Below are 69,820 nucleotides of genomic sequence, written 5' to 3'. Positions count from 1 at the left end.
ACTGCACACAATAAATTATATGTGCCTTTTGAGGCCAAAAAGCACCAATAATTGTGCTCATAGACCAATAGCAACAATGCAGCAACTATATTTGTATATGTGCCCTCTATGAGCATCACCATTGCTGATAGCACACAATATGATGTTTTGTGCCCAAAGAGCTGAGCATAAATAGGAGTTTTTTGTGCGTTGTTCTGACAACCTTGTCAGATGACTTTCCCAAGCTATGTTAGCACAATTTTAGTAATCGTGCCCCATAAAAGTTAAATAATGAAAAAAAAATAAAATTTATAATAACTCAAAACTCAAACTAGCTTACAAATTGATATTGAGCGTAAAACACAAAATAATTTTTTTCATAAAATCAAAACAGCCCACAAGGGCCTACCATAAACATCTAGAATATTATATTCAAAACCATCCATCAAAATATATTAACAATTGTATTCATGATCAGTAGATAGAATGTTAATCTAGAGTCATATTTTGGTCATCATACACCAAAATATAATACACCATATATTCAAACCACTTCCACAATCCATCTCAAATTACACAAATGAAAACAAAAATTAAAATCAATACCTATTTGGATTCGAAACAAAAATTAAATCTCAACCATTTACAACACACAACACGTCAAAATGAAGCTGGGATTAAGAAGAGTTTGGTTTTACCAAAATCAAGGCCAATGGATGGCTGGATATGGCAGGAAATTAGCCTAAAAGTCACGGCCAATTTAGGTCTGTACAAATCCATGATAGATTCGAGCATGCAAAGCTCAAATCTGGTCCCTGGGACTCTGGGGAGTTCGTTTGTGGTGTCAATCTCGTCCAAGACGACGAGATTTGGCCAAAAAATGCTTGGGAAACCTGCAACTCACGTGAATAGTGGAGATCGTTAATTCTCCTATCAATCTCACAAACGTAGTCGAAATGTTCACATGCGAGGCTAGAAATCGACTTAGAACATCAAAAAGTATTAAGCGGAGGTAGTTATGGACCTTACCTTGGTCGGGAAGGTGATGAACTGACTCGAATTCTCTCGAATTCAAGACAGAGCTTGTGGTTCTCCGATTTGAGGTTCGAGTCAAGGGTCTATGTACTAGTCCCGTGTTTGGTGCGAGGTTGGGACTAGGGTGGTGGTGGTTTAGTGTTTGAAGTCATTGGATAAAGTAGTGTTGTGTGGCTCGGGGAGAAGTGAGCCGAGAGAGAGAAGAGAAGGACGAGGGAGAAAGAAATGAGAGAGAAGTGAGGGAATTTGACTGAGAAGAGTAAGAATGAGAATGAGGAAGGAAAGAGAGAATATAATTTTTAATTGCAATTTTAAAATTTATAGTTAGGGTTAATTGTTGACCCCAACATAGTATTAATACTTAGAAGAAATAAACACATGGGTAGCAAGTCCTGTTGGACTGGCTTTGGGAGCAAGTCTGTACTTTCATTTGTTATTGAGCACAAATACATCATTCGTGTTCTCTTTCATAAAGAAATATATACATTTGGGAAAAAGTCGTCAGATCAAACGGCACGTAATTGCTTTTCGTGTGTTTTTAAATTAATAAAAAATTACGATGACTGATACTTATAAATAGTGCCATGAATTTTGTGCTCAAATTTTAATAGGCACAATTATACTTTGTTAAGGACACAAATTAATGCGTCTTTTTGTTAGAGGGCACATTTGAGATGGTTTTGTGTTCAATGCAATTCAAAAAGCACAAATACATATTTGTGTTGAATGACTATGCAAAGGGCACAAGTCATTTGTGTTCTTAGCCTATTTTTCTTGTAGTGAAACTTGACATTTTAGAGTTTCAAAAAGTCAAAGAAAATTCACCTTTTGAAATTCTGCCTTAGAGAAAATTCAAGCCTGCACTCAACAATTTCTGTTTTTGATAACGGAAAAACTCAGCCCTAAACCCCAAGGAGAATTCAAAGCAGGGCTGAAATCCTAAACTTACACCTACGTGGATTCCACTTTTATCTATACATGCATGCATTGTAGCACCTTAATTAAATTGTTGTCACAAAGTTTGAAATAACTACTGCATGAAAAATATGTACCAAAATGACTAGGACAAGCATTCATTGCCTTTTTCTCAAGGAGTTGAACCCTCACTAGCAATAAGATCAATGATAATACTTTTACCATTGGCTTTTCTTCACGATAAAAAGCCGTACATGGAAATAGGCAGCTCCATTAACATATACGACATGGATATACATATTTTTTATGATCCCTCGGACGATACATATACAAGTGAGAAGGTATGTAAATTTTGATTATATTAATTTTAGAAGCAATATTACATATTGATACAGGAGTCCTTCAAGCCAATAGTTAATGTAGGTAGCGATAAACAAAGCATTAATAGAATGCATGCAGATAACAGAGTCAAGATTGACCAATGCCTTTAGCACCATACAACTTTGAACTCATAAGAGTTTATGATGTCGTTACTTTGGCTCAACATACATGGTTGAATAGGACACATGTTTTACTATCTAGTTGTATCATCATTTGTATCATCTCTCTCTAATAAAGATAAGACTCATATGCGTTGAAATGACCTATCTCAATTGGAGAGATGGTACACATGATAAAAGAATGGTCTCATTTGGCATACCATATAGGACACCAGATATGACTATTTTATACGATGTTTGGGCACTTCTGTGTTAAATTGCCACCGGATAAATAAGCAGGGCCATTTTTATTAGTACACTCCACAGCGTACTAACAATCTAGTCCAAAAGCCATGTATAATTTAGTCGGGTTCAAATATACTGAACACAATCCAAAGCCAAGCCTCGCATCATCATCATCTTCCTCTTCGTGCTGCCCGTTGGCTCGTCGTCTTCTACACAGGCACTAACCCATCATCACCATTTGAACCCATTATGTGAAGTCCATATCAGAGCATCTAGTTCTCCACTCGCTCAACATCGATTCCGTGATTCCAGTTTTTGATATGTCGATCTGACTTCTCCCGTTTCCACCATTCAATTCCATCCCCAACAACTCCGGCGAGCTCTCCACCTCTAGCGAGACCAGTCCCATCGTTGCCGGGAGGGTTTGATCTGACAGACCCACCCCTCCTCGTCCATTCGCCGACCCTTCCTTCCCGTTGATTGTCGACCCACCCATTTCCCGTCTACCTACCCTATTCGCCTATTTCCCTGTTATTTTCCTTCTATTTACCCTTTGCTTTTTGCAATGGCATATGATCTCTTCTTAGCCAACACCTTCTTTAAGAAGAGAGAAGAACATGTGATCACCTACAAGAGTGGGTCGTCAAAAACACAAATAGATTTTCTTCTAATGAGGAAAGGGGATCGTATAACTTGTAAGGATTGCAAAGTTATACCAGGAGAGAGCGTGGCTAATCAACATCGCTTGTTAGTGATGGATGTACATATCAAAAGAGGGAGACAAAAGAACAAGACTTGGAAGTGCCCAAGGACTAGATGGTGGAATCTAAAAGAAGAAAAACAAGCCATTTTCAAAGAGAAGGTAATCACCCAATGTGTGTGGGATAGAGAGGGGGAAGCTAGCCAAATGTGGGATTCCATGGCTAGTTGTATCCGAAAAGTAGCAAAAGAGGTATTAGGAGAGTCCAAGGGCTTTGCCCCACACCAAAAGGAATCTTGGTGGTGGAATGAGGAGGTACAAACAAAGGTGAAGGCTAAGAAGGAATGTTGTAAAGCCTTATACAAGGAGAGGACCGATGAAAATGGTGAAAGGTATAGAAAAGCGAAGCAAGAGGTGAAGAAAGCGGTCAGAGAAGCTAAGTTAGCGGCTTACGACGATATGTATAAACGACTAGATACCAAAGAAGGAGAGTTGGATATCTATAAACTAGCTAGAGCAAGGGAAAAGAAGACAAGGGACCTAAACCAAGTGAGGTGCATCAAGGATGAGGATGGAAAGGTTCTTGCTACAGAGAACGCGGTTAAAGACAGATGGAGAGGTTATTTTCATAATCTTTTCAATGAAGGACATGAAAGGAATGCTTCTTTAGGGGAGTTGAGTAACTCAGAAGAGTGTAGAAACTACTCTTTTTATCGTCGAATCCGGAAGGAAGAAGTGGTTGTAGCTTTGAAGAAGATGAAGCATAGAAAAGCAATAGGCCCAGACGATATACCAATCGAAGTGTGGAAAGTTTTGGGAGAGACAGGTATAACATGGCTCACTGACCTTTTCAATAGGATTTTGAAAACGAAGAAGATGCCAAATGAGTGGCGAACGAGCACTTTGGTGCCTATCTACAAGAATAAGGGCGACGTACAAAATTGCATGAACTATAGGGGTATTAAGTTAATGAGTCATACAATGAAGCTCTGGGAGAGAGTCATTGAGCATAGATTGAGGCAAGAGACACGGGTTTCGGACAACCAATTCGGGTTCATGCCAGGGCGCTCAACCATGGAGGCAATCTATCTCTTACGAAGATTGATGGAAAGATATAGAGATGGGAAAAAGGATTTACACATGGTCTTTATAGATTTGGAAAAAGCGTATGATAGGGTCCCAAGAGACATTCTTTGGAGGATCTTAGAGAAGAAAGGAGTACGAGTAGCATATATCCAAGCTATAAAGGATATGTATGAAGGAGCAAAGACTGCCGTAAGAACTCATGAAGGACAAACCGAAAGCTTTCCCATAACTGTAGGATTACATCAAGGCTCATCCTTAAGTCCTTACCTTTTTGCGTTGGTAATGGATGAGTTAACAGGACATATTCAAGATGATATTCCTTGGTGTATGCTTTTCGCAGACGATATAGTGTTGATAGATGAAACTCAGGAAGGGGTAAATGCAAAGCTTAACCTTTGGAGAGAAGTGTTGGAATCTAAAGGTCTTCGCCTAAGCCGATCAAAGACAGAATATATGGAGTGCAAGTTCAGTGCAGATGGAGGCCAAAACGAGTTAGGGGTGAGGATCGGAGATCAAGAAATACCAAAGAGCGACCGTTTTCGTTACCTAGGATCTATCTTGCAAAAGAACGGAGAATTAGATGGAGATCTCAACCATAGAATACAAGCTGGATGGATGAAGTGGAAGAGTGCATCTGGCGTGTTGTGTGACCGCCGTATGCCACTGAAGCTCAAGGGAAAATTTTATAGGACGGCAATAAGGCCGGCGATGCTGTATGGCACAGAATGTTGGGCGGTGAAGCATCAACACGTACACAAAATGGGTGTAGCGGAGATGAGGATGCTTCGTTGGATGTGTGGGCACACGAGAAAGGATAAGATTAGGAATGAGGATATCCGGGGTAAAGTAGGAGTAGCCGAAATTGAAGGAAAGATGAGAGAAAATCGGTTACGGTGGTTTGGACATGTGCAAAGAAGGCCTACTGACGCTCCGATTAGAAGATGCGACTATGGGACAGAGGTTCAGGGCCGAAGGGGTAGAGGAAGACCTAGGAAAACTTTGGAAGAGACTCTAAGAAAAGACTTAGAGTACTTGGATCTAACGAAGGACATGACACAGGACCGAGCACAATGGCGTTCTAAGATTCATATAGCCGATCCCACTCAGTGACTTGGATTTTCCAAGTCTCCAACAGAGAAGTTTTCCTCACTCGAAAAATTAAGGGAACACTACCCCAACCTACATGCTCCACTCAGAAAGCTTCAACATACAAGCTTCAACAAAAGAAAATTCAAAGAACTTAGCGAAGAAGGCTTTGGTGTATTTAACACAATACGTTGAAATGAAGGAAAACTTATTTATTGATATCCCCGATAAGCTACAAATATGTACATATACATGAGTCAAAATAAACAAACAAGATGGAGCCTTCACAAAGGTTGCTTAGGAGAAGTCTCAGCAGTCGGTAGAGCCCCAGAAAGAGAAGGCATCGGAGGGGGATCATTCGGAGCCTCAGTACTGGACAGAACCCTAGAAGGAGAAGGCATCAGAGGTTGATCATTTGGAGCTTCATTACGCGGTACAGCCCCAGAAGACGAAGGCAATAAATGCCTTTGGAACAAACCCACAAATCTCTGATGATCAAGTAAAACCTGACCATCAGTTTCCTTCATCTGGTCAAGCTTCCTCTTCATGTTTGTAACATAGTCATGTGCGAGCCGGTGCAACTGTTTATTCTCATGCTTGAGCCCTCTAATCTCCTGTTTGAGACTCATCACTTCGGCCGCCAATGATTCAACTTGGCGGGTTCGAGCAAATAGGCGTTGGGCCATATTAGACACAGAACCTGCACACTGCACACTGAACACTGAGAGCCAGTGAATCCTTAACAGCTAACTCATCAGACCGTTTGGAAAGTAGTCTGTTATCTTTGGGAGTGAGAAGGTTCCTGGCCACCACCACAGCGGTCATATCATTCTTCATCACGGAATCCGCAACGGTAAGAGGACCAGTAGGGGAGACGAAGGATGGGCGCCATATGTTGTCTGGAGAAGGCGGGGCTGCCTCTTCAACAAGGTTCAAGTCAAAACGACGGTCGGAGGGGCCAGACATTTTCAAAGGTATTGAAGAGAGAAGAGGTCGGACAAATCAAGATCTTAGAAGTGCAAGAATGGAGCTTCTACTGGTGGAGATTCAAGTGTGCTTTGGAACTTAATGCCAGCCCCTATAAAAAGCTGCACTCGACGGAGCTTCAGACATCGAATAGGCGTTTGCTTTCTCAAAAGCTGGGCTGCTTAGAGACCACGAGGGTTGATCTCATAAATCGAAGAGGTGTTTGCTTTCTCAAAAGTTGGGCTGCTCAAAGACCACGAAAGCCGATCTCAGAAATCGAAGAGGCGCTCGCTTCCTCAAAAGCTGGGCTCCTCAGAGACCACGAGGGCCGATCTCAGAAATCGAAGAGGCACCTACTTTTCCAGCCTTGTCAGCACCTGTCACACGCACACTCAGCTTTGCGGAAATTATGGGTATTCTATCGAAGACTTCTGGGGAAGTAGAAAACACATGAATCTTACTGTCCAATCACCCACTTCCCACACGCAGCAATAACTCATGGGTACCACAGATAACTTTGCCAAAGTTCTCTGCCAAAGTTGAGCACGTGAAGCTTGCAGCTCCCACTACATCGCTCTGACCAATAAGGGTAAAAGAATAGCAAAGAAACAGCACTAACAAAGTTTAGACCCATAAATTTTGAAGGTCTAGCTACCATATTATTACCCACAAGGGTAAAGGAACAGTACCACTGTTGGATAATTGGAAAGTCCCTGTGTGTCAACCTCTGTGCCTCGTGGCAAGGTAGACTAGCAAACATGCCCAACCTTTACTCACATTCGAGAAAACACTCCCAATAAGATTGCTTGCTCCAAAATCGAAGAGGCACCGTCCTCCGAATCTCGAGAGCCAGACTCCCAACATGACTACTTTCTCAAAAATCGAAGAGAGGGTAAAGGAACAGTACCATTGCTGGATAATTGGAAAGTCCATGTGTGTCAACCTCTGTGCTTCGTGGCAAGGTAGACTAGCAAACATGTCCAACCTTTACTCACATTCGAGAAAACACTCCCAACAAGATTGCTTGCTCCAAAATCGAAGAGGCACCGCCCTCCGAATCTCGAGAGCCAGACTCCCAACATGATTACTTTCTCAAAAATCGAAGAGACACTGCTCCCCGAATCTCGAGAGCCAGACCCCCAGCATGATTGCTTTCTCAAAAATCGAAGAGGCATCGTTCTCCGAATCAATCGAAGAGGCGCTCGTTTTCTCAAAAGCTGGGCTGCTCAGAGACCACGAAGGCCGATCTTAGAAATCAAAGAGACACCTTCTTTTCTAGCCTTGTCAGCACCTGTCACACGCATACTCAGCTTTGCGGAAATTATGGGCATTCTGTCGAAGACTTCTGGTGAAGTAGAAAGCACATGAATCTTACTGTTCAATCACCCACTTCCCACACGCAACAATAGCTCATGGGTACCACAAATAACTTTGTCAAAGTCTCTGCCAAAGTTGAGCACGTGAAGCTTGCAGCTCCCACTACATCGCTCTGACCAAGAAAGGTAAAAGAATAGCAAAGAAACAGCACTAACAAAGTTTAGACACATAAATTTTGAAGGTCTAGCTACCATATTATTACCCACAAGGGTAAAGGAATAGTACCACTGCTGGATAATTGGAAAGTCCCTGTGTGTCAACCTCCGTGCTTCGTGGCAAGGTAGACTAGCAAACATGCCCAACCTTTACTCACATCCGAGAAAACACTCCCAACAAGATTGCTTACTCCAAAATCGAAGAGGCACCGCCTTCCGAATCTCGAGAGCCAGACTCCCAACATGATTACTTTCTCAAAAATCGAAGAGACACTGCTCCCCGAATCTCTAGAGCCAGACCCCCACCATGATTGCTTTCTCAAAAATCGAAGAAGCATCGTTCTCCGAATCTCGAGAGCCAGATACCACATACCACTTTTTCAAAGTGCTCTGACAGAGTTAAAACATGTGAAGCTGGCAGCTCCCACTACCGTGCTATGACCAAGCAGGGTAAAGGAATAGCATTACTACTTGTTGTTAGGGAGACTCCTATATATGTCGACCTCCATCCCCAACGGACAAGCAGACCTGCAAAAATGCTCAACCCTTCCTCATATCTGAGAGGCCACTCCCAACGAAGCCTTTCGAAATATTCAGCTTTCTTTCCCCCCGATAATACCTCTGCAAACAAGCTATACTAGAGCAAGAATATCTCATATCATCAGGGTTAAAAGCAAGAGTATCCCATATCATGCTTTTTCCCTGTCTTTTCCTTTGGCCTTGTTTTTACCTGCAAGACAAGGAGAAAGAGAGCAATCAGTCAGCACTTGAAATCAAGCTCCCAGCCAGGAACTGACAGCCTGGAACCCCTTACCTGATTACTTACCTGGCATTGCTCTCGAGTACTCATCTTCAACATCTTATGTTGTCAGGGAAGATACCGCATCTGCTTGAGGAACAGATAGGGCAAGTGCGAAGGATACAAGGAAGCATGTGGAGACAAGCGTAACAGCACACGTGCCGATCCATCCATTACTCTGTCAAAGCAAAAGTATCCCATATCAGCAGGGTCGAACGTACTCTAGATTTGATGGACTTGTTTTGACCCTCAAATTCTTCAGTCGGCCTTATACTCTGGAGGAAACCAGAAAACCCTCCAGCTCAGTTCAAGAATAAGCCTGTGGAAAGTTACTTCTTCAAAAGCAAAAGTATCCCATATCATCTCTTCTCATTTTTCTTCTCTTTATCCTTCATGCTGTTGCAAGATGGGGAGAAGGTGAACAATCAGCCGGAGCTCTGATTGCTTACCTTGTCTGTCACCTCTTTCAGCAAATCCCCTAGCTCGGCAACTTGGGGGACTCCTACTACATGGTTTGTATCGCGCTTGACCAAGCCTGAAACTACAAGTAAGCTTCAAGTGAAATTGATACATTACCTTATGCATCTCCACCAGTTAAAGATACCACCCCTGGATGGAGGAAGAGTACTTCCAGAGAAGCTACCACATCTACCTATGAGACAGATAAGGCAAGTCGATACCACACTCCGATACTTAGAAGTTTCGTGATTACGAGATCATTCTCCCACAATATTTCCTAATGTCATTTGTACTCTAATGTCATTTGTACTAAATCATTCACTTGTACTCACTAAATGAGAGCTTGAACCTATGTACTTGTGTAAACCCTTCACAATTAATGAGAACTCTTCTATTCCGTGGACGTAGCCAATCTGGGTGAACCACGTACATCTTGTGTTTGCTTTCCTATCTCTATCCATTTATATACTTATCCACACTAATGACCGGAGCAATTTAGCGAAGATCACAAAAGCGACCGTTTTCGCTACCTAGGATCTATCTTACAAGAGAACGGAGAATTAGATGGAGATCTCAACCATAGAATACGAGCTGGATGGATGAAGTGTAAGAGTGCATCCAGCATGTTGTGTGACCGTCGTAGGCCACTGAAGCTCAAGGGAAAATTTTATAAGACGACAATAAGGCCAGCGATGTTGTATGGCACAGAATGTTGGGCGGTGAAACATCAACACGTACACAAAATGGGTGTAGCAGAGATGAGGATGCTTCGTGGGATGTGTGGGCACACGAGAAAGGATAAGATTGAGAATGAGGATATCCGAGGTAAAGTAGGAGTAGCCGAAATTGAAGGAAAGATGAGAGAAAATCGGTTCCGGTGATTTGGACATGTGCAAAGAAGGCCGACTGACGCTCCGGTTCGAAGATGTGACTACGGGACAGAGGTTCAGGGCCGAAAGGGTAGAGGAAGACCTAGGAAAACTTTGGAAGAGACTCTAAGAAAAGGCTTAGAGTACTTGGATCTAACGGAGGACATGACACAAAACCGAGCGCAATGGCGTTCTAGGATTCATATAGCCGACCCCACTTAGTGGGAAAAGGCTTTGTTGTTGTTGTTGTTGTTGAATCTTATGTATTTATTTAGTAAAATTTATGGTTTTTAGAAAATTATATTTGGTTTTCTCCTTTTTTTTTAATTCATTTCAACATCAATCATTCTGTAAAATGTTTAGAAAATTATTGTAGTCCAACGACATATCCGACGCACAGATTAATCCGACACCGCACTAAACAACCGACTAATTTAGTCAGTACTGTCCGGTGACTATTTATTCTATCCAATTGAAGTAATCAGTACAATCCAAGCTGCCAAACGAGACGTTAGATGGTAAGTGCAGCATTACTCTTAATTATGGCCCTTTCCTACTCCTCCTCCAGCACCCACCTCCACCAATTCCTTTACCATTGCCTCCCCCAAATCCACCTCCACTATTGCTACCGCCTTGATAGCGCTTCTTCTCTTTTTTATTCTTATGGTGGCTTCCACCACCACCAGCCCCTCCACCTTTTCCAACAGAGTCAGGCTTCCCAAAACTAATTTCATTATTGGCAGGTTTTCCAGAGTACCATAACTATAACTGTATGTTCCCTTCCCTCCAAAATTAAAACCAAACCTTTTTCCCCTCTGGTTTTTTCACTAACTGATTTCCATCATCACTGTACCTTTGTCCGCATGAGCATGATCATCTATCTTCCTTATTCCCTGCACACACGACTCAGACATTAACCTAGTCGCCATGGCCACCCACAAACTTATCTGACAGCTGCATTGCTACATAATAACTCGAGGATCTCTATTGTTTGATGGTTGGAAGTTGAGATGGCAGACGGTAGTAGTAGTAGTAAATTAGTAATGCAGCACGTAATTGCCCCGCCGCTACACTTTACAACACGGTGAGGAAGTCACAGTTGAGTAAGTTCAGCTCAATTCCATGCTCCGTTTCGTGATTGGCTTAACTGTTATTTCTACATGGATAATGGTATGGACACCAAATTTCTAAATCAAATTTGCAAACTAAATGGTGCGTCACCAATAGGAAATAAGCACGTTAATCAACACTTAAGTAACAATCCAATCATCAACAACCATATCATTTGATGTATAAAATTTGATTTAAAAATTTGATCTCCTTAGCGTTACCCTTTTTGCATTACGCACCTTGTGACTAGGTTTTATACCGTACGTACATACTCGCGGACCACTGTCATGCATCCAAAATATTAGATTGAAGCCCTAGCTCCACACAATGTCATTTCTTTCCTGCACTTGAGTTTGATTATCTCTTTTTGTAATTTAAATATATTCACATCATTTGTGAAAGAAATTTAATTCTCAACTCGTTTCCTTCGTTTGTTAAATTATTGTTTCTCTTTAGGGATGAGTTCAGTTTCATTCAGTTTGGTTTTTGGGCAAAATAAAAAAACATATGTTAAATGAAGGAAGCGGGAACATTTAACAAACAAATGTAATCATATCATTCGAACAAGAAATGATCAACAAATATTTCGGGTTAGTGAGAAGTCATATGAAATGATTAAATAAGAGAATGGAGATTTCGTAGATTTGAATTGGCAAAATTTTGTTATAAACCAACCCAAACAAGTCACAAGACTCACAACATGGATTCCCCGCAAGCGTAAATGGTTAACCTCACTAGTTATATATAATTGGTTGAGGTGAAACTGTGCATGAGAGCAGGCAGAAGTGATGATTGAACAAATGATAAAATTTGAAGATTTCGCTTGAGGTCATGCACTCCAAGTTCCAACCGCTAGTTGAGATTCATTTCATGTATTTTGATTGTTGATATATAGGATAAGTTTTCATGATGCAAGTTCAAGTTATCGCTGGAAAAAAAAGAAAAAAAAAACTGTGCGGTATTGAATTATTTGGCTACTTAAGAATGAGTAGAAACTTTTGCTTCAAATTCAATGTGTTTGAATTATAAAGCTTGGTATTTATGATCATTATTGTTCATATTATGAATCATTATGTAAAAATCATCTCTGCAAAAAATGAATTAAAATTAAGATCGTTTATTCAATATATTGTAGCAAATGCATAGAAAAATCTGTTCATCTGTTTTTATACAGTTCGAGTAAGTCATCTTAGTTTTAATTCAATTTTTTTATATATAGAGTAATTTATAATATAAAGAATTAATTGGGAATCGGCAACGATTAGTCCAACGTTCAAGAATAACAATGGGCGCCAATGTCCATCAATGACTGTCCCATAAAAGGTTGGGACCATCAACCATCAACATTCCCCATTCATCTGCATTTACAAACCCATTCGGGTAACCCCGAAACCTTTCGATCTTCTAAGCCGCCAGCCAAATTAGGGTTTTTGTTTCAGCTCTCGGAGCTTATCCCCCTTCCCTCTAATCTCTCTCAATTGTAAATTCGAATTCTTCGGAAACAAACAATCTACAAAATTACATTAGTTTTCAATTTTTCCCACACAAAAATCCTCAATTATTTTTGCGTCATTGGGTATTAGGGTTCGAGCTGCTGTGAAGCTACCGATTTTGTGCTCCAATGGACGACATAGTAGACGACCCAAGGTACCATCCGAAATCCTACTCTGCAAGCCACCATGACTCCTCTGATCGCCGTAAAATCGACACCCGAAACACCCAATATGCTCGTCCGGTTCCTAACCGATACGCGGAGGAAGACGACTACGAATTGGACGATTTCGACGAAGGAAATGGCCCGGAAGACCAATACAATGACGAGGAAGACAAGCACAGACATGGGTTTAATCGGAATTTTGACGCGGAGGAAGATTTTGAGAGGCTTCCAAAGAAGAGGAAGGCGAAGAATTTGGAATCAAGGTACGAGTTTGCCCCACGGGTGAGGCCGAACTGGGAACTGGGTTTTTGGGCTGAAGAGGAGTGGACGGAGCACGCGGTGTTTATGCTGCTGGAGGTTCGGGGCGATAGGTTTCTTCAGCTGGGGAGGAAGAGTTTGAGGTCTGATGATTGGCATGAGGTAGCATACAAAGTCTCAGAGGCGTCGAAGATTGAGAGGACCGACAGGCAGTGTAAGTCGATGTTGGATATGCTTAAGAGGAAGTATAAGAAGGAGAAGGAGAAAATGGAAGAAATGGGGTTGAACTCTAGCAAATGGGCTTACTTTAAGAAGATGGAGATGTTAATGGCATCATCTTCGAGGCAGGAATTTGGGCTTGCTTGTGGGATTGATTCTGGGGAGTATGTGTTTATGAACACGAGGGTTTATTTGGAACGGTCGAATGGGTTTGATGAGATGAGGGATAGTCCTGGTGAGTCAGAGACAGATGATGATGATGAGAATGGGAATGAGGATTTTGATGTGTTTCCACCAAGAATGGCAGGGATGGGTGGAGGGGACGGGGATGAAGGGTCTTCGTATAGAGTGTTGACGGATTCAATTCACAAGTTTGGGGAGATTTATGAGAAGATTGAGAGTAGTAAGAGGCAGCAGATGACAATGAATGATGTATTGGATTATTTATATTGTAGGCCACTTGTTTATTGAGTTGTTAACAACTTAAGTAATCTGATAGTCCAAACGAAATAAGGATTATGGAGTCTTATCCTTTGCAATTGACCTAAAAAAAATCTGATGGATTTCACTACAAAGATACAGTATCATGGTGGGACTTAAACACTTAAGTGATAGGGTTCGACTTTCACAACCAATAATAGGCTGGTTGTGATTAAACCCTAATGATATAAATACTATGGTTAAGTCCCTGCTTCCATACGCTTAATCTCTTAGATACGCTGAACCCTATTCATATAGCAGAGAGATATTATTGAAGTACTTGAAGTAGAAGACAACCTAGAAATCTGCAATGTCTTCCGTATTCTACAGATAAGTTTAATATAATTAGTTAATCTCTATTTTATATTGATTTGATTTATTCGTGATCCTAATGTCTTGTTGTTGTGATTTCAGAATATGTCTTACATGTGGTATCAGAGCCACACAACAAGCTTAGGGTTCGGATTAAAGGTAATTATTTGATTACAGAATATTGTTTTGGTTGGCTGATTTCTATCATTCTATCCTATGAAATCAGTTAACATGCTTCCGCGATTCTGAATTCTGTATCAATTAAATTTTCGTAAGTTTATTATGTTTATATTTTACGGAAAAATAAAAGTATATATTTATATATATATATATATATATATATATATATATATATATATAATCAAAGTCACTATTGTTCTAGTACTTCACCGTTAAAAGAAAACTTCTTTTCGAATTGCAATATGAAATGGTTTCTTTTCGAATTGCATGAATTTTGTAAACTAAGTGCAGGTTTTGATGGCGTTTGACCAAACCTAATGTTGGATGATATTTGGATTTATTATATAATCCTCTTATTATCGATTTAGTTGCGATAATTCGATTTCATTATTATTAAAAATTAAAAAAAAAAAAAAGGTGAGATAGGCCGTTGAAACAGTACGGGGTCTTCTCCCTTGCGTGTGAAGTCTTTAGCTCTCTTGCAAAACAGCTCAATAGCGGCTTTTGGATCTATTTGGTGTTTTCCGGTAAGAATTCTCTCCGGAAAGGTATGAAATCGTACAATTTAATCTACCTAATTTGGTTGAGTTAAAATTAAGCTTTTGGTTTCAACTAAATTGATCAAGATATTGTTGATTCTAGGCAATCAACCTTTATTTTCTTATTTATTTTTCCATCTCAAAATTGATTAAGTTGAGAATTTATGCTTCCGCTTATTACGTTGCAAAATCTAGCCTTTAAAAAAAAAAAAGGTTTGCTTGTATTTTGGGCTGTTCTCTGTTACGATTATGTCAAATTATTAAATTAACCCTTTCAGATGTGAGTTTTCTGGATGAATATTGTATTGGATTTCAGGCTTTCATGATTTAAATTTTGGATTTAGCCTTGTTAATTAACATGTTCTAAAAGGCATTCCCAATTTGTTTGTTTTCTGATGAACCGATAATGGTGAAACTATTTGGCAACTTACGTATATATGAACAAATTATTGTATTATGAAGGATTGATTGCTGTCATAATTTTGATGTGTGGTTAATTACATTATTATGAATTGCTTTCAGACGGTTCGTATTAGGTTTTCAATTTTTTAATAAATTGATTCAATTGTGGTGTGAATTATTTATTGCCTAAACTTTTGTCAAAATTAATCGTGCTACATTATAGTGGTATGACTCCATTAAAGTCTCATTAAAAGGAAACCCATTCATTTCAATAACCTGGACTTGATAGACTTCCATAACTCCAAATATTATGAAATTCGGTCATTTCGTAATATTAAATGGATTGTAGACGCTGGTTTTTTTTCAAGTTTTTTGGACAAGAAATGGATTTATGGTAAATTTTTAAGTGTGATACTATGTTGCTGGAATTCTGCAGACTTCTGCAGAATAGTCTGTTTGTAATATTATTTTGATATATCAATGTAACTCATAAATTCATGAGATTTTAGTATGATATACATTGAGATGTTTATTTGAAGTATGGAAATTTTCACCAGCATTGGTCTGAAAATGAGTTACTGGTGAATTTTTAATCTTGGGACTGTACTGCAGATTTACTCAGCTTCTGCAGCACATTTCATTTCGATTTTAATTTTAGCCCACTTTTAAGATTGCAAAAAGAATGGAACTTTGGGTGACAATAAATTTATATGTCTACTTCATTTCTAAAAAATTTCATGCATATTGGAGAAAAATTAAATTTTTTGTGAATTATTTAGTCTCCGGTATATACTGCAGAATTTTTGCCGTTTCTGCAGCATATCCCATTTATAATTTTCTTTTAGTACACTTGTAAAGTCTCAGAAATTATGAAATTTTGGGAAATAACAAATTTTTATGTTTACTTTATGTCTCAAAAATTTGATGCATATCGGATGAACAATGAATATTTAGTGAATTTGTAATCTCAGGTATGTACTGAACATGTTCTGCTGTTTCTGCAGCACCTCTCTTTTCAAATTCATTTTTGGCTCGCATATAAGATTTTAAAAATCATGAAATTTTGAAAAATAGTAGTCATATATGTCTAGTTCATACTTGAAAATTTTCATGACAATCTAAAGAGAATTGAGTTTTTAGTGAATTTGCAAACTAAAGTAGTACTGCTGAATTTTGGTACTTCAAACTAGTTTTGTTATGTGATATTGTTTCACTGATTTGTGCACATCTATTGGTACCGGTTATTATACAAGTTTATGGTTCCAATATGTCCTTATTTTATGCAAATTATCAACACTAATGAATTTTATAGACAACACTGATTAAATTTTGATTTAAAGATGTATTGGTTTGTTTTGCTTAAACCAATGTTTTGTTTGGTCATCAATTCTGATTATGATGATAATTGTCTTTTGAGAGAAAATTGGAAAGTGGCATCAGTTTACTAATTGATCATTTTGGTCCCTATCGAACAACTGAATAACCATGTTTCCTCTTTCGAGAACTCTATTGTTCAATGTTAACAACGACATACTTTTGTGTCTGATTGAATCTTTTGAGAATCATTGAATATCCAACAAAACGGTTATTTAATACTGTTCTAAAGGATTATTTTGAAAAATCAGAATTCTAATTTATATGGTGAATACTTTGTCCCAATGGGAATTTCATGAAATCACTCACCAATTATAAATTAGTATTATAGCAAATCATAAAGTACTTCTAACATATTTTCATCTGGCCAAAGCTGTTGAAGCTATATGTATTTTGTGTATTTTATGTTTTGGCTAGCTATGCAGGTATTTTCTTTGCATGATTAGTTTCTGCCCAAAGGTGTAACAATCATGCAATTTGGAGTTGGTTCGATCCTCCACAACTCACTACTTCCATGATGAATCTTGCAGAATCAAGAATGAGTAGGTAAATTTGCCAATCTTTTTCCTTAATTTTCTGTGAGTTCTAAATTGGATTAAAATTATTATTGAAAAAATTGATGTTGTTGAGATATCTATGTGTTTACTTTAATCGACTTTGTTTTAGAATTAAAACATAAATTTTGAGTTTGGATTCTCTTATTAGGTTTCATTTTAATTTATGATCTAATATTTAACACATATGTGGGTCTTCTCTCATACACTAAAATAAATTTTGTAGCCATTGGTTTATCTAATCACTTGTCACTTTTAGATCGATTAATAATGTTGAGATATTGTTCCTTATATAAGCCTAATTTTGATACATATAGATTGGTTTATTATGTCCAAACCAACTATTTTGTGACTCAACAAATTTATTTAAGAAATTTTTTTTTTGTGTTTTGAGCATATTAAAGATTGTAAATTGGTTTTATTTAAATTATGATTAAATCTGAAATTGTGGTAGAGCTTGGGAAATACTGCTGCAATTTTGCATACCTTGCAACGTGTCCTATTTGATTACCATTTTGATAGATTTTCTAACTCCAAACTTTGTAAAAATTTGTCATCTTATATTATATAATGGATCGTGTATAGTATCTTTATTTATTCAACTAGCCTATATTTTGTTATATGAAAACCACTTTCTCTAGTGTTTAATCTTGCAATTTTGAGTGTTGCCCAAGTGGGAGAAATAATGTATTATGGGCTTCACACTCATCAATTTTGCATGCTTTTCATGGTCATAGTTTTGATAGATAAAACGTCCATTATCATATTTGTTTATATTTTATTTGTTATATATGCAATTAATCTTGTAGGAAATTCAAGAAGGGTTAATGAGTATATTCTGCTCAAAAGTGTTTTGCTTATTAATTCTTGTATGTTGTTCAAGAAATTGGACTTGTGATTTATATGTTATTGATGGATAATTAATCTGCTCAAAAGTGTTTTCTTATTCAGTACAACTATAAATCAATGTATAGTGAAGCATGGAATTGACAAGATAGTATATACTTCATCTGCTCAAAAGTGTTGAAGCTATATAGGTTTACCCTTGTATTTTATGTTTTAGCTATGCAAACCTAATATAATTAGTTTCTGTCCAAAGATGATTCTAGAATTATATGTTTTTGATGCATAAGAAAACATTTAGTTAAAGTTTTCTATTTATGTCAGATGTTAGATGAACAAAACTGACCAAATGATTTTGTATAGTTTTTCAGTCACAAGAGTCACCTCCCTACAGATATCTAGAATAAAGATGTTGAGCTCACAAATTTTATGTTTTAGATCTTGTTTATACCATATTTAGGGTCTCGTATATTTGGGCCTTGGGCCTTGTATTTAGGCCTCACACTAAAGCCCATACTTTGTTAAGTCCCTGCTTCCATACGATTAATCTCTCAGATACGCTGAACCCTATTCATATAGCAGAGAGATATTATTGAAGTACTGGAAGTAGAAGACAACCTAGAAATCTGCAATGTCTTCCGTATTCTACAGATAAGTTTAATATAATTAGTTAATCTCTATTTTATATTGATTTGATTTATTCGTGATCCTAATGTCTTGTTGTTGTGATTTCAGAATATGTCTTACATGGCAGGGATGGGTGGAGGGGACGGGGATGAAGGGTCTTCGTATAGAGTGTTGACGGATTCAATTCACAAGTTTGGGGAGATTTATGAGAAGATTGAGAGTAGTAAGAGGCAGCAGATGAGGGAATTGGAGAAGATGAGGAAAATTTTCAACAAGGAGTTGGAGTTGCAGAAGAAGCAGATTCTAGAGAGGGCGCAGGTGGAAATTGCGAAAATTCAGGAGGCAGATGACGATGATGAGACAGATGTTTCTGTTGAGGATCTCAGTGAATGATGCAGGTGAGGGGGTGTGTGGTTTCTGTCTTTTGCTTCAACTTAGTTGGCAACTGAATTGGTGCTACAATTATTCTCTAGATATAATTTTTGTGAGATTATTGTTTTATAATATGCTAAGTTTGCTCTGATTGTATAATTTTGTACCTCTAACATTGTGATGCTTGCTCCGAAGAAAATCGGATACGGTGGTTTGGACATGTGCAAAGAAGGCCTACTGATGCTCCGATTAGAAGATGCGACTATGGGACAGAGGTTCATGGCCGAAGGGGTAGAGGAAGACCTAGGAAAACTTTGAAAGAGATCCTAAGAAAAGACTTAGAGTACTTGGATCTAACGGAGGACATGACACAGGACAGAACACAATGGCGTTCTAAGATTCATATAGCCGATCCCACTCAGTGACTTGGATTTTCCAAGTCTCCAACCGAGAAGTTGTCCTTGCTCGGGAAATTAAGGGAACACTACCTCAACCTACATGCTCCACTCACAAAACTTCAACATACAAGCTTCAACAAAAGAAAATTCAAAGAACTTAGCAAAGAAGGCTTTGGTGATTTAACACAATACGTTGAAATGAAGGAAAGCTTATTTATTGATATCATCGATAAGTTACAAATATGTACATATACTTGAGTCAAAATAAACAAACAAGAGGGAGCCTTCACAAAGGTTGCTTAGGAGAAGTCTCAGCAGTCGGTAGACCCCAGAAAGAGAAGGCACCGGAGGGGGATCATTCGGAGCCTCAGTACTGGACAGAACCCTAGAAGGAGGAGGCATCAGAGGTTGATCATTTGGAGCTTCATTACGCGGTACAGCCCCAGAAGACGAAGGCAATAAATGCCTTTGGAACAAACCCACAAATCTCTGATGATCAAGTAAAACCTGACCATCAGATTCCTTCATCTGGTCAAGCTTCCTCTTCATGTTTGTAGCATAGTCATGTGCGAGCCGGTGCAACTGTTTATTCTCATGCTTGAGCCCTCTAATCTCTTGTTTGAGACTCATCACTTCAGCCGCCAATTATTCAACTTGGCGGGTTCGAGCAAATAGGCGTTGGGCCATATTAGACACAGAACCTGCACATTGAACACTAAGAGCCAGAGAATCCTTAACAGCCAACTCATCAGACCGTTTGGAAAGTAGTCTGTTATCTTTGAGAGTGAGAAGGTTCCTGGCCACTACCGCAGCGGTCATATCATTCTTCATCACGGAATCCCCAACGGTAAGAGGACCAGTAGGGGAGACGAAGGATGGGCGCCATATGTTGTCTGGAGAAGGCGGGGCTGCCTCTTCAACAAGGTTCAAATCAAAACGACTGTCGGAGGGGCCAGACATTTTCAAAGGTGTTGAAGAGAGAAGAGGTCGGACAAATCAAGATCTTAGAAGTGCAAGAATAGAGCTTCTACTGGTGGATATTCAAGTGTGCTTTGGAACTTAATATCAGCCCCTATAAAAATTTGCACTCGACGAAGCTTCAGAAATCGAAGAGGCGCCTGCTCAGAAATCGAAGAGGCGTTTGCTTTCTCAAAAGTTGGGCTGCTCAGAGACCACGAGGGTCGATCTCAGAAATCGAAGAGGCGTTTGCTTTCTCAAAAGCTGGGCTGCTCAAAGACCACGAAGGTCGATCTCAGAAATCGAAGAGGTTTGCTTTCCCAAAAGCTGGGCTGCTCAGAGACCACGAGGGCCGATCTCAGAAATCGAAGAGGCACCTACTTTTCCAGCCTTGTCAGCACCTGTCACACGCACACTCAGCTTTGCGGAAATTATGGGCATTCTGTCGAAGATTTATGGCGAAGTAAAAAGCACATGAATCGTACTGTTCAATCACCCACTTCCCACACGCAACAGTAGCTCATGGGTACCACATATAACTTTGCCAAAATTCTCTGACAAAGTTGAGACACGTGAAGCTTGCAGCTCTCACTACATCGCTCTGACCAAGAAGGGTAAAAGAATAGCAAAGAAACAACACTAACAAAGTTTAGACACATAAATTTTGAACGCCTAGCTACCATATTATTACCCACAAGGGTAAAGGAACAGTACCACTGCTGGATAATTGGAAAGTCCCGGTGTGTCAACCTCTGTGCTTCGTGGCAAGGTAGACTAGCAAACATGCCCAACCTTTACTCACATTCGAGAAAACACTCCCAACAAGATTGCTTGCCCCAAAATCGAAGAGGCATCGCCCTCCGAATCTCGAGAGCCAGACTCCCAACATGATTACTTTCTCAAAAATCGAAGAGAGGGTAAAGGAACAGTACCACTGCTGGATAATTGGAAAGTCCCTGTGTGTCAACCTCTGTGCTTCGTGGCAAGGTAGACTAGCAAACATGCCCAACCTTTACTCACATTCGAGAAAACACCCCCAACAAGATTGCTTGCTCCAAAATCGAAGAGGCACCGCCCTCCGAATCTCGAGAGCCAGACTCCTAACATGATTACTTTCTCAAAAATCGAAGAGATGGTAAAGGAACAGTACCACTGCTGGATAATTGAAAAGTCCATGTGTGTCAACCTCTGTGCTTCGTGGCAAGGTAGACTAGCAAGCATGCCCAACCTTTACTCACATTCGAGAAAACACTCCCAACAAGATTGCTTGCTCCAAAATCGAAGAGGCACCGCCCTCCGAATCTCGAGAGCCAGACTCCCAACATGATTACTTTCTCAAAAATCGATGACACCGCTCTCCGAATCTCGAGAGCCAGACCCCCAGCAGGATTGCTTTCTCAAAAATCGAAGAGGCATTGTTCTCCGAATCTCGAGAGCCAGATCCCCGACAGGATTGCTTGTTCGAAAACCGAAGAGGCACCACTTTCCCAACTTCAAGAGCCGGATCTCCTTGGATAAAGCTTGTTTGTAATCTTCACATGCAACATCAGCTTTCCAGATACCACAGACCACTTTTTCAAAGTGCTCTGACAGAGTTAAAACTTGTGAAGCTGGCAGCTCCCACTACCGTGCTATGACCAAGCAGGGTAAAGGAATAGCATTATTACTTGATGTTAGGGAGACTCCTATATATGTCGACCTCCATCCCCAACGGACAGGCAGACCTGCAAAAATGCTCAACCCTTCCTCTTATCTGAGAGGGCACTCCCAACTAAGCCTTTCGAAATATTCAGCTTTCTTTCCCCCCGATAATACCTCTGTAAACAAGCTATACTAGAGCAAGAATATCTCATATCATCAGGGTTAAAAGCAAGAGTATCTCATATCATGCTTTTTCTCTGTCTTTTCCTTTGGCCTTGTTCTTACCTGCAAGACAATGAGAAAGAGAGCAATCAGTCAACACTTGGAATCAAGCTTCCAGCCAGGAACTGACTGCCTGGAACCCCTTACCTGATTACTTACCTGGCATTGCTCTCGAGTACTCATCTTCAACATCTTATGCTTCCAGGGAAGATACCGCATCTGTCTGAGGAACAGATAGGGCAAGTGAGAAGGATACAAGGAAGCATGTGGAGACAAGCGTAACAGCACACGTGCCGATACATCCACTACTCTGTCAAAAGCAAAAGTATTCCATATCAGCAGGGTTGAACGTACTCTAGATTTGATGGACTTGTTTTGACCCTCAAATTCTTCAATCGGCCTTATACTCTGGAGGAAACCAGAAAACCCTCCAGCCCAGTTCAAGAATAAGCCTGTGGAAAGTTACTTCTTCAAAAGCAAAAGTATCCCATATCATCTCTTCTCATTTTTCTTCTCTTTATCCTTCATGCTGCCTGCAAGATAGGGAGAATGTGAACAATCAGCCGGAGCTCTGATTGCTTACCTTGTCTGTTACCTCTTTCAGCAGATCCCCTAGCTCGGCGACTTGGGGGACTCCTACTACATGGTTTGTATCGCGCTTGACCAAGCCTGAAACTACAAGTAAGCTTCAAGTGACATTGATACATTACCTTGTGCATCTCCACCAGTTACAGATACCACCCCTGGATGGAGAAAGAGTACTTCCAGAGAAGATGCCATATCTACCTATGAGACAGATAAGGAAAGTCAAAACGATACCACACTCCGGTACTTAGAAGTTTCGTGGTTACGAGATCATTCTCCCACAATATTTCCTAATGTCATTTGTACTAAATCATTCACTTGTACTCCCTAAAGGAGAGTTTGAACCTATGTACTTGTGTAAACCCTTCACAATTAATGAGAACTCCTCTATTCCGTGGACGTAGCCAATCTGGGTGAACCACGTACATCTTGTGTTTGCTTTCCTATCTCTATCCATTTATATACTTATCCACACTAATGACCGGAGCAATCTAGTGAAGATCACAAAAAGTGACCGTTTTCGCTACCTAGGATCTATCTTGCAAGAGAACGGAGAATTAGATGGAGATCTCAACCATAGAATACAAGCTGGATGGATGAAGTGTAAGAGTGTATCCGGCGTGTTGTGTGACCGTCGTAGGCCACTGAAGCTCAAGAGAAAATTTTATAGGACGACAATAAGGCCAGCGATGTTGTATGGCACAGAATGTTGAGCGGTGAAGCATCAACACGTACACAAAATGGGTGTAGCGGAGATGAGGATGCTTCGTGGGATGTATGGGCACACGAGAAAGGATAAGCTTGGGAATGAGGATATCCGAGGTAAAGTAGGAGTAGCCAAAATTGAAGGAAATATGAGAGAAAATCGGTTCCGGTGGTTTGGACATGTGCAAAGAAGGCCTGCTGATGCTCCGGTTCGAAAATGTGACTACGGGACAGAGGTTCAGGGCCGAAGGGGTAGAGGAAGACCTAGGAAAACTTTGGAAGAGACCCTAAGAAAAGACTTGAGTACTTGGATCTAACGGAGGACATGACACAAAACCGAGCGCAATGGTGTTCTAGGATTCATATAGCCAACCCCACTTAATGGGAAAAGGCTTTGTTGTTGTTGTTGTTGTTGTGTGGTTTTGTTCCTCTGTTAAGTTATGTGATATGTTTCATGGCATTTTCTCCGTTTGTTGAGTAGCTCTGTTTTGGAAAGAATTTGATTTACTTTGGCCCCATTTTTTTTTTTTTTCATTCCTAATGTTAGTATCAAAAACATTAAAGACATGATTTAGTATCAAAAACATTAAAGACATGATCTTAATGTTCTACCTTCGAAACCCAAAATCCCACAAACAATGGCTTTCGTGGTTATGCAGGGGCTCATGCATTGTGTTCTATGGCTTCAGTTATGTTTGAGATGCGTTATTTTTTTGTATTTAAAGAGAAAATTGTTGGTGACTGCTATTAGAATTGATTTAAGAAGATAAGAAACATTGATTCGGTAAATACTAAATGGAGAACATACATGGATACAAGGGCAAGATACAACTTTGTTGTGTTCATCTCGTACTTTGTTAGAGTTGAGCCTTTAGACTGTCAAACATTAGAACTTGCTAGCCTCAGGTTTTAGCGGATGATCCAACATACAAACTCGTTTGAAAGTGCTTTTAAAATGACTGAAACTGCTTTTGGTGAAAATGTTTTTGGGTTCCAAAAGCACTTGAAGTTCTTGCAAGAAGCACCTCAAGTGCCTTTTCAGGATTCACTTGCATTATTTTACTAGGATTGGTTTCAAAAGCACTTTCAATCATTTTGAAAACGCTTCCAAACGAGCCATACACTTGTATCAGTCTTGTGTGTGCTTCAGAACAAGATGTTAACATACTCTTCAAGGTTGAATGTTATCTTGAGATTTAGGAAAGCATCTTCTTCTTCTTAATGAAATTTCTGAATTTGTCCTAATTTCTTGTCTCAGGACATATTATGATCGAGAAGGACGGGAACATCTAATCGCTGTTCTCAACTGTTTCGGGGATTAACTTGCAAGACATTCATCTTTAATCTGTTGCTCTATCATCTTCCGTTATCCTTCAATTTTATCAAATTATTTTTATTTTTGAATATGTCACAAAATCGATTAAAATTTTTATAACTAAAATTTTCTGTGAAGAGTCATAAATATTTTCTATTGACTTTTTTTAAGTGAAAAATAAGAAAAATCCATATTTATTACAGACTTTCTTCTGGAAACAGCTCCTCCTTGATTGAAGGAGCAATCCACTGTATCTGAATATGTGTCAACTCCCAAAGATCATCACCCTCCTGCACTAATATCTCCTTCATCTTCATCTCCGTAATCATCTTTCTGAACTCCGGCACAATTTCCGGCAGTTTTGATTCGCCATATGCTCATTGGGAAATCGGTATCAGAAACTGCAAGTACACATCTGTCAGGAGCTCCAATGCAATCTTCAAGGTCCCTTCCATGCCTCTCATCTCCTTCTCTGCGTTCTCTCTTTGCGAGTACTCCAGCATCTTTTTGTGCAGATCATCCACCATCACGGAGATAACGAGGTTGAAACAGTTGGTATAGTTGGTTGGTGTGAATTCTAGTTCCTCGGCAAGTTTGAAACTTTTTTGAAGAGACAAGACTGCATGGTTTCTTATTTCTTCTCGCCGAGCTAGGCTGATCTTTTGAAATGCCTCCCCAAGCTTGACAAACAAATTCATGGCAAAGTTGTTAGAGCTTTTGAGTCTTCTAAGGAGGAGTTACTCGTGTTGCTCGCGATGCTGTAATTGTTCCCGGGATCTGAGTACTGATTTCTGTACTATTGGATCAACAAGTTTACAGAGTCTGCTAACAGGTCAAGTATCTTCAAGTTCTTCTCCAACGGGCTGTTTTTTAGAGCAATAAAACCAAAGGCATGGTCAATGCAGTAAGCGTAATTTGTCCGCGACACATGGGTTCCATCAGACATCACCATGATCAGGGTCTCAACTCCCTGCCAATAGGTGTCAGGGTGTCGCCCGGAGACTGATAACAAGTGAAGAACTGACTTCCATCCGAATTGGGTTTGCAAATTGGCAGGGTACTCAACGAGAATCTTGTTTACTGATTGTGTAATGGACTCGCTGCAGGTGTCCGAGAATTTCTTTTTCCAGCTTCCACATTAGATTTATCGACTTGAAAATGAGCTCCTCGGGGAATCTGTCAGGTCGGTATGTACCAAGGAGCTTGAGACAGACCTTGAAGAGGCCTACAATGGCTTTTTCGGAAAATGGGATTGGGGAGAACATGGGAAACTGAGCAACCGCCAGCAGATAATCATGAAAACTCAGCCAAAATGCTTGGAACCTATGGACGTTGGCCAAAGAGATGGCAACTATCAAATCCCAGCAGAACCCAACGGTCACTTCTTTTTCAACGGATGTGCTAAACTTCTGCCCTTTCCCTGCAGCTGCATACATTAGCGAACGCCCGAGGTTGAGCAAAGAGTCCTCGGGAAAGTTTGAACTAGTGCTGAAGATGTCCCCAATTCGGCATTGTTTGATAACCTTCAGGTTCTGTTCAAATTCACTCATGCCAAGAGATACAGCATCTTCCGGACTCTCTAGTGATAGAAAATGTGAGAATCGACTAATCATGCCAGAAGCTTGTCGTCCTCCAAATTTGGGATCGTGAGCAGGGAAGATTATACCGGATTCAGATGTTGGTTGAGCATCAGATGAGGTGGAAGCAGCATCAAACTCAAGGACATTTTGGGGAAGTAGTTTAAGCCTCTTGAGTTTCAGCAAACAGTCCACAATATTCCTCCAACCCCCTCTGATCGACTCTCCAAAGTTGTTTGCGATGGTGAAAATAGCTAGTGTAGCCATTCTTGGCTTCAAATATTTGCTAAAAGCAAAGAGTGTTTCTTCCGCAGAGTCATAAGGATTAAGCAGCGTGGTGAATCGCAAGAAGGTGGCAATGAGCTCATCGAGTGTGTCCTCTAGGCCGTACTGTGCTATCCTGGCTACCGAGAATAATCCTTCAATGCATTCATGGAGCAATTCCTGTTCTTCAGCTTGCTCGAAAAATGCAGAAATAGCTGCGACTGAAGGGCCAGCGATGCAAGCAAACATGTCTCTGCCTAGCCGACGATCAAAATCACATAGAATGAAAGGCTGCACAGTTTTGGAACGGTTCATCAACTCAATCCATCTGCTCGGCTTCATTAGTACTGTCATACCGGATTGACCAAAAAGCGTGATTGCATTGTTCGATATGGATTGGAAAAGCTCGGAAAGATACTCTCTAGGAAGATCCTTCCCTCCATTGATTGCCCTATTATTCCTGATGAACTCTTCTTCCAGTCATCTTCTTCTTCACTTGCGGATTGTGCTGATCAGTATTGAGCATAATGAGAGAGTAGCAAAGAATGAATAGTGTCTTTGTTCACGAAAAGATCTGCAGACTGCTGCTAAAAAAAACTCTGAAAACGCTTCGAGAATCCTCTGAATCTTCTGGGACTCTGATCTCAATCAGGTAGGGTTCGGAAGGGCTTGTATCATTTTCTCTATCAATACTATCTGCAATGTTGTGGATCATGATAACTAACCCTTCAAAGGCTTGTATCTGTAAAGTTAAGGGCTTGCGACCGGAAAAGACTGCTTGCAAAGCAACTTCCCAATCTCCTCAAACACATTACGGCAAAGCGGATCACAGTCGTAGTTCACATAGACCTCTACGACGAACGTCAGTTGTCTGCCGAAATTTATAATCCCTTCAAGTGCAACCTCTTGAAGTTGGATTGACACTCCGGGAGCTGAAACTCGAAACAGCACAAACGTGAAGAATGCTTCTAATTGAAGCCGATTGAATCTGCAAAAACAAAGCAAATAATTCTCAAAATCGAAATGTGTTTAATTCACAGACATCACAAAATGAACCCGAAAACCTCACCTCCGAAGAAAGTGATACATGTTCAAAACCGTACTGCAAATCATGGAAAAAACAAGCGGGCTTGAACTCGCGCCGTAGTGAACCAAATGGTGAAAGAGGCATCTTTCATCATCCTCAACAACTTCGAATGCGACCCGATTCCATCCCCGCTCAACTCGATCGCGGAGTTGATCAGAACAAGAGCGCAAAGCTGCACATCCTCGTCGGCAGTTTGCACGGTATACCCCTGATCCGTCTCAAGTCTCAACCACCTGAACCACATTCAACAATGAACACAAGAAGTGAAAAATATCAACCGCGCACCGGATCCCATACCCCGAATCCATATTCGCATCGTCTGCATCGGCGTCTTCGGTGTCAGTACTCGCCGAGCTGTGCTCATCTCGGAAATCGATTTCTGGCAACCGCTAAAATATGATCTGGATCTGCTCGTGCATTGTGTACCTCGCACTTCGCATGAGCAAGTCTCCTCTGTTCGCCGATTGCTGAACAACCTGAAAACAGGTGTTCACGATTGTGCAGACGGCCTGATCGGAGAGCAGAACCGAAGCGCGGTGGTTCATGATTCCGGTCAGGATTTGGAGGATGTTCATCATCACGGCGTCCTCGTTAACAGAGTCGGTTCTTTCAAGCCGGCACGTGGAGATGGAGGTGACCACGGTGTTAATAGCTTCTTTCGCCCCCGGAGTCTTCTCGTCGAAGACTCCGAGCTTGAGAATCTTCAGCGTGGCGGAGAGGGCGACGCGGGTGGCGGAGGCGTGGACGTGGTCGCTTTGGATGACGTCTAGGAAGGGGGAGAGGTAGATGGAGGGGTCGCGCCATTCCTGCTGGGGCTTGAAGATTAGGGCACGGAGGGATTTTACGGATTGGAGAAAGGAAGGGTCGATGATGTCCTCCGGGGCGGCCAAGCAGTGGTGGGTCGGGTCCAGGGGACGGCAGATGACGGCGAGGACGGCACCAACTACGGTGTTTAGCATGCACGACAATCCCAGCTCTTTCCTCTTGAGCTTTGTTTGCTTGTTTCGGCTCGATTTGCCGTTTTCATCACTGATCAGATCTTTCTCCATGCATGGCAGTCTCAGGGGAGAAAGGGAGAGAAGTTCAAACAAATTTCGAAAACCGGTTAGGTTAGTTGTGTGGTTCTAGTGTTGTAGAAGGACCATTTTGGGTTTCTGGTGTCAACTATCGACAGTGTTACTGAAATTGTAAGAGTGAAACAGGAGGGTGGTTTTGTCATTTGACAAAGTTGTTCAAAAACCCGAATTGCCCGGGAATATTGAGGTTAGTTTAGTTTTTAGTTAATTTGTATGGTTAAGGATTTTGATAATTGATGATTTCCACCACAATTATCTCCTTTTCTTCATTTCTGTTAACGAGAAACATTTCCGGATGCAGTTTAGTAAAATACAAAGTTACAACGGTCGGCGAGAGGCATCAAAACTCTTTAAGTTTTTATGCTGCAATCGATAGAAATCTGGTGCCTTTTGTCAGTTGCCTGATCGATACGAGCTCTTAAGTTCGTGCTGCAAACAAAACAGCACATCAAAACAATCTTCGTCATTGTAATTACCGGTCAGCGTGGCAGCTAGCAGGGTCTTCAGCCAGCTCTCGTGGAGAGTAGAAAACTCTGATCTCTGTTCGCTGGTCTTGAAACTTTGTCCAATGGATTTCTTCATTACTTGGCCGGCCTTTGAAGCAGCTTCGACCACCTGCTCTGGGATCCCAGCCATCATTGCTACTTGCAGTCCGTAACTCTCTGGGCATGCCCCATTGGTTAGGCGATAGAGAAATACCAGCTCTTGGTCACTTTTCGAAGGGCATGCAGATTTTGACTTGAAAGAACATGCCATGTGTTGTAATGTAACGTGTGGATGAGAAGCGAATTCCTTGGTTAGCGGGTGATAGTGAGTCGCAAACAATAATCTGCAGTTAATCTTCTCGACAAGATGGCGAAAGACCTGACCAACAACAAAAAACATAGTAATGAATCTATTGATACATAGCTATGGCATAATTATCAATAATATGATGGCCTAGTAGTAAAGAGCGAAGTAATCTTACAGCATATGCAATTGCGTATCCATCAAAAGTGCTTGTTCCACGACCCAATTCATCAAGAATAACCAAAGAATCTTGAGTGGCATGTTGAAGAACTGATGCTGTTTCTGTGCATTCCACGAAGAATGTACCTACAAAAGAAATTGAGAACACTTCCATGGTCAGATTTTGCAATTTAAGATATCACAAAATTGTCTTTTTCGGAGGTGATTCAGAATATGAAGAATAAAAGTAAAGGAAACGAGACTGTTGGTCTACTAAACAAGGCTTACTCTCGCCAGTCATGATACGATCAGTGGCACCAAGCCGTGTGAAGATGACATCTACAAGTGAGAGAACACATGTCTCACAAGGCACGTAACAACCCAGCTGCAAGACGTCAATGAATCAATTGACTAAACATCAAAACATCCAATGGTCTTCAATGACCAACTTCTGGGTTTAAATTACAGAAGAAATCACTCAAGGCAAAAAGAAGAACCTGGGCTAGTATAACAGCAAGACATGTGGCGCGAAGAATAGTTGATTTTCCACCCATATTTGGCCCGGTCAGTAGTAAAGTGCGTGGATGATGGCCATCTGTACCCTCGCCTAGGACCATGTCATTTGGGACAGGCAGTCCTCCATTTTCCCCAAGAGCAAATGGATGCCATAGTCCTTTAGTAGCAAGTGTAGGACTTTGGTTCTCTCCATTCAAAGTCATATCTTTAGATTGAGGCAAAATAACAGGTCTGGACATGGTCCCAGATGGGAAACTTGCAGTAACTGCAAAAGATCTTAGTACATCAATACAGTTGATCGCATGTATGGCATCAGACCATTCTTTTGCTTTCTCGATAAATAGCTCAATCAGGATGGAGAGTGTTTCGGCATCTGAATCAGTTGCCTCGTGATTCTGGCACCAAATTCAATGTCAGTATACTTCACAGAGGTTTAACTCTTGAAACTAAAATCAGAATCTTAGTCATGCACAAAAAATTCATACAATATGCAGTACTAGTTCAATGATTATCCCGATATAGCGCAGTCCAAGAAAAGTCAAAAAGATAATACTGAAAGAAACTGAAGATTTATTGCACTTTTTTTACCATAAAAAAGGGACAACCGGAGAGAGAGAGAGAGAGAGAGAGAATTATTTAACAAAAGTTGTCACCACAAATAATCAATTAGCAAGGCTCCTGCTTGCACACTAACGGAAGAACTTCATTCGTCGTTGCTAGGACTAAAAACAAGAAGTCTCTAGTTGTATGCTTCTCGGAAATCCAATAATAGAACACAATTGAGGAAATGAGATCTATGAAAGAGCAGAATATTGACTATCCACGGAAATATATTACACTCGCTGACAGGAGTGTTCTACATAAACTAATTAACACCAGAGAAGAGAAATAGACACTTCTAATAGAGCAAGGTATGAGAATAGAAAAACGTATACCTGGTAATTTGGGAACTCACTATCTACAGCAGCTTCAAATTGGGTAAGATGTTGATCAAGCCCATCACTGCCACTCAGACTTGGAACTTTAAATACTTTTGATAATCGTTCAATGATATGCCCTTCATTCTGTAATAGCTTTAACAAATCCAATCCAGATCTCAGGCCCTTCACAAGAGTCCCAAACACTTTGACCTGTACAACATTAAAAGTTCATGTTCGGTGTTATCTTTTCTTACCATACATTCATGGTTAAGGAGAATGGGTTGATAAAATCAATGGAATCTATTCTCTGAACACTCAAATTTGAACAGCAAAACATTTGCCATATTTTATAAAGTTTCAATATAACTTCCATATTAAAGTAGAAAATGCTTACTCTCTGTTTCAATACTTTTTTGCCAAACAACGGGAGTAGGAGAGAAGCTGAGGACTGAACACTTGCCCTAATCCGTCCGAGTAACCTTTCTAGGTCTGGAATCTTGCGAAGATATTGAGCAATAAGCGGTATCATTTCTGGATGTACCAGTAGATCTTCAACTACATCAAGCCTATTATTAATGGCTTCAACAGATTTCAGAGGATGGCAGAGCCACTTCCTCAAAAGCCGCTTACCGGATGATGTTACACAGTTATCAAGATATGCGTACAGTGTACCTGGTAAAAGATATCAAAAAGCACAATAAAAAAATGGACTCACTCAGTATTCTGGTTGAATTCAAGGAAAGGAGAACACTTGCCTGATGGACCACCATCAGCATTATTACTGAAAATTTCCAGATTTACCAGTGTCTGTCCATCCATTTTGAGGCAACCCCTATAAACTTGGTAAGGTAATATATCTCCATTTCGTAAAGCATCATCAAACTGCATAAGAAATGGAACGCATCAGTTACTTTATGGCAGACATATATTCACTGGATAATTATTTTTCGTTTTTGAAAGACATTTAAGTGAGCTTACCATCAACCTGGATAGATGGCCAATAAGAACGCCAAGTGCAGATAAAGTGATTTCATGGTGTATCTCACTGTCAAGTCCATGATTCCATGAATTAGAAGACCCTTTGAAATACCCTTTCAACTGAATTACATTTCTAACTTCAGAAGCATCTGAAAAATCAGTGAGTGACTGCACTGGAGTCAGTTGCAGTGCAGCAGAACCTGCATGATAAACAGAAACGCAGTCAGATACACCACTCACACACACACATGCTCTCTCTATCTCAATCACTCGGATTTGTTTTCAATTGGGAAAAAGAAAAGGATAGCTCGAACCTGTTGAGTACTTTTTTAAGGCTTTTTGAGCTTCTCTTGACAGCCCTGTGTAGATTTGAGGTTGTATGTTTCAAGTGATGAAATGATTTTCATGCATCAAAATTGAAATCTGCCAGAGCAAGAATATTTACCTCTACTTTCATATATAACTTCTTTAGGCGACACCTAAATCAAACACCATCAACAAAATTAGAATATCGGTTTTCAAGCCTTTGAAACTACTTCACTAAAGATGCTACACAATGAAAAGAATACAAGAACATACTTGCATCAATAAAGCCCCCAAAGCAGCACAGGAGGCATCGTCACTTATGGCACCAATCCAGAACTTTAAAGCAGCACAATCAACAAAAGCAAATCCATATACAACTGAACCATTATGCACCTCAGAGCTCACCTGAACACACCAAACCAGGGAAGTGCATTTTAAATTCTATAATGCATAAAACACTTCTCTGGTAGCAAAAATATAGGAACTTATAGAAAAAATTGAAAATCCTCAAGCAAATATACAAGGAAAAACATCGGAAGATGCTATGAGGCCAACTACTACATATGATACAAAGAAACTGTGAAAAATATGTCAGCTTTAAAATGGCCAGAATGATCTTAACAAAATAAGAATCTGTTTTGGTGCTTCCTTCTAACAACTATGACTATAAAAACAACTTCGAGTTGAATAACCATTGTGTTCATGGGTCTCTCGATTGGACCATATTACAAGGAAATTTCAGTGATCTGTAATGCTAGTGACATCACTTAGGACAAGGATTGTGAGGTATCAAACAGATTGCAAAAAACTTACGTAGCATGCACATTCAAAAATTTGAGATCAGGAAGCTACAAACCTCTTTTAATGCAAGAAGATGAACAGCATCAGGCCCAATATTTCCGTCAGTTGTGGTTGATGGTGTGACTACCTGAACCAACTTTCTCGGAATGACCTGTAAGACACGGATTAAAAGTCAGACTGTGCAACTACAAGGTCACCTAAACAATCACAAAGTGTAGAACTAACAGTAATCTGCCAACTTACAGCTTTGGCACCTCTGGCTTTTGCTTGATCAGAAGTCTCCAGCTGCTCTATCCTTCCAACTTTATAGCTTCACAGAAGATGTAACAGATAACGAGTCAACTATGCTGTAGCAATGTAGGAAATGAGACAATTGCATATGACCACCTAGGATGATGTGATCAAAGGCATCGCTCAACAAATAAATGCAGATGCTAATCAAATCATTGTAAGACTAGTCAATCACATACCCACGCACAACCAGCTTTTCAACAGCATCATCAATCCCACTTTCAGAGATACCAACCTACATCATATGGGTGGAAATACTCGGGTCAACACATAGACATATAGTTCTAAAAGGGTGATCAGAATAAGTAATGTGAATCAAACGATTTAGTGCATCAAGTCACCTGACGACATTTCCCTACACCACTTAAGGTCATTTTCCAATCAAGCTCCTTATGGCCAATTTCAGCATCTAGTTCATAAAGCTCATAAAATTTTCCCTGAGGTTGATCACAAGCCATGAGATTAGGTAATGCAGTTCGAAAAACAAGGATTTAAACTTCGGAATCTGAATTGGATGAATAGAAACCATCCCAAAAGTCATAGCACAACAAACTACACTTCCACAAACAATTACAAATTATATTAACTATAAGCAAATAAGCAGTTGTAACTAACCACTTTGAAGAAGAGAACAACATCCATATATTGACACTTGACATCCCAATATTGTCTTTGTGATGCCGACATCTTCTTCAAAGCATCAGGTGGTATATACAGCGTTGTTTTGTCATAGAGAGGATCGTCAGGCCGCCTTCTATTTCCATCTCTGATTCGGGACGGGTCAAGCCACTCAAACTTGCTAGTCATATCAGATGCTTCTCCATTACACTTGTCCAAGGTTACTGCTGGCTCCTGAAGAAGTTTCACTCTTTTGCTAGAATTTTGCAACGGACCATCTACCTTATCCCCAAACTTCGGAATATCATCTTGAATCCGTTTCATTCGGGGAACCAGACGCTGTGCCCCAGGCGTTTCTGGCCCGACAATGTCACTTTCAATATGCACAACAGAAGCTTCACCAGTTTTCTTATTGGAATTGGTAACATTTTTGTTAAATAGAAAATGTTGAGATGCCACTGCTTGTTCACACAATCCTTGAGGTTCGGTAAATTTACCAGACTCTGTACAATCATTAGAGGAACCAGCATTTGATTGTTTCCTACAAAAATCAAATTAAATTTATAAATTGATTGCAGAACTTGAACAGAAATTTAAACCCTAAACCCTATTAAAAAATTAGAAAAAAATAATTAATATTATTGCGCATCATCGACCTTCATAAACCAAAATAATAATTAATAAATAATACCTCTGGCTCTGAGGAGCTTTTTGCGTATCATCGACCTTCATAAATTTAAGCATGATGCTGGCAAATGGAGACGACTCTTTCAGGCTCTCCACATTCCCATGCAAAATCTGACGTGGAGCCTTCTCCGGCGGAGTGTCAGTTCCGGTAACTTCAAGAGCCGCCGTAGTCTGATTAGAAACGGAGGTCTTTTGTTCCTGCTGCGTCACCGGAAGCTGAGAAGCTCGGCGGCCGTTTGGTGCATTTGCGGCGTCGGAGCTCTGCTTTTCGGGCGATGGTTTCTTGAAGAAGGAGAGGATCGACTGCTGGCGTTGCATTTTTCCGATTCGCAGAGAGAGAATGCTGATTGCTGAGCGCGAATGTGGAACTGGAATTTATACCGAAATGTAGAATTGGCGCCACATATTGGGAGTGAAGTTAAATTGCGCGGGTGAGTTTTGACCTAGGTGACACTTTACCTTCTGGCAAATATGCCCTCATCTGCAAAAACAACCAATTCGCAACTCGCCACTTTTAAGACAACACACATTGGAGCCAATTCGTGAATAAAACTAATATATAAAGTCGGTTTTACCCCTATATGGTACAAACATGCAAGGGCATTATAGGAGTTTTGGCTTCTTTTTTTTTTTAAGAAAATTAACGGAAAAATCCTCAAAAAACTTTAGTTTTAATAAAAAAGATAAAATATTGTTGTAAGTGAATAGTATCATGAGTGACTTTTCATAGTGAAAACGTCTTTAATGTTAAAAGTGAATAGTACTAGAAGTATTTCATTAAGATTCTCTTTTTTATTGTGCTCTATTTCAAACCGTTGAAGTTTACTGTCCATTTTGAATGAGTAATTAGCTTCCAATTTTCTCAAATACCTACATGTATATATAATTATTATTTGACGGTAATTTATGAGAACAAATTTAGTCATTATTTAACCTTTAAGATAATGATTATATTAAATATATGCAAATAGTATAATCAAATCTCAAATTGCAAACGGCTGTTTTGAGTTTTTGACATTGTGTGAATTTGCGACTTTATTAGGTTGATTGTAGTCAACTGTGAACGACGTACTCCTTAAACCATTAACCTTCCCGCATAGAACACACATTAAGGCCATGACACGTAGTGATTTTCAAGACTCATTTTCTTCTTTTTGCATTTTTTTATGTTTTAATTTTCTTTTTTAATTTATTAAATTCTATGACTAAAAATAACATAAGAGTGCAAAGGAAGAAAAAGAGACTGAAAATTATTTATATTCGAGAAAAGTTGTAAATCAGTTGAATGTCAAAACAATGAGCTACCATTTAAAAAATTAAAACCTCGTAATTTTGGCAATCTCCAAACGTTGCTCATCCTACTTTCTATCACTATAAGTACTCATTTAATAACAAAATTAGTTTTTTTTCTGCTAAAAAATAGAAATTAATTTATAAAAGTTACTTTTGTGAGCTTTCAAATTTTGGTTGGTATTGAAATAAATTTTTATCTTTATAAAAATTAAAATTGGTTTCCAAAGAAAATTTTAAAAGTTTTAAACAATAAAACGATTATCAAACGGTCATCTTCTTCAGTTAATTGTATCCAAATCCAAAACCTTCTTTTTCTCCGTAGTATTGAAAAACTCAATGCAAATTATCCTAGTATCTGTAAATTAATTTTAAAAAGGAGCCATAAGTTTTACAACATTTTTTTTGCCAATAATTAGATGAGTTTTTAAATTTTTTTTAGGGAAGAAGGGAGAAACGGGTTGGGGAACCCTCGCGCTCCAAGAGTTGTTAGATTTTCACTATCACATTAGCCTGCCTTAAATTTTCAAATTTGTATTTTTTTATTTTTCAGCACATATTAAGCATTGAACTTAGCCGTTGAGACCTCAAACTCTTAAATATAAGAATCTTCCAGCCAAGCACCAATGGTAGACAGCCACGTTTTCAAGCAAACCAGCACTACGCGGCGAAGGACAACCGGATAAGAAAAACCGGTTCCACATTGACCGCCCACGAATTTTCATTTTCCATGATAAAAATATCTAAAAAGAACCTTTGAGAACGTTCCAGAATCTTACCCCGCTGTAACTTGCGCACCAATCTTCACCGTCCTCATCATCGTCTCCACCAAAATCCAAAAGCTTTCTCTCTCTAAAATCTCTCTCTCTAGATATCCGACGAATCTCCGACGATGCCGAGCCGAAACTCAGGAGTTATGGTCCAGGACTGGGAGCCGGTGGTCCTCCAGAAGAAGCCCAAGTCCAGTGCCCTCCGCGACCCGAAGGCGGTGAACCAGGCGATCCGGTCGGGCGCGCCGGTCCAGACCATCAAGAAGTTCGACGCGGGATCAAACAAGAAGACGGCACCAGTTGTCAGCGTGAAGAAGCTCGAGGAGGCGGCCGAGCCAGCGGCGCTGGACCGGGTCTCGACGGAGGTGCGACTGGCGATACAGAAGGCGCGGCTGGAGAAGAAGATGAGCCAGGCGGAACTTGCGAAGCGGATCAACGAGTGGCCTCAGGTGGTGCAGGAGTACGAGAACGGGAAGGCGGTGCCGAACCAGGCGGTGCTGGCGAAGATGGAGAGGGTTCTGGAAGTGAAGCTCAGGGGCAAAGTTGGGAAATAGAAAGTGTCCTGTGTTGAAAGTTAAAACGACGGCGTATTACGGTTGTTCTGTGTCATGAACGTAGTGGTGGTGTTGTCAGTTGTGTGGGTGCTTGTGTGGGTCTGTTTTTGTTGTGTGATCAAAACTGTAAGGATGTACAAAGAGGCAAAAGATATGTCGTAGGCTAAACTCGCCAATGGACTTCATGAAATTAATAGAATCTGATGTTTTCGTTGGTTATTTTTTTAATACATTAATATTTTTACACTAAAAGGTAAAAGGAGAAGGAGGTTGGCTAAACCAGCAGTCTAATTTAATATCGAATTCGTTATTCACGAGATTCGAACTTAAGACCTTTCACTTTCGAGGAATACCGGAATACCATCAACTCAAAGGAATACCATCAGCCTTGGTTGATAAGGAGTCAATTTTTCCTAATCGGCAATAACAAATTTTGAAATTTCGAATTTGATTTCAGATCAAAATTGGTTTTTTGCCTAATTCTTCTTCTAATGATAGATTTAATATCTAATAAAAAAGATATACCTTTGTTATATCGATAATCAAAATTTCCAATGCAACTTTGTACTTTTTTACTAACGATCAACTTAGTAAGGAGGAGTCATTCTTTCTTAATCGATAATCTCATAAACTGGCAGAATTTTATTTGGGTGTGTCAAGATAAAAAACTTTCGGATCAAAATCAGATGGAACAGGAATATATCCAATATGTACCTCTTGGCAAATAAGCAACCTATTACCCATCGAGTAGGGCAGTGATACTACCCGTATGAATTTCATAATTTGTAGCCTCTGCTACTATATTTCAAACTCAAACTTCTGTATTTTCCATTAGTAAATAAAATATAAAATCTCCCACAACAAAAGGAAACAGATATACAACATAACATATACATATATATGTATATATATAGGTGTTTTATTATTGTTGCACAAATACAAGGTCACAATTTGCCAGCCTTAAGATTATATCATAATTTAGAGCCAGGGAGAGTTAAAAAGGGGAGTGACAACAGATTTGGTATGGAGATAATGGTACAGGCCCTGCATACCAAAGTCTCTTCCGAACCCGCTCATCTTATACCCTCCGTAAGGGCAGTCTCGATCGAAAGCAAAGTAGCAGTTGATCCAAATAATGCCTGCGCGGATCGACCTCGAGACAGTGTTGGCCACATTCAAGTCCTTGGTTATGATCCCTGCTGCTAGCCCGTATTTGGTGTTGTTGGCTCTCTGTATCGCCTCCTCGATTGTCCTGCAACATTTTCACACGCTGTGAGTTTAAGACAATGTACCTGTTGAAGGCAAATCGAACAAGAGAAATCAGACTTGTGGTACTTACTTGAACTTCATCAGCGCCATTACTGGTCCGAATATTTCATCCTGGGCTATGAGCATGTCATCCTGAGAAAATCGTCATAAGATCATTGAGACGAGAACGATATGAGGAAAAAAAACACGAAAAATAATTGTATGGATTTGATGTTCCATTTGCATTGCTAAAGTTGGAATTTGTAAATGTACCTTGACATCAGTAAATATTGTAGGCTCAATGTAATATCCCTTGTTGCCCACAGGCTTGCCCCCTGTTAACAATGTGGCTCCTTCCTTCTTCCCATGCTCAATGTAGGATAGGATTCTTTCGAACTGCTTCTTATCAACCTGCAATTTTCAGTGAATGTCATGGATGTGAATTTGTAGGGCATAGATGAATCATAAAACTTAATTGGCGGTAGAGTCAGTTACCTGCGGTCCTTGACGGACATTAGGATCAAAAGGATCCCCGACTACCCAATCTTTCGCCTTCTCTTGTAACTTCTTCACAAATTCATCATAAATCCCTTCTTGAACATAAACACGAGAACTTGCCACACAAATTTCTCCCTGAAAATGCGAATGACTAACACGCAGTTAGTGCTGCTACATAAATCTAGCCAAGTCATAAACAAGGAGATGCTAGTTAAAACCAAGTTGAACGGAAATTACAAACTTCACCTTGTTGTAAAGGATTCCCAAGAGAGCAAGATCAGCAGCCATATTTATATCAGCGTCATCAAAAATCACAAGGGGTGATTTGCCTCCTAGTTCAAGTGAAACTGGCTTCAGATTGCTCTTTGCTGCAGCCTGCATTACTTCGCGCCCTACCTCGGTGGAACCAGTAAAACTGACCTGAGACATCAAGAACAAGCGTCAACATTACAAATCGCAGCAAGGAATTCAAGTATTGTCCTCAGATTTCATAAAAATTGTTCACATAAATGATACAACAATTGAACAAAAAAACGAGAGTTTACTTTGTCAATGTCCATATGATAGCTGATGGCAGCACCAGCAGTCTTTCCAAATCCGGTTATGACATTGAGCACTCCGTCAGGAACACCAGCCTTCATAAGAATTTACAAGAGAAAGTCAACAACGGCGAGCCACATTGGCAATAAACACAAACAAACACAGAGCATGACTGAGCTTACCAACTTAGCCAGATGAGCATAGTATAATGCAGATAGAGGTGTTTGCTCAGCAGGTTTGATGACCATGGTGCAACCAGCAGCTAAGGCAGGGCTGACCTTTCCGAAAAGCAGGGTGCTCGGGAAATTCCAGGGAACAATGAGCCCCACAACACCAATGGGTTCAAGCAACGTATAACCATGAAGTTCGCGCGACATTTTGAGCACCTCTCCATGGATTTTGTCAGCTGCACCTGCATAATAACGTAACATTTCTGCTACCTGCGGTATGTCCATGGTCTTGCCAACGCTGAACAACTTCCCGGCATCAACGGTGTCCAAGATAGCTAGTTCTTCTGCATGTTTGTCAATTAAGTCTGCAAACTTCATCATTATCCTTCCCCTCTCCTGCACATAATTACATTCAAGGCAGTAAACAAATTAGATCCTTCGTAACACATTGATCTATACAGATTTCAGGGTTAATTCCACACTACACAATAATTCAAAATTAATATCAAGCTAAGTCATGCACAGAAAATTTATTCTTTATTGTTGAAATATTATGAAAACTAACTTGAATTAATATTAAAACGTCAAAAAAGAAAAAAACTAAAATGTCAACGAGCTATGATACTGGCTCAGTTGGGAACTGACCCTTTCTACAGTTTCCATCCTTTTGGATTGAATTTTATGATTAATTAGTTGTTGTCATTCATAATTTAAGTTTTCGTGTAGTGGCCTACTTGAGTTTGACCTTAAAAAAATAGTTATACTTCAGCCAACGGAATTATCTTATCAAATAATACACCGAAAATAATTATGATTAATTTTTTTTTAATTATAAAAATTAGAAAATTAACAGCCGCCGTTATTAGTCTAGTGGCACGTATTCTATGAAGATCTTTTAGACTACAAATTTACTTTATTATTTAGAAGGGAAAAAAAAATATTTCCATGGCCGCCATCCTTTTGAATATATAAAGATATGTTATCCAATTTGCTATATAGTAGAAAGAAAGATCTAACTTGTCTCTAAAGCTAACGCTACGAGGGCTATCTTAATGCAAACAAATAATAAACAACAAAAATATATTCACGTTCAGGAAACACCCTGGATGGGGGAGAAGTCATCACATCAGACAACAATGAAATTAGTAAAAAATATAGTACAACAAGACTAGTGGTATATATTTTAAAGTAAACTTCAACACAGCCCATGTGTTTTGTATAATATTTTTTTAATAAAGCGATAGTATCAGCGAGCTAGGTAATTAATTTTTAGGAGAAATAGAAGTGATGAAGATTGAAACTGCACCATAGTGCATAGATATGTTGTCTATCGCTATTATAATAAAGCGCCATATATATAGTAATGGAACAACGCAATACAAAATCCATTCTATCCTAATAAATTTTTGAATAAATGAATTTAAATCATACTCGTCAAACGATTTTTACTGAACAATTTGATGCGTACCAACTGCCTCCAAAAATTATTAGAGACAAATTGGACAGGCTCTTCTGATCCAGAGCAAATAATAGCAAGAAGAATAACAGCCTCAATAATTCTCTCAAAATTTTGCTTCAAATAAATAATTCTCTAAAAATAGTATCATTGAGGCCAATGCTGTACAATTTTTTTTTGAAAACATAAGAGCAATTAATCTATGTATCAAAAATATGATTTGCACGGAAAAAAGAATGACCGAGCGGTGTTCGAAAATGAGGGTAGCTAACAGGTGTAAAGTGCTAGAGTAGAGTGTTGGAGAGTACATACAGCGCCAGGCAAGCGAGGCCAAGGGCCATGGTCGAAGGCAGCACGCGCCGCCTTGACAGCCAAGTCAACATCTTCCTTATCTCCTTCTGCAACTCTGGTTATCACGTCCCCTGTTCTTGGATCTATCGTCTCAAATGTTTTACCTTTCCAAGTTTTATTGGGGTTCACAAAAAAGAAATGCAAATATGTCAGCGAGTCAATTGATATACATATACATATACATATATATATATATATGTTCATATATATGGCATTTACAAGCTTAAAAAAAAGACAGGTTCTTGAATTTTGAGAGGTTGCAAGTTCGGTTGAGGCAACAACACAAACAGTACGTAGGCATAGTGAAAATGGGCAGTAAACAAACGGTTTTCACCAGCTCGTAGCATCTGAGAAGAAGGGGAAAACGGGGAAAAACCTGAAACGGAATCGAGGAATTCGCCATTGATGAACAGCTGGGTGAACTTTATCGTGGGAGTCTTGACGAAGGAGTCGGAAGCAGAGGTGCCGTTGAAATCACTCCCCATGGCTGCTGTTTCCTTTGGTCCTCTCGCTCTGCGTTTTGCTCTGTTTGTTTGTGCGGAAAAAAGAAAGAGAGGCTCTGATGCGTTTGTTCGTGAATGGGAGGGCATATTGTCTGCAATTAAATAGAAGTGGGATGATGAGCCAAATTTCATTTATGGGGTGGGGTCCGCTTTTCGGATTTTCAACTTCCAACACGGAGTAAGTAATCCCCGAGTTGAAGGTCCATGATAAGGCACGTGGGCTTTTCATCACATTACAATTATTACACCGTAAATTTGTAGACACTTTTTTATGCCCTGAAAAATAAACTGTCACTTTGCATTCTGAAATTCGATTTTCTTAATACCTTATCGACATTTTGTCAATTCTGTAAAAAAGAGACCGAAGGATGACGCAAAGAAATTTCGAAATTAAAAAACTTCATTTTAATTCTTGATAAATATGGCTTTTAGATTAAAACTATGAGAAAGATAAAAATCTAATTTTAGTCTCTTGAAACATTAATAATCTCATTTATTAATTATATTTTGATTTTTTTAATTATTTCTTTTTTTCTTCCTAAATTTTAATGTATTAATTTTATTTCATTATAATTATAATTTTCATTTCATTTATTGTCACAGCCCGTTCCGGAAATGTACATTATTTTATTATCGTTGATGTGAAAAGACTAAAATGCCCTCAAGCGTTTGTGGCATCGTGGGACTAGGGGTGGTTGAGGACCAATGTGTTAAGTTCCTACTATTTTGGACCCAATTGGAAGTAAGAAAATTATTGGTGGTGATTGGTGTACATTTTGGAACCACACACACTCATCCATACCCTTTCTCTCTCTTCTCTCCCGTACTCTCTCTCAGACTCACACTCTCTTTCCTCTCCTTCGTATGGACAAGGTCGAACCAAGCCAAATCATGACAAATCGAGGACGTTGAAGGTACCATCGTATTCCTTGCAAGCTCAAGAACACATCTAGACCATTTTAAGGTAAGGACATCTTCGTTTTCACGTCGAAACCATAACCCCGATTTGGGGTACTCTTCATGCAAACGTTAAATCTCGTGTTTTTGGAAATTTCAAGCTTGTAGGAAGCTTAGTGAAGTCCCAAGGAAGCTCGGAATGCTTCGTTTGAAGGTTTTGGACGTCGGGATCGTGTGGACGGAGTTTGGTCAAATTTTCTTGGAATTCTCCGGTGAGATCCTGTAAATTTTAGAGCTTTAAAATGGCATAACGTGATTTTAGATGTCCCTAGCTTCATTTTGGTATAAATTTCATGAAAAATGGTTGAGAAACGAGTGAGAATAGTGGTTTTGAAATTTTACCCAAAAACCGATGAAGTCGTCGGCGACCGGCGACTCACCGGAGAAGAAAAGGGAATATTTCGTCAATTTTGACATAATATGCTAACGCCATCAGTTAGGATTGATGATTACCGTTAGGTTTTAACGGAATATTCTGAGGAATATTCCTGACGCCGTTTGTAGGATCCGTCAGGATCCCCTACGCGTGGCGGCGCGTATTGCCGTGCCATGGCCAGCGCGTGCGGGGTCAAAAAATTATTTTGAAAATTTGGGTAGGTTTGTGGAGTTGTGTAGATCACTGTGGTATATTTCATATACCCATTTTGAACAATGTATGAGAAGTTATTAGCTAGTTTTGTCTATGTGCTTTAAAATAACATTTTTATAGTTAATTCGCATATAGGTGAGACTTATCCCGAGGACGAGCGTATCCACGGGCGACTCGGGGCTACGACCCTTCGACATACTAGTGAGTAGGTTTTTGTTTTCAATATATATTTATATACTTGATATATTTCCCATAAATGCATTTAAATGAAAGTATGCCTTGAATTTGCATGGCAATTGCCTTTTATATTTTGGTTATGCTTTTAATGGTTGCATATATATATAAATGTGGTGTTGTGGAGGCACATGTAAGTTCAAGTAAGTTATGTTTGATTATGTGAACTACGAATGACTTGATCCCTATTCAGGATAAGTAGGCAGTCTAACGAAACGTTAGATGCAATTATACATTAATTGAGACAAAGGCCATAGTTGTGAATGGAATGATTATAAATGCATTGATGAACATTGAGCTCATAACCTGCACTAGGGTGATTGCGATTTAGCCAAAGAGAAAGCTGGCACATGCCTGTATATTGTGTCACCTCCCGCACCATATGCTCACATTGGATCCAATTAGGTGCATAGTCTTGTCGTACAGACCACTATAGGTGGTTCCGACTCGTAGGTGACTAACGTATTATCGCACAGCTAGCATTGAGAGAGTAGAATTGAGCATAACTATATTTCACCTAACCTTGTCGTACATACCCTTTTCAGTGGTTCCGACTTATGTGCAACATATTGCCGTATATGTCATAGTAGTGACTCCGGCTAGATTGAGTTTGAGCTATGAATTCAACCGTACAGACCACCACAGGGGTTCCGGCAAACATATCAAAATTCTACGAATTTATTCTTACCTGAATTGTTTACTCTGTTATATCTTGGCATGGTATATATACATATGGATATGGTTATGTGAAGCATGAATTGAATTGATATGATTTCATATATATATATGCTTATATCTTGATTCTGGGAAAATTATACATGTTTTACGGCGAGGGGTTGGTTATGTTGGTAAATGAAATAATTTTGTAAAACAATTGTTTTTGCCCACTCACGTTTTCTGTTTTGCGCCCCTCCAGGTTCTAAGTAAGATTGCTGTTGGTGGCTCGGGATCTTCGGCAGTTCTGATCTATTTGAAAAATAGTAGGACATTCCTGGTACTGCGTAACTAGTATTTGTCCTACTGGACTGCACCTAAACTTTATGCTCTGATTAGGAGTGTTTACTGTTGTAACTAACTCCTATCACTTTCTGTTTAGTAGTGCACACTAGTAATCTGGTTTTTAATTATTCGTATATTTACTATCTTTATCGCTTCCGTACTGTGCACATGGCTACGTCACTCTCATGTGACAGCCAGCATGCCTTGACCTCGGTCGGGGTGTGTCATTTATCGTACTATATTTTGTTGTAAACATTTAGATAAACTAATTTTTGTTATACAATATATTTCGATGTACTTTGTCTTCTTTATTTAGGTACATTAAATTCATTATAATACATCTCGATGCATTCATTTAGGTACACACATTTCAGTACATATTTTTTGATACAAACATTGAGGTACATTAATTCAATATAAAACAATTCACTACTAACATTTCGATGCATACATTTCAGTACACACATTTAGGTATATTAATTTAATATAATACATTTCAGTGCATATATTTCGGTACATACATTCTGGTACTAACATTTAAATACATTAGTTCAATATAATACATTTCGGTACATATATTTAGGTACATTAATTGAGTCTTTCAAGTTTGAAGAATGTTAAATAAAATAAATTAATTAAAAAACTCTTTTTTGGTCAAAAAAATAAATTAAAATTTGTATGTTAATAAATTTAAATATTTAATGGGAGACATAAATAAAATGCACATTAATTATTTTGAATTAAGGACACATCAATGGATTATAATCAATATGTAATATAACACAAGGTTTATTTTAAATTTCAATATTCTTGAAGGATTAAAGTTAAAAAAACCTCTTTCGAAATTACCTTGCCACGTCAGCACATTCTATCCATTTTTCAGGAAATTGACAAAGTCTTGATAAAGTGGAGCGAAAATCGAATTTCAAAATGCTAAGTTATCGAATTTCAAATTGCAAAATAATGAATTTTATATTTTAGAGGAGAAAATTGAATTGAGTTTGAGTTCCATAGGCATACAAAAAGGCCAAATTTTAATGGGATTGTACTTGGGCGGACCAATTCTATGGCAAAGGTGTCGAAAAAATTCTTTATCAGACTGGATTTTGCTCAGCCAACAATTGGACAAGGCATTTGACAAAAAAAATAAAAAACAATTGGACAAGGCAGAGTGGCGTGAGGCTGTAACGAGCAGCATCGGCATGCATGTCAATAGTTTTCAAGATTTGGATGGTGAATTGGTGATTATGAATTAATGATTATTTTGAATTGGTAATTTGGAGTTTTGTGAAATATGATTAGTGTTTTTTAATTGTAATTTTGTAATTCAAAGAGTATTTACAATGTTTAAGATGATTAATCTGAATTTGTTAATTAATTGATATGTAAAAGTTTTTAACTAAGAGATCGATGCTCATGAATAGTTCGACTAATCCACTTGCATTGATAACGAAACGATAATGCAATATTTTCATGAAATAAAAACTTGTTGAGAACAATTGTAATTTGATATACCGTCTAGTCAAAACATCTTAATTTTGGAGAAGTGAGACTTTAGACTTAGGATGTACGGTTATAATATTCTAAGGCAACTCAAATATTTTGTAACATGTTGAAGTAAGCTACCTTGACGGGCCGGCATCGGCCAATGAACATGTTATTTTATTTTTTTGGTCAACATCAACATGCTATATGATAACGAATCCCACTTAAACTTTTCTTGTCAAACAAAGAATATGGCTTGTAAAAGGAAATGAATGAACAATACGAATGGAGAAGATGTACAATGTGGAAAATGTCAAATGTTTTGTCTTAACCTTTTTATTGCAAGTGAGTCGACAACAAGATGTAACTTGTGACAAGTAAAAGTTCTTATGGTACAATTTATTTATTCAAGAAAATAAAGAAAGAGAGACGGATGTGAAAGTAGAGATTAATCCATCAGGATCCTCTTCAGATATTTTTTGTGAGGATTATGGTGATTTGTAAATCGTGTTCATTTATCGTACATCATATAGTCAGTTTTTATTAGGTAATGTTTGTATTTAATTTTAAATAAAAATGTTTAAAATGATTTTTGATCGCACGATTTACGATGAACGGGTATGATTTACGGATCTCTGAAATTTTCATAGAGAGAATCCAGCGAGGATCCCAATTCAAGATAGATGCCAATTGACGTATTACATTGCAAATTGAGTGACATGTAATATAGAAAGTATTTGTCACTCAACCAGTCATGCACCAAAGAAATTTTTCTAAAGTGTTTTCGTACATCGAAAATAAATGGTTAAGACACATCGTCTGGTCAGTTTTTGTCAAAGTATTGTTTGTATTTAAAATTTTAAATAAATATTTTAAATGAGTTTTGACCACACGATTTACGATGAACTGATATGATTCTCGGATCCTCGAAATCTTCACAAAGAGAATCCGGCGAGGATCCCAATTTGAGATTGATGCCAATTGACGTATTACATTGCAAATTGAGTGACCTGTAATATAGAACGTACTTTTCACTCAACCTGTCACGCACCAAAGAAATTTTTCTAAAGTGTTTTCGTACGTCAAAAATGAACTGTTAAGACCTAAAGTGTATGAAATGTAAAACCTTTGTGCAAAATTAAATGACTAAGAGGGCAATTTTGGTTTGAAAGGATATTAAAAAAAGTTCATTGCCACTTAGTATTATGTTATAGTGGTATTTCTCTTCACTTGTAAATGAGATAACTTAGGTTCAATTCTCGCCAAATGCGGATTTGAACTACATTATTGCTAGCCCATTGCGAGGCTAAGCCAACCATCTCTCCCTAGTGTAGATAAAATTGTTTGTTAAAAAAAAAAAAAAGTTCATTGCCTCCCCTGGGGCAGCAATTGTGTATGCTTCCATTAACTATGATATCTGTCATCAGTGGTGAAGCTACGTGAGGGCGAGGAGTGGCAACTGCCCCTCTCATCGGCGGAAAACACGCATAAGAGCGCTGGTTCAGCCCCTCCGCTCTCGCCGGAAATGAGAATTCTCGCTCTGGTGATTTGGTTTCTGTAGCAAAGCTGGGTGTTTTTTTTTTTTTTTTTTTTTAGATTTTGGAGAACGAAATCTGAAAAATAAGGGTAAAGCGGCGGAACTTGCGAAGAGATGGCAACTTATCAGTTTGATATTCCCTATACCAAACGGCGACAACTGGAGAAAATTAAAGCCAACATAAAACTCGCTGCACCAATTCATCTTTGCCATAAATTTGATGCTCATCATATTTCATATCTTATGCAAACACAGTTTGATTCATGCATGTGCAAAACATGATAGGCAATAACATCAATTGACATAGGATAAGAATGATTAAAACTATAAAATTAAAAAAATCCCAAATTATTGACCATGGACAAGTTGAGCAGCAGAATGAAGAGGTCGTCAATGGTGGCTTGCTTCGACGACAAGAGTTTGATGCCTCTACTTCCAACGACAATGCTCTCGGTCTCCTAATTCTAATTCTTGTGGAGATGGTGGAGGTTATTGGCGTTGGGGTCGCCGGAGAAGGAAGGAATTAGGCGGGGTGTAGTCGGGGGCGACGAAGAAGAGGTATTGAGGGTGATATCTAAAGTGTTTGGTTGCTAGAATAGTAGATCTATTGTTGTTTGGTTAGAGGGTTAAGAATGACAGTTGTCGTAATTTTATTAGGCCACAAAGTCTAGAGAGTAAAATTGGTACTGAAGTATTGTCTTCCCCCATCTTTTAAGACCTCACCATATTTATCTTAACCTCTCACTTTATCTATAAATATTATATTACTTTTTAAAAAATAATGTAAATATTGTTTAATGCTTATTTTACGATAAAAGAAATTCATTCAAATCCATCTAGGCTCCTGCCTAGATCTCACCTAGGCGCCTAGCTATTAGACCCTAGTTCGTTGCCTGACTAGCGTCTAACATTTGTAAGCGGTAATATTAAAGCCAATGTAAGAAGTTTAAATTCTGGCTTTGCCGCTCTTTGCCATCATGTTATTTTCTCAGTAGGCATGCACTAACTCGTACTCGAGTATGTCTTTGCCTTGTGGAGTATAATACAACTAGTATTCCCGTCCGCCGTTGTTTAGTCATTGCACACGTCAATGTTCAACTTTAATGCCTGGACGTTTTGTCAATGTTGAACTTTAATGCCAACAAAATCATACGATCCAGTTTCCATAACAAACCCAAAACCAATGAAAACTTCAACTGCATCGTTTGATTTTTTTAGCAGATAAAAAGTGGCTAGTAGTACCTGGTGGTTGAATTAATGCCGCTAAAATAGGCGCATATTAGAGGGAAATGGAATGTCTGCATTTGCAATTTCTAAATTAAGACAACGGACAAAGAGGGGAACACAAAACTTTCCTTTTTCTGCCTAACTTATGAGTTTGACAGCATGTGGCACCGCACAATGCAACGATCCAAACGTGACATAAATACGGGATATAAAGCGTACACGATTGAAATACAATTGACATTTTTGTATGAATAGAATGTGTTGTTGTATTGATCTAATATTGACAACTTCTCGACTTTTTAGTGTAATTTTAAATTGATTCTAATCTTCTAAACATTATAAATAAGTACCAAACTTATTAAAATATCATATCTTTTAATAATAGTTGCCTCAAAATTTAAATTTCAAACATAGATTATATAATTTGGAATATAGTTATCAAACCGGTATTGAATTGAAAATTTACATCAGGAATACAATCTCCTAACAAAGAAAAGGGTTAAGAATCCAGATAAGATTTCAAGGAGCTTGAATTTGCTGATGTGATTCCTTCATTCGCCAATTCTCGACTTGTATAGCTTCTAGTTCTCCTTTGTAGACGATGAAGAGGGTGGTGGCCGTATCATGGTAGTTCATACCATTTGAGCAACCTTCATGACCTTTTTCTTGAAGTTGGCGGCTTGAGTTGTAAGATAACGTTGGTGGTTTTGCGTGTGGTTGGAGGTGATGGCCTGATGGGGGTAGTGGTGACCGTTGGTGGAGCCTATGCTTCCATGACCTTATATTGATTTTGAGAAAGGTAAGCCCTAGTTAATTTAACAGATTATTCATTGTTGACGGAATTCATCTTACAGGACTTAAATCACAAAACAACAACCCACCATGAAAAGAAGTTGTAGTAACATGAAAGATCAAACAAAGAAAACATAGTAGTTTATTTTAATTTAATTTGACAACCACCTCTACTCTACTACTAGTCTAAAGGGAAGAGACAAAACTGAGTAGATGCCAAGAAAGGGAATAGACAAAACATCAATGGCAAATTGCCATGGAGGGATTCATGGAGCATATCCTTCCGTACTAACTACAAGGATGATGTTATTTTATTTCTTTTTGTCCAAGATGGGAATTCATCAAATATTGTGGTACATAAATCATTAATTTGGAAAGGACATTGAAAATTATGGCACATAAATGATAGCATTGTAGCACATTGTATTGGAGTAACAGTGACTGATGAGAAACGGTCGGTTATGTATGGTTCATTGTATTTTGTTTAACCTTTGATTGGAATAGTTGAGAGAGGCAAAGTACACAAAACAATACAACTCTCTAAAGTCTAGACTAACAGATGTAATAGGAGCATTGTACGGTTAGGAGGGATTTGTCTCAAGATTACACACAACTATCATCTGACCTATGTTTTGCTTCTTGCTATTGCGGATACGAGGGAGGCTGGTATGCCGGTGGTGCAACATTCGAGTAATTATATGGGACGTAGTTGGTCTGGCCGCCACCATAAGCACCACTGCTTCCAAACCTGGCAGCGCCCATGCTGTCCCCAGGGAGGGAGTAGTGTTGAGGAAGAGCAGCGGGGCTTTGAGCGGGGGGTGCTCCATATGTGGATCCATACGATGGTGCTGTCGGACCGTCGAACACACTTTGGCTCGGGTAACTGTAAGGACCAGAATATCTTGTTGCGGGGCTATGTTGTGGAAGAGGATTTGGGTTCCTCCTGGTAAAGGAGGGGTAGGAATTGGAAAACTTGGCTGCTTTGGCAGGGCGGAATGACGACTGTCCTACCCCTCGGCCGCCACCCCCACCCCCACTGTAGGCTCGCTTATTATTATGGGGCTTGCTGGAAGATGCTGAGCTCTTCTTCCTTTCTGTCTTTGCTTTCTCCAAATGAGTCGCCCGCTTTCTTAAGCTCTCAAGAGAAAACTCTGATTCAAGCTTGTGGTCTTCTACACATTTGATGATTGCTTTGATGGAATTCAACTCCAAAGTGCTCGACTCCTCCTGTAAGATGGACTTCGATTAATAAATCTCCCTAAAGTGTGCAGATTACAGAGTGAAAAACAAAACTACATTGGGAAACTAAAGACAAAAGGAAAGTTACACATACAGTTGCAGCCACACTATTATTTCCGTTCTTCAATATGATTGTAGCACTCTTTCTGGAGTTCCTGAGATACGATTTGAGCAGAGAAACAGGAGGAAAACTCTCAGTTAAACCAGACTCAGAAGCAAAATATACGGCCTCTATCTCCTTGCCATTCTTCACTAACTCATCAATGACATCTGTAAGTGATCAGAAATTTTTTCATCAAATATACACAAGAAGGAAATACTGCCAAGATGAGAATCTAGGAAATCAAACATTGATGCCGCACTGAAGAGAGAAACGACGACGAAAGAAGGATCCTCTTAAAATACACAAATGAGTGTAGCAAACACTTAATCAAGCCACAATCACATTCGTTTCAGAAAATGGGCAACTGACAGATGTACATTGGAATCACATTCTTAATCAGTAACACCTAATACACATCAAATACCCTGATATTAAAACTTCAAAAAAGTTAAGAACCTAAATACCATTGATAACAAATACACAAAACATTAGCCAAAGAAGTGCTGATTTTCTAAATTACAATTCAAATTCAGATTTCAATTGGGAACAAAGCAACAGTGAAACTGAAATCAGTCCTACTGGCTTAGTAAGTGTCTACATTAACTTGACTTTGGCTTTGCTAGGCTCAGAAAAATTTTAAAACCCGAAGCACATGCCCACTAAATCACTTATGGGATCTGGTTCGATTGGTTATGCCTCATTATGCAAGCAGAAAGACCATTCGAAATACAAGTTTCTCAACAAGTGGTAGCATAAGTTTCTTTGGAACTGTAACAATGTATGTACCAGGGTTCTATCCCTATTATATACGTATATATTCGTGAGCAATTGGAAGTTCTATAACAACAAATTACCATAAAGAACATGGTTTTACAAACCATTTGAGTTTTGATTAAACAAAACCGTACCTCCCATTTTTTCTCCGAGTTCTAAAGCCCCTGCGAGCTTTGCCATATCCCTCCTCGCTGCGTGCTCCATTACCAACTTCCGAAAGAACTCCTCACCGAACTTCTCCTTCAATCGAAACCCAACGAGCATTTGCACAAACATCACCGCCTCCGCAGCCCCCAACGTCCAGCCACCACCGTTTGAATCTCCATCCATACGCGCCTTCCACGTATCTACAATCCCGGCCGCTCTCTCCACCATGCTCCTGGAAAACTCCGGCCCTTTTGGGCCGGCCTTACCCTCCGGAAACAGAGCTTGAACTAACAGCCCGCACGCCCACCGCTTATCGGTAACCCCCAATTTCTTGGCTTTAGAATCCAAAAACTCTTCCAATGCATCAAGCACCAATCTTGATGGGTCCACGGCCTCCGCAATTGCCTGCACAATCTCCGCCCTGAGCGATATAGACTCCTTCCGCTTCGAAACGATGAACTTCACCAACCCCTGCGAGTCCATTTTCCTGCAAAACGATTTCAGGGTCTCCGGCAAATCCAAATCCCCGGATGCTTTCTTCTCCACCTCTGCCAAGGCCGCGGCTTTCTGCTCCTCAATTCTGGCGGCGGCAGAGGACCCGCGCTCCGGGATGGAAGCCTCCCGGTGGTCGAGAGAGTGTGAGTTTTCGCGGGTACGGGATTCGAGGGATTGGGTTTTGGATTCGAGGGAATAGGATTTCTCGGAGATAGATTTCTGGAGGGAATCAAAGTGGTCGGAGAGGGTTATGAAAAGCTTGGTGGAGGTGGAGAGTATCGCCCTCTGCTCGTCCAGGTCGCCAAAGAACTTCTGGACTCTGTCCGTTGTGACCACCAGTTCGGTCCCCATTGGCGTGAATGTGGTGATGAAACGACGCTGTTTTGAAGTCACTGAATTGGGGATTTTCCGTAAACGAAAACCCTAAACCTATTTTCGGAAGACGAAGAAGAAGAAAGATCAGTCTCTCTGTAATATTTTCCAGTTCTGCACCTTCTGCTGGTGAAAGCGGATTTTCTTCGATTCCTTTGTTTATGGGTAAAACGGTGCCGTTTACGTGCGGAACCCATACTGAATGCGCAACTCTCTATCAGCGGAACCCCTATGCCCCTTTTTTTGTCTTTTGGTCCAATACCAATATTTAGTAGGACAAGTGATTAATATAAATTATCAAATTTAATTTGTATACACTTAACCATAACACTAATAGTTTATCACATCTTATACATGTAACACAAGTTACGTAGTGCGCTATTTCACGTGTTATAATTTGAGTAAAATAATAACGTTATGTGACTGTGTTCTGGATACATCGAAAAACCACTCACTTACTGCGTGTAAACTATGATGTAAGCGTAGGCAATAAGGCTTTTCACATACAAAACTTTAGCAAGTCACCCTTCATACTTTGCGATGGGAAAATGATTGTTGCAACTAAGAATCGATTGAAACATAAAAAGCGAATAGTTAAGGGTTTTTTTTTGGTTCTTCAATTGAGCTCTTGTAGTGTTTTATCATTTTATAAATCTTATAATTGTTAGGGTGTTTTTTTCTCTAATTTACTATAGACGACACCAAAATAATGTAGGAATTTGGAGAAATCTTTTGCTAAGATACATCCAGACCTCATGAACTGATGAACATTACCGCATATGTATACATGGCAACAAAGAACTACACAAACAAGTTCATTTCTACTCTTAAATCATCGATTCGTTCTTTGAAAAGATCTTCGAAGGATCTGCGAAACGCATGGAGAAGGAGCGAGATACGTCACCGGGTTCATCCCATTCTGCACATCCTCCGTGATCAAAATTCTGAGAGTACGTGTAAGGATCATATGACACTTGCACAGGTGATGGAGAGTCAAAAATCTTCCTCTTTTCTTTCTTCAACTTCACCCACAAAACTTTCCACCTCAACTTATTGCCGTTTGATCTGCTTGCGGGGTGATCGTCGTCTTGTAATCTCGTGTGATCGATCTCGTCGTAGTACATCCGCCCGCCCAATCGGATGGTTCTGCTGCCTGAGCTGCACCAGTATTTTCTCACATCCATTGCAGCAACCTGCAATAAGGTACTGTGTTTTGAAAGTTGACCTAATTGATGAGAGTGCATATATATATATATATATATATATATATATATAAATATTGAAAGCAGTAGTTGGCTGGCTATTTGCGACTCAAATAGTCCAACCTGGATGGCTAATGGAAAAGCTCATTGCTGAGTCAGTTTAGAAGTAGAGGACTAAAAGCTTCACCTAGAAGAATAAACTAATTAACATGTGTTTATTAAATTGTAATCCGGATTTTTTTTATCTTTTTTATTTTTTGAAAAATTGTAATCCAGTTTAGGTGATCCTAAACATCCTATTTTGTCACGTGATGCATGTGACTAGCTTGAAGGGTGCATGCAAGTCAATTATACTGAAAACTAGATCATACTAGTATAGATAAAGGGTGTTTTTGGGTTACATAGAAGAATTCGAAATCCTGGACCTAGCATACTCTTACCAGCCCGCATTTCTACCACCCTCACTATTAGAAAAGGGGGTTCAGAGTTGCCTCGGCCTTCATCACAATATAAACTTATCTAAAGTGGCATACCACCGCAATGGTCAATTTGGATTATGCGGATCCTAATTATAAATTAAAATTTAGACATGATAGTTCGTGATTAGCTTAAAAGTCAGTCACCGATGACATCCTCATTGCACGAAGGCCCTTTCTCATATCAGTGTCTTTGTACAAAAAGGAGAAATCCTTTCTTCGCAACATCATCAACGCAAAGAAGATAACGTGGACTAATCTACACCCTACAGAAACGTACGAGAAGGAAGCTCACACGTTCAGTAAAGGAATCAATGAAACACGCAGCCACATGAGGAATCCCACTGGAAATTGGAAAAACAAAATCTCAGGCAATGGATCAGTAAATTTTTTATTATTTTTGTTCTATAATAAATATTACAATTAACAATAGTGGTACAATTCCTTTACACACGATTACTATTGGGGGGCAACTTTTTCTTAAACTTGAACTCTCCCCCAAGGGCTTATGTTTTTTTCCTTCAAATTGGAGCATTGCATCCCTGCTACAGCCAAAATACAACATACCAAGAGTACAAACTTCTCCGTGTTCGAACTACCTCCGATAAGCACGAATGCCAGTACATTTTAGTGCCCTCCACTGATACGTTGTCAATGAAAGCACTTCTCCCTTCTCTACATAGTACAGAACTTTCTGTATCATCGAGCAGGCTAGACAAAAGGTGCAGTCAGCCGTCCGCCAAGAAGTACATAATGCCGCCTTAGTGTCACTGTAAAATCCCATTTTAAAAAAATGTTAGGAGCTTAAAGTTTAGGTATATTGTTTATTTAAATAATGCTTAAAACTGGACGGAGGAGGCTTAAGTCCGAGGTTCAAGCCCACTGCTTAGAAGTTTAACGAATCAAAGTCAAACTCTTAAAAATCCATATTATACCTGCATTTAACATCACGCTGCAGCTTTTTTACCGAACCTGATCCTCAAGACACTGTTCTTCCATAGCAGATGGATGCAATATAGAGATTCTTCAACCATTTTTCCTGCCATGGGCAAAATAAAACAGTATAACTTACTGAATAATCAAGAAATCCACCAAACGTTGAATTTATCAAGCTAGTACCGGTGCATCTAAATTTTAATTCTATTGGTCTCCCCGATTAATTTTATCTCAGCAATCAAAATGTACCTTCACTTGGTATGTTGGAAAAATTGATGTCCGTAGAGTTTCTTGAGCAATATCTGGTGATTTCTTTTTGGGTACACTAAGTATGAATGCAGCTTGATCCTCTGTAGCAGCAGTTGAGGTAATCCGATATCCATCCTCCCATCTTCTATGGATGCCTTCACTGGGATATAGGAAATCAAGTTCAACAACCTAGAAAGACAACACATATTACACGATCAATTTTCTGCAGTGTTCCATCTGAAACAGAACAGTACAACGGGGTTCTAGACTGGTGTACCTGACTAGAATAACCTGCATTGCGGGACATAACAATACCCCATCTGCTACCTGCAGTAGTCATGGAGGTAACAGAGAAACCTTCTTTCCACTTCTTATGAATCCATTTGAAAGGGAACACATCACTGACTTTGTAGGATTGTTGAGTATAAGGTACACCTTCAATGACATGAGCGGAAAAATTAGCTACTAGAAAAGAGTAGCTCAACCAAGTCAGAATGATACTTTGATGAGATATATCCTGCTGATCAAAGCTGGAGGTTGAGGAAAAAGAAAAGTGACACCAGTGCAGAAACCAAGTCCCAAGTTGTCCTTATCTAATACTTATTAACTGTGACATTCATTACCATCAGGGACCAGACCCCTATGGCTACACCACCACGGACAACAGGAAGCTGTAGCCAGACAACAGGAAGCTCTTTAAACTAGGATCACTTACCTTGGGACATTACCACCAGGGCACTGCCGTTGAATGCACCAGCAAGTGAAGTGATGTAGTAGTTCTTGTCCCACTGTTCCATTATCCATTCCTGGCAAATAATCAGAAATAATTAGCTTTCTGGCAGAAGATAATTAATTGCAAAAGTGAAACTTGATGGGAAGTAGTTTCAAGAATAGCTACCTTGTGCAAGAAAATAGATGACCGTTCATAAACCTGGGACGTAAAGCCAGTCCCTGCATCCATGACGATAGCCCACATATTCGCAGACGAAGCAACGCAACTAATATACAAACCATCTTCCTTTCCCTTATCAATGTGCTGGTCCAGTCTTTGATCCAAAACATTGTAGTGATACCTGCAGAGAAGGTAAAGCCAAGAATAGAGTAAAAACAAAACGGAATTTAGATTAAAGGTAAACCAGGAAAGGGTGATTTAGGATGGGTGATTGGTGAGACATTGTCAAGGCTTTTCTACCTTGCAGGTGTTAAATAAAGTAAGATAACCTGAAAGGGATTTTATGAACCCTTTAACAGAAACTACCTTTGCTTCATTGATGATCTGGTATTATAGACCGAGATCCACTGAGTAGCTGGACTACCTTGGCGAACTTTTTTCTTAGGTTGCTCATCATCTACCGAGTCAACAGGCAATCTTCCCCTCTTTTGACCCGCCTATATTGCATAAAAACCAATAAATAATTGAACTAACCAGAAACTTAAATTTTTTCAACAAATCAAAACACGAGCAACCACCTTTGCAGCTCCATCAGTTCTAATAGGTCGCAGAGAGGCAATTGCACCAATGCTATTATCAAATAGGGCAATAAGCTTTAAGTAATTTGGTTCTTCATCGAATTTCATATTGGTCACCATCTCAAGAAACTGTTGAAAAGGGGGAGGGCATAAGCTGCATAGTGTCTCAGCAGAAGTTGCCATCTTCTTCTTACAAACAAGAAATCCTTTGTTCTCTCCCTGCTGCCCAAAATTCCAGCTTAGCATTTATAAACAGAAATAGGCCATCCAGGATGGAATGGTAGTGCACGGTGAAATACCAAATGAACTTACATTGTAGCCTTGCCAGGGAAGTTTTCCTCTAAGGAGAAATATTAGGGTATAAGCTAACGATTCAAGGTCATCCCTTCGGCTCCCTGTCCTGCCTAAATGAGCATGTACACTTGCATAACGTACAGTTCCCCTTTTAAAGATACCAGATATATTAGGCCACTTCAGATTATGAGTAAATTTCATATAATGAAAATTATTCTAATGGACTTGTAATTTAATGATCAGATTGAACTAATGCTCGTTGCTACAATTAAGTGACACATGAAATCGGTCAACTGAACTATTTTCTGAAATGCTATTAAAGCAGTTGTTTTTCCCATGATACTTAAAAGATAACAAATTTTTTTCTCCCCTCAATCCCTCGTAACCCCTCGTAACCATCTTGTAACCTGACCATCGAACCCACACACCATAGCCAAGGTTGTAGTTACCTGAAAACATCAGGTTTTTGGTCATAAACAACATGACGTCCAGAAGACCCATCTCTCCATCTGGAAGCTGAGGAAGAAAAGAAAGGTCACAAGTTGTTTCAAAATTTCGATGACATGAAAACACAGAAACACATTCAACTGTGGTTTAAGAGTTTTTCCTTTCCGAATACTTGTCTAATAAAGAACACATACCCAAACCAAGATCAACAAGGTATAACTTCTTCTCATTAGATGTTCCAGGTAGACCAAGTAAAAAGTTTTCTGGCTTAACATCTCCATGCACAAAACTGCAGTGAAAATCAATAACCATGAACAATGTATGCGAAAGAAAAAAATTAAAAGAAAAAGAAAGATGGAGAAACTAATTAATAGTAAGGTACCCTCTGGTGTGAAGCTGCTGCAGAATCGATATTGCCTCCACTGCTATACAAGCAACCATCTCTTCAGACAGCCTTTCAAGAAAACAATAACAGAAGGACACAAGACCAAAGTATTTAATATAGCCCATAAACTTGGAAGGGCAAAATTTTCAGAAGTATTGACTCTGAAACTCGGAGAATAAAATAAGATGAGAACAATATAGTTTCTTACAACTGATTGCGAGAATTCCAAACATCCCATAAACTTGGGCCTAGCATATCCATGATCTGTATTCACATTAAGGAATAATTATTCAAGAATGGAAAGTATTAACAATATTTACAACATTTGGAAAACCTTCCAAGAAAACAAATAAGGTAGACAAGATACTCACTAGGATATAGTATTCTCCCTGTTGACCTTTGTAATGGACGAGTGGAAGCCCATAGCATCCATTAAGAGTACTGTTTACCGTAAAACACAGGTCAGGATACACAGGTCGGAGTTTAACTAAAACAAGGATGAAACATTGCATTACCTGTATACTTGCCACTCAGAAGGAGGGCCGTGACTGCAACCTTTACCATTTTTACTTTCAAGCTTCAGAGCAACCTACAATGAACAGGAAACAACCATTAGTATTGCAATCAACTTCCTCTGAGAATTTATACAGATATACTAGAGATGCACTGCAAATATGAAACCTCATATGCATCAGCTCCAGAGCACCCTATGCCGCCAGTCATCCTTCTTCCCACATAAACTTGTCCAAAACCCCCTTTCCCCAACTTTCTGTCTAGCTTGTACATGGGAGATTTGCCAACTTGTACCTGGAAATAAAAAAAAATTATAGAAATCATATACTATATTAAATGAACACTTCAGAAATAATCTACAGATAGCTAATAAAAAAGGTGATAAAAATTACTCTGTCCGGAAGTGCATTAGTGCTTCCTTCATCCTCCATAGCAACCAATTTCTGTGCACCTTTCTGAGCTACCAATTCGTCGTGAACCGGCACTAATTCTCTCTCTGGAAAACCCAAACCTCTATGCCCTTGGCCACCAACTCCAGCACCAAATAGCTTGGAATTCTTACCTTGATTCGGGGCTCTAGGCCCTCTACCCCTACCTTTACCAGTCAGAACTGCAGTTAAACAAACAAACCACAGTGTTAAACGGATTTCAGAAGATATCAAGGGTAGAATGTTGAAGCTATTACCTTTTCCAGCACCAGGCCGCACAGCTGGAACTAGAACAGCAGGATCTTCGTGAACATAATTGATCCTCTTTGAACGTCGAACTCCACTTCTTAAATCTGGCATTCTATATTCATGCAAATAATTGCTACTTTCCTTCTCCAGCCCCAAAAGAATGTTGAACAATTAAAGCCTTAGATTCAACCTAACAAACAAAAAGAAAAAGATTTTCACTTGACTTCAGATACTCACCATACAAAAATTAAATTGACACATAATCATATTAGTCACGTCATTCAACAACATACAAATGTATACAAGATCTATAACTCATAAATGCATAATAATTCCATTGACATATGAATTTTCATAGCAACCATACGTTTTAACTGAACATAATAGACATTCGAAACTTTGGTTTTAAAAGTGCTGCATTGCAAGTCGATGTCCATCAGAAACATAATAGACATTCGAAACTTTACTCAATACCACTACAGTTACATTAGCATCCATGCACAACAACATTAATTTCCAAACGATACAACATCATTGATCTTCATCCAGCCAAAATCCCGGTTATCCACGAGTTCAAAGTTCAACCAAAGTCTTAAATCCCAAACATTAATTCAAACAGAATGACATATACATCTATCACCACAAAGTAAAATCACCACTGAAATCCAAAACATTTAATCCATAAACCACAAACATCACACAAAAGCCCAAACTTTTATCCCCAAAAACCCCCTAGTGGGAATGATTTCAGCTCAAATAAATCAACCCATCTCAGTTTTTCCACCCATCAGTCAGATAAATCCAAAGACTTGTGCAAACATAGCAAGCACAAAAATCCCAGAAAATAAAACTACAAAAACAAGAACACCCACATACAGATTCACACCAATCGATACACTGCAATCGCAAAAACATCAAAACAATCAGAATCAAAAGCAAATAAACGGCATAACCAAATGGCGATACACAATAAAGTAATGAACTTTATCGAACAAACACGTACCTTTTGATAAAAAGCTCATGAATTCGACAACCCAAATGGATTCTTCCGCTGAATAATAAAGAAAAATTGAAGAAAAAATGGGGGATTTAACTAAATGGGGTTTGTTTCATGGAAGAGAGGCTACCAAAAAATTTGACGGTGGGTGACTTAGGTGGGTCTGAATGTGAGAGAGAGGAGAGGTAGAGAGAGAGGTATCCGCATGGGAAAGACGGGGTAAGCGACGAGTTCTGGTGTGTACGATATCACAGCGGGTGACGTGGAGTGAACATATTGGTGGAGCAGAGGCCTTATCGTGGACATTGAGTATTGTATCGTAGCTTTCTTCAAAGTACGGAGAAATTTTTCATTGTAACAGAACGTGTTTTTATGTAAGTAGTGTAAAATTTTATTTTTTAACATACATATCTCACAATTTGTATAACGACACGTATGCCGGGTCAGCAAAATTGGAAATATAATGAACTATTATTATTCTTTTTTTTGGCAAAAGTTATAATGAAGTGTATATTATATCATCTCCTTTTTTTTTTTTTACATAATATTTTATGAAGGAGAAGAATGATCGTGCTGAAGCACAATCTTCTTGTGGTCTCGTTGGATGTTTGAGTGAGTTTTGTAAAAGAACGATCGTCGATGAAGGTTGTCTAGTTGCATTGGTTATTTGTTTGGACGAAAATACCCATAGGAGTTATATTTATGTTTTTTTCTCTAAGGTGCAGTGTTTATTTATTTGAGGGGCTTTTTAGTCTCATTATTTTTTATGAAGTCTTGAGACACTAAATGTATTTTTGGCATTCTATTAGTAGAGGTAATATTAGCACGAGAATTGCATTAAAGTGTCAGGTAGCAGAGATTACATGAAAAATCCAACTTTTGAGACAATTCCCTTAATATTTATTGTTTTCTTATCACAGTAAAGTGAGTAAAGTCATGGTGATGTTAAACATTTTATTGATTATTGTTGGATGAGTTTAATTTAATCTGTTTATAACAAACATCTCGAAATTTAAATAATTTAGAGATGACTAAAAGGTGTAGGCAAAAATACATTCAACAAAAATGAGTCGTGGTTACTCAGTATTACGGTCTGTTGATATTCATTTTTACTTGGAAGTGAAAAGTTTTAGGTACAACTCTCGTAGACAGTGAATTTATAACAAATTAGATTGTTAATTGTATGTCCTAACCGAACTTTCTCTCTCATTAATTTAAAAATATATCGATGTACTGGTTACTAAAAGAATTTTTGGGCTAAGCATTTATTCGTAATTATCGGAAAGATTTTGTATTAGACTCCCAAATTTTAACTAGTGTATTTTACCAAACCAAAAAGAGTCATGCGTATTTCTCTTCGATAAATGGGATGTTTCTTGATCCTTGATTCTTTAATAGTGTCGGTTTTGTTTGGAAGGTGATTTTCCGGAAAGGGATCGTCTCCGGATCTCTTCCTCATAATTCACCAAGTTTACGAATTTGAGTTATTGAAATTTGATCAAACGGGTACAAACATAGGTCCACTTTAAAAGTTATAATAATTTTAGCCGTTTGATCAAATTTCAATGGCCCGAATTCCCAGACTTTGTGGATTAACCTTTCCTTTATAAAGATAGGATCCTTGTTGGATCCTCTTTGTGAGGTTCCGAGAATTCTTTAATTCTATCCGTTCATCGTACATCGTGCGGTTAATTTTTATCATGTACTTTTGCGTTCAATTTTAAATAATATAATTTAAAAATAATTTATGACCATACAATGTATGATGAAATAACAAGATTAAAGAATTTTCAGAATCCTCACAAAGAGGATCCGGCAAGATTCTTATCTGGATTTTATACTCCTTTATTAGGGCGTCTTTACTTATATATATTTGAAAATGTGTGATATAAAATAATAAAGAATTATATCTAAATAGTTGGTTTATAAGATAAATATATCCTACACTGTTAATGATATTTTGTTAACATGGGACACACTAGTTTATTCATTTATGATGAACACACATTTTTATTCAATTGATTATGCTATGGTTCAATTCAAATCCTAATTTAGAGTTCGTATCTCTTGTATTAAAATAAAATATGCACGTTTTCTAAGTGTGTTGACCCTAAAAACTACCAAGTCTACGTGGCGCGCAGGTCAAGTAATCTATGAGCTAACTAAGTCATTCGGTTGAATGCGGGGTGTGCCAACTCGTCGACCGAGCTCGGTCAAAGAGTAAAATATGCTGATGTTGTGTTGAGTGCGCGATCGACTTCTGTGTCTTGCGATTGCGACCGAGGAAGGAACACGCCTCGGCCTCTTGGGTTCTCGAACCTGAAGACAAGGCTACTATTCTTACGAAGTTCACAAATCGTCGTCATCGGATTCGGTCACAGTGATGGTATTTGTTAGAGTAAACTCACTCTGAATCGACACCAAAGTGTAAGGGCACAAATACTCAAAGCGGGTATATGTCTTAACAATAAACGTGGTTCGGCCGTCGGAATGCTGAACTCTAAATCTCACTTAAGAGTATCCAATCATAAACTAACTCAGCGTGCAATGTGCCAAGCCTAATAAACTGTAACACCTCACTTTGCCGAGAAGGCTAATGAGATGACATCAACCAATAAGGATTCGGAAATCCTTTTCGACCGAGACTTGGATAGATAACCAATCACCATCGACACAGTGCTATCTATGCCGACTGAAGATACTGCGAGACCGGCTGGTTCTACAGTGACAGTGATATCTATGCCGACTAAAGATATCACCGGTTGCCTTCACAATGTTGTTTATCCAAACTGAAGGTGTGTCGGCGAAAAAAGAAAAGAAAAAAGTCTCAAGGTTGTTGAGAGAATTTGCGCAGGGCAGTTGTGTGTTGAATTGAATGGGGGTTTGAATGATGCACAACCTCCTCTATTTATAGCGGCCAACCTGTATTGAACCTCAATCCCTCTCGGATTAGAACTCTTTTATCTCGGCTAATCCTATTCCCAATAGGACTTTAAACGTAACTTGTTATCAAACTTTATTGAATCTCATTATCCTGATCTTGTCGTAACTTATTTTCAAAACAGGATTTGTCTACATTCCAGCTTCCCATATGATATGGCCAAATTTAACCGTGCGGCCCATGGACTAAATATCAATAACACCTGTACATGACTTCTGGGCTGAGAACGAATATAAAATCGGCCTATCAGATACTGGGCCGTAAAAGATCTAAGCTCGGCCCAAAACAATATTTTTGGGCCCAAACAAAGTGCTAAAAAAATTATGAAATAATAAATTAAGAATGCAAGTGGATAACCACTCAGTACTATGGTCTGATAGTATTCGAATATCGTGAATAACGAATTTGATACCAAATTATGTTGCCCATTGTGTGGTTTAACTTAATTTCTCCTTGTCTTAGTGTAAAATATGCAAAATATATATGTACTAAAAAAAGAACACAAGTGAATAAAATTTGAGCGTGAATCAATCCAATATTATTATTATTATTATTATTATTTTTACGAAAGGAAAAGTTAATACCATTTTTGTTAGGGTATGTTAATGCACAAAACCGGAGGTCTTGAAACAACGTGAATCCGAACGTGAATCTGCAAGAAATGTAAATAACACAAGATGTATCGTGGTTCACCTCAATGTTTAGGCTACGTCCACACTGATATTGTATTTCTCTGTTTATGAGGGATAGAGATGGAGAAAGCTTATGAGAGTCAGAGCTTTGAGAGGGTGAGGGGTTAGGCCTAAGAATTGGCATCCTTTAATTGTGAGGGTGAAGAGTCATTTTATAGAATAAGGGATCCTCACTTATTACATATTTGCCCCTTTCTTTATTACATAATTACATTTAAGTCCCCCGAGTATTTGTACGAGATCTAAATACGGAGGCCCTAAGTATGGTATAAATAGCAGTCCCCCAAGTCTTCAATTAAGAGAGTCTTTTGGCTGGAGACTTGAAATTCAGTCCATGTGTGAGCCGAAGTAACTAGATGTTGTCTTGAACTGATGCTCGATATGAGGCGATGCTTAATTTGAAATGATGCTCAACTAGAACTAGCACATGTTGCGAGGCTCGTGGCTTATGTTGCCTTGGTTGGCTCGGCTTGTGGCGTTGAAGGTGAGGGAGTCCCTTTTATAGAATAAAGGCTCGCTCATCAATACATGAACAATAGGCTAGAGTTGATGCTATCTAATGATGGTGAAGGAGTCCCTTTTATAGAATAAGGGCTCGCTCCTCAATACATAAGTGATGGGCTAGAGTTGATGCTCTCTAATAATGGTGAGGGAGTCCCTTTTATAGAATAAGGGCTCGCTCCTCAACACATAAGTGATGAGTTAGAGTTGATGCTCTCTAATGATGGTGAGGGAGTCCCTTTTATAGAATAATGGTTCGCTCCTCAATACATGAATAATGGGTTAAGTCCCCCGAGTATTTTTCATGAGGCCCAGTTGAGGCCCAATAAATGGTACATAATGTAGTCCCCCAAGTATTCGGTCAATAGAGTCTGTTGGCTGGAGACTTTAATTTGAATCCATGTATGGGCCGTAATGACGGTTGTTCGGATGCGGTATTTGTATACCCTGCACTGAAGCTTTGTAGGTGAAGCTTTGCAAGTGGAGCTTTGAAGCTGGAGCTCTGTAAATGAAGCTTTTGAAGCTAGAACTTTTGTAAATGAAGTTTTTGAAGCTAGAGCTCTGTAAATGAGGCTTTTAAAGCTAGAGCTTTTGTAAATGAAGCTTTTGAAGCTGTAGCTCTGTAAATGAAGCTTTTGAAGCTAGAGCTTTTGTAACTGAAGCTTTTGAAGCTGTAACTCTGTAAATGAAGCTTTTGAAGCTAGAGCTTTTGTAACTGAAGCTTTTGAAGCTGTAACTCTGTAAATGAAGCTTTTGAAGCTAGAGCTTTTGTAAATGAAGCTTTTGAAGCTAGAGTTTTTGTAAATGAAGATTTTGAAGCTAGAGCTCTGTAAATGAGGCTTTTGAAGCTAGAGCTTTTGTAGATGAAGCTTTTGAAGCTGATTTACATGAGTGATGCTCATGAATGTTTATGTTAATTAACATGAGTGATGCTCATGGATGTTGACATGAGTGATGCTCATGAATGTTGACATGAGTGTTGCTCATAAATGTTGACATGAGTGTTGCTCATGAATGTTTATGTATGCTTGATATAAGTAATGCTCATGAATGTTTATGTATGATTGATATGAGTAATGCTCATGTATAATTTGAAGTATTGGGCGTACTTTTGATCACCTAGTTGGCGATAATAACGACGGGGTGCTGAATAATTTTTTGTAGTACTGGGCGTACTTTTTGTCACCTGGTTGGTGATAATAGCGGCAGGGTGCCGAATAAATTTTTGTAGTACTAGACATAGTTTTGGTCACCTGGTTGGTGCTTTTTTGGGCTTATGGGCATTCGCCCTCAACACAACATTCCAGCCCATTTATTTTAGGCTTTTTTGTTTTTTTTTTTATTACCCTCTGATGGGGTTTATACATATGTCTCCGAAAGATAAGAAAAATAAATCATATCATACAAAACCAAGAAAAGTAAATCACATCATTCTGGTGGGGTGTTTATTCCTTACTTTTGCTTTCTCTTTTGCTGCTTTCTGAAATATTCTCCCAACGACATGATCTTTTTTCTTTTTCTTTTCTGTTCCTTTACCCTAATCTCTCCACCTCCAGGCACACTCACTTGCTTTTGCTTTCGTTTTCTGATTTGCTTTTGCTTTCGTCTTTCTTTCTCATTTCTGCTTTTGTTTCCCGCGGCTCACTTGATTCCTTTTGCCTTTCTTCTGCATCTTTTCTGCTTTGCTTTTGTTTTCCTATGTGCTCTCGCAGAGAAATTGAAGAGAGAGAGATAGAGAGAGAGAGCATATATGCGGTGGTTTCTCTCTCTAAGAATCGAAACATGCCCCTTTTCAATCCTCTTGCCTGATTTGTATTGAGAAAACCTGGACGTTAGAGCACGTATAGCAGCAGTAGAATCAGATCAACTACATGAGACAACCGACATAGTAAGCTCTGGGATACTTATTCTGTAACTGAGGCTATTGGATAAAGAACTGATCTGCTATCCTAACTTGTAAAGAAGCAAGCCACTCAGGGAGAGCCGCTGCACTCTTTGTTTTACTCTTAACATAAAACACAAACGACCATCTACTCCCCACAACCTTGAATAAGAACGCAATTACACAAAGTGGAACACAAGTCATAGGCCCATTGCACATAATCACTTGGGGTCGAATTCTGATCATTAGCTAGAACCATGAGCCAAAGTAATCAAAGTATTCAAAATAGATGTGAAATATGATTGACCCATTTTCCTGCTCTGGTAGATCTGCATGAACTGCGAGCTCGAACTCTCATCGACGTTCTCTTCGAGTAGTCGAGCTTTCTGGAGACTCATGTTATCAGTGGCCGCTGCGATGTAGAACCTGGGGGTAAATATGTCTTTTTGAAGGGCGGACAACAGGTTGATCATCTCTTGCGTCGGTGTTGACCCTGCCGCTTGCTTGGCTCTCCGGCTTCGCCAGTAAAACGCAGATCTGTAGGTTCATCGAGCTCGTCTCCAACCAATTATACGACGTAGTATGCGTGTTTCTTGAAGGAGCTGACCTTGCGCGTGTGCTCGTGGAGGGAGCGAAAGGGGTTGAAAGCTAGATCCGTCGGCGATAGCAGTGACTAGGAGGGAATTGTGGGACTCAGATCATGCGACGTCGTATACGCCGTCGGTGATGTCGTAGGAGACGAGCTCAGTGATTGGTTAGCGGCATACGCCGAGGCCCATAGGGAAGGGAGAGAGGTCGATAACGTGAAGACGAGCTCGGTGATTTTGCAGCAATACTGTAGGATTTATGGCCAAAAACACGTATATATATATGCGCAGGAAGCAAGGCGGATGGCGGCGGGTCTGGGTGAGAGAAACTAGTCCGGGCCTTTTAATGGCCCGTATAAGCTGCATGCACCAAGAGACCAGCCCAGCCCGTTCAAAGTAATTGTTGGCGAGCTCGGGCTCAACAAGGTGCCCAGTGAATAAAGCCTGGTTCTTGGTTTTGATCATCTACACCCAGCGAACAAGTTTGTTGTTATGAGAAACCAAACTTGAGAGAGAGAAGGAAAGAGAGATTTGGTTTTTTGGATTTTTGTGATTTTGCAGATTCACGGTGGTGGTATGAAAACTTGAGAGAGAATCGACATAGTTGTTTATGTCGTTTCCCACAGACGACGCCAAATGTTGATGCACAAAACCGGAGGTCTTGGAACAACGTAAATCCGACCGTGAATCTGCAAGAAATGTAAATAACACAAGATATATCGTGGTTCACCCCAATGTTTGGGCTACGTCCACACTGATATTGTATTTCTCTATTTGTGAGGGAGATAGATGGAGAGAGCTTATGAGAGTCAGAGCTTTGAGAGGGTGAGGGGTTAGGCCTAAGAATTGGCCTAGGTGAGGAGTCCTTTTATAGAATAAGGGCTCATCACTTATTACATATTTGCCCATTCATTTATTACATAATTACATTTAAGTTCCTCGAATATTTGTACGAGATCTAAATACGGATGCCCTAAGTATGATATAAACAGGGTACATAAAAAACAACGTTATCTTCTTAAACATGTTAAGTTTAAGATTTAGTGTATAAGATTTATATTGAAAAACTATCAAACAAAAGTCCAAATGACGTTTGTATAAAAATAAAAAGTGCTAAATATTGAAAAACTATCTAGCAAAAGTCCAAATGACGTTCGTATAAAACAAAAAGTTTCAGCACTTAATCTTATACTTTTTTTGACAGAGTACGGTATACGTATAAAAAAAGAACAGGTGCATGCATAGAATTTGATAAAAACTTCGTTAGGATTTCAACTCGATCTAAGAAAATAAGACATCACGCACCATACAATTACAAGTCTAAACTTTCTTCAAACATAAGATCACTGATAATATCATAGATTCCCTCGAACTATTTGTCCATCCATAAAAAGAACCTCCCGAGCCAAGCGGTGTGCAACCTTGTTAGCCTCCCGTTTGGTGAAAAGAGTCACGAGTGGGCGATTGAGTGCAGAAAATGTCTAGCATCGTTAATAACATGCCCCGGCGGAGACATATCATCCTCAGAATTTTGTTGAAGTGCAGGTGCAGCGATAACCATTTATTTCTTTAAGTTTTGTCTTTTAAGTTGAGAAAGTCTTTAAAAAATTTGAAAGGGAAAACAGAAAAATTAGGAAATTTGTTTATGATTCATTATTTCTATTTGTTTACTTTTTATATAATAATCCTTAATTTACAGCGCCATTCATAAGATACATTTTAGATTAGAAAAAAAATAAAATAATAATAATTAGATAGTGCGTTTTCAACTTTTCAATTGTAAATTGAAAAGTTGCACAGTTTCGTCATGATTTTGGTTTTATGTGGTTTGGGATTGTGCAAATGTTTGTTCAGTTTATCGTATTCTTCGACCAACAATTGACATGTCGTTTTCTTAGTTACTGCTAATCAAATTAAGACAATGAGGTTAAACCTGGAATTGGATCCGCTCAGGACTTTAATGTTCGGAGTCTAAGGATCAAATCATCTAGATTGTTGATTGGTGTCTAAAAGAAATCAAAGTTGTTGATTTTGTATGGTGGGCTAGAAAAATAAGTTAATGGAGACTGTTGAATTCAATTTGTGCAGCCCAGATGAATTGATCTCTATGCTCCGGACACTAAGGTCCGGAGCGGATCCAATTCCGTAAACCTTGACATGGGTTTGTCTTCACTTGTGAGTTTTTGACACGTGCAGTTATTTGTAATTGCTATATAAATAAAGATTTAAATCTTGATAACGGATTATTTTTGTGCTTACTAACCATTTGGG

General features: G+C 39.0%; 7 protein-coding genes, 1 long non-coding RNA gene and 2 pseudogenes across 9 annotated transcripts; 3 read left to right on the top strand and 7 right to left on the bottom strand.

Moving 5' to 3' along the window:
* The first annotated feature begins 12,592 nt into the window (after positions 1-12,592).
* LOC139191718 (trihelix transcription factor ENAP1-like) lies at positions 12,593-15,759 on the top strand. The gene is made up of 3 exons (XM_070812717.1): positions 12,593-13,827; positions 14,290-14,346; positions 15,745-15,759. The coding sequence occupies exons 1-3, from the start codon at positions 12,883-12,885 to the stop codon at positions 15,757-15,759; spliced, it is 1,017 nt and encodes a 338-aa protein (XP_070668818.1). The 5' UTR covers positions 12,593-12,882.
* Positions 15,760-18,862: 3,103 nt separating this feature from the next.
* LOC139192263 (uncharacterized) lies at positions 18,863-25,101 on the top strand. Its single transcript, XR_011576311.1, has 2 exons — positions 18,863-19,104; positions 24,845-25,101. It is a non-coding gene; the product is annotated as an uncharacterized lncRNA (long non-coding RNA).
* A 177-nt stretch (positions 25,102-25,278) lies between these two features.
* On the bottom strand, positions 25,279-27,096 carry LOC139191717 (ARF guanine-nucleotide exchange factor GNL2-like). The gene is made up of 3 exons (XM_070812716.1): positions 26,116-27,096; positions 25,719-26,021; positions 25,279-25,581 (listed from the first exon to the last, which is right to left on the bottom strand). The coding sequence occupies exons 1-3, from the start codon at positions 27,094-27,096 to the stop codon at positions 25,279-25,281; spliced, it is 1,587 nt and encodes a 528-aa protein (XP_070668817.1).
* Positions 27,097-27,160: 64 nt separating this feature from the next.
* Positions 27,161-28,997, bottom strand: LOC103424957 (ARF guanine-nucleotide exchange factor GNL2-like; annotated as a pseudogene).
* A 148-nt stretch (positions 28,998-29,145) lies between these two features.
* LOC103424956 (DNA mismatch repair protein MSH7) lies at positions 29,146-35,491 on the bottom strand. Its single transcript, XM_029094110.2, has 17 exons — positions 34,975-35,491; positions 34,281-34,824; positions 34,007-34,102; positions 33,845-33,900; positions 33,618-33,684; positions 33,430-33,525; positions 32,847-32,978; positions 32,713-32,746; positions 32,582-32,626; positions 32,268-32,467; positions 32,045-32,171; positions 31,684-31,961; positions 31,305-31,499; positions 30,351-30,764; positions 30,142-30,238; positions 29,873-30,000; positions 29,146-29,769 (listed from the first exon to the last, which is right to left on the bottom strand). Exons 1-17 carry the CDS (start codon positions 35,286-35,288, stop codon positions 29,299-29,301), a joined length of 3,294 nt encoding a protein of 1,097 aa, XP_028949943.2. The 5' UTR covers positions 35,289-35,491; the 3' UTR covers positions 29,146-29,298.
* Positions 35,492-36,788: 1,297 nt separating this feature from the next.
* On the top strand, positions 36,789-37,803 carry LOC103400568 (multiprotein-bridging factor 1c-like). The gene has a single exon (XM_008339221.4). It carries the CDS (start codon positions 37,153-37,155, stop codon positions 37,582-37,584), a length of 432 nt encoding a protein of 143 aa, XP_008337443.3. The 5' UTR covers positions 36,789-37,152; the 3' UTR covers positions 37,585-37,803.
* Positions 37,804-38,387: 584 nt separating this feature from the next.
* Positions 38,388-42,439, bottom strand: LOC103400588 (aldehyde dehydrogenase family 2 member C4). The gene is made up of 9 exons (XM_029094111.2): positions 42,224-42,439; positions 41,809-41,951; positions 40,053-40,436; positions 39,876-39,965; positions 39,577-39,750; positions 39,328-39,465; positions 39,106-39,243; positions 38,924-38,985; positions 38,388-38,836 (listed from the first exon to the last, which is right to left on the bottom strand). The coding sequence occupies exons 1-9, from the start codon at positions 42,435-42,437 to the stop codon at positions 38,563-38,565; spliced, it is 1,617 nt and encodes a 538-aa protein (XP_028949944.2). The 5' UTR covers positions 42,438-42,439; the 3' UTR covers positions 38,388-38,562.
* An 8,173-nt stretch (positions 42,440-50,612) lies between these two features.
* LOC103400565 (FRIGIDA-like protein 4a) lies at positions 50,613-53,505 on the bottom strand. Its single transcript, XM_008339216.4, has 3 exons — positions 52,421-53,505; positions 51,504-51,679; positions 50,613-51,397 (listed from the first exon to the last, which is right to left on the bottom strand). Exons 1-3 carry the CDS (start codon positions 53,277-53,279, stop codon positions 50,813-50,815), a joined length of 1,620 nt encoding a protein of 539 aa, XP_008337438.3. The 5' UTR covers positions 53,280-53,505; the 3' UTR covers positions 50,613-50,812.
* A 1,838-nt stretch (positions 53,506-55,343) lies between these two features.
* Positions 55,344-61,210, bottom strand: LOC103400567 (casein kinase 1-like protein HD16). Of its 2 annotated transcripts, none has more exons than XM_008339219.4 (19): positions 60,953-61,210; positions 59,958-60,139; positions 59,665-59,882; positions 59,441-59,566; positions 59,275-59,348; positions 59,131-59,200; positions 58,968-59,023; positions 58,757-58,828; positions 58,569-58,663; positions 58,377-58,443; positions 57,946-58,075; positions 57,634-57,855; positions 57,422-57,552; positions 57,062-57,236; positions 56,879-56,969; positions 56,441-56,598; positions 56,164-56,352; positions 55,914-56,017; positions 55,344-55,748 (listed from the first exon to the last, which is right to left on the bottom strand). In XM_008339219.4, the coding sequence occupies exons 2-18, from the start codon at positions 60,058-60,060 to the stop codon at positions 55,958-55,960; spliced, it is 2,037 nt and encodes a 678-aa protein (XP_008337441.3). In that variant the 5' UTR covers positions 60,061-60,139; positions 60,953-61,210; the 3' UTR covers positions 55,344-55,748; positions 55,914-55,957. The 2 variants fall into 2 exon arrangements, with proteins under 2 accessions (XP_008337441.3, XP_008337442.3); XM_008339220.4 differs by having other exon boundaries at positions 57,634-57,852; positions 60,953-61,190.
* Positions 61,211-66,912: 5,702 nt separating this feature from the next.
* Positions 66,913-67,435, bottom strand: LOC103415786 (UDP-N-acetylglucosamine transferase subunit ALG14-like; annotated as a pseudogene).
* Positions 67,436-69,820: the final 2,385 nt, after the last annotated feature.

Source organism: Malus domestica, chromosome 15 (genome assembly GCF_042453785.1).
Source record: "Malus domestica chromosome 15, GDT2T_hap1".
Taxonomy (NCBI): domain Eukaryota; kingdom Viridiplantae; phylum Streptophyta; class Magnoliopsida; order Rosales; family Rosaceae; genus Malus; species Malus domestica.
This window is presented reverse-complemented; position numbering and strand designations above follow the sequence as displayed.

Excerpts from the sequence above, each read along its gene's own strand:
- LOC103400565 (XM_008339216.4), bottom strand. The coding sequence starts at position 53,279 with ATGGGGACCGAACTGGTGGTCACAACGGACAGAGTCCAGAAGTTCTTT. Across the intron at positions 51,680-52,420 it reads ACTCGGAGAAAAAATGGGAG|ATGTCATTGATGAGTTAGTG; the intron begins GTACGGTTTTGT and ends GATCACTTACAG. Across the intron at positions 51,398-51,503 it reads ATAATAGTGTGGCTGCAACT|GAGGAGTCGAGCACTTTGGA; the intron begins GTATGTGTAACT and ends TCCATCTTACAG.
- LOC139191718 (XM_070812717.1), top strand. The coding sequence starts at position 12,883 with ATGGACGACATAGTAGACGACCCAAGGTACCATCCGAAATCCTACTCT. Across the intron at positions 13,828-14,289 it reads AGCAGATGACAATGAATGAT|AATATGTCTTACATGTGGTA; the intron begins GTATTGGATTAT and ends TTGTGATTTCAG.
- LOC103400568 (XM_008339221.4), top strand. The coding sequence starts at position 37,153 with ATGCCGAGCCGAAACTCAGGAGTTATGGTCCAGGACTGGGAGCCGGTG.
- LOC139191717 (XM_070812716.1), bottom strand. The coding sequence starts at position 27,096 with ATGACAGTACTAATGAAGCCGAGCAGATGGATTGAGTTGATGAACCGT. Across the intron at positions 26,022-26,115 it reads CCATTGTAGGCCTCTTCAAG|AAATTCTCGGACACCTGCAG; the intron begins GTCTGTCTCAAG and ends AGCTGGAAAAAG. Across the intron at positions 25,582-25,718 it reads TTGACCTGTTAGCAGACTCT|CTTGGGGAGGCATTTCAAAA; the intron begins GTAAACTTGTTG and ends TTGTTTGTCAAG.
- LOC103424956 (XM_029094110.2), bottom strand. The coding sequence starts at position 35,288 with ATGCAACGCCAGCAGTCGATCCTCTCCTTCTTCAAGAAACCATCGCCC. Across the intron at positions 31,962-32,044 it reads TGCTGATGGTGGTCCATCAG|GTACACTGTACGCATATCTT; the intron begins GCAAGTGTTCTC and ends ATCTTTTACCAG. Across the intron at positions 29,770-29,872 it reads GATACGCAATTGCATATGCT|GTCTTTCGCCATCTTGTCGA; the intron begins GTAAGATTACTT and ends GTTGTTGGTCAG.
- LOC103400588 (XM_029094111.2), bottom strand. The coding sequence starts at position 42,437 with ATGCCCTCCCATTCACGAACAAACGCATCAGAGCCTCTCTTTCTTTTT. Across the intron at positions 41,952-42,223 it reads ATTCCTCGATTCCGTTTCAG|GTAAAACATTTGAGACGATA; the intron begins GTTTTTCCCCGT and ends AAACTTGGAAAG. Across the intron at positions 39,966-40,052 it reads ATGCTCATCTGGCTAAGTTG|GCTGGTGTTCCTGACGGAGT; the intron begins GTAAGCTCAGTC and ends ATTCTTATGAAG.
- LOC103400567 (XM_008339219.4), bottom strand. The coding sequence starts at position 60,060 with ATGCCAGATTTAAGAAGTGGAGTTCGACGTTCAAAGAGGATCAATTAT. Across the intron at positions 58,076-58,376 it reads CAAAAACCTGATGTTTTCAG|GGGAACTGTACGTTATGCAA; the intron begins GTAACTACAACC and ends TATCTTTAAAAG. Across the intron at positions 57,856-57,945 it reads TTCCCTGGCAAGGCTACAAT|CAGGGAGAGAACAAAGGATT; the intron begins GTAAGTTCATTT and ends AATTTTGGGCAG.